Below are 60948 nucleotides of genomic sequence, written 5' to 3'. Positions count from 1 at the left end.
AGACAGAGACTACACACAACCAACGAGACTGACTGAGACCGACAGAAGGACGAACAAACATACCAGCAGAATCACACAGAAAGGCAGGTCGGCAGGCAGACACACAGACAGACATGCAGAAAGGCACATAGATAAACACATAGGCACAAGTTGAGACAGACCAAGTGACAAACAAATCAATTGACAGACAGACAGGCATGTGGAAAAACAAGTGGACTGACACATTAACAGGCGGAAAAACAAGTCAGAGGGAAGACTGAAGGACTGGGGAGTAGACAGACGGACGAAAAGACTTGCAGACAAACTAGCAGACAAGCAGAGAGGGAGACAGGCAGACAAACAGAAAGGGAGAGCGGCTAACGGGCTGGTTGGCTTCACCAAAAGACAGGACATTCCAGAGCGGAGCGTAGCAGAGGGGGGCCGGGGAGAGAGAGTAGCCTGGGGAAACTGAGGGACAGAGACCTGGGGAACAAAGGGGCTGACATTCTGAGAAACAGGGGTGCAAGGCTGAAAAACTGGGGGGACAGAACAGGGGTCAGGTGGCTTAACAGCCATCCCGGGGTCCGGCGACTGGAGTGCAAGCCCAGAACTCGGCAACTGAAGTGCCGGCCCGGGGTCCAATTGCTGGAGTGCAGGCCCGGGGTCCAACCACTGGAGTGCAGACCCAAGACCCGGCGACTTGGGTATGGGACCAGGGTCCAATGGCTGGAGTGCTGAGTTGGGTTCAGCAGTGACAACCAGTGGCAGTTCAGAAAGTTCAACGGGGGTGTCAGTGGGGGAAACGGACAAGGGTCCCGGCAGACTGTCAGTAGGGACAGCCGACAGGACATCTGCTCGGGCATCGGCATAGTCCACTGACAAAGTCTCTGGCAGGGCGTCGGTGGGGGCAGCCGACGGGGGTTCAGGCGAGACGTCGGCGAGGCCAACCAACAAGGAAACAGGTGGGACACAGGCGGGGGCAGCCGGCGAGTACACAGACGGGACACAAGCGGGGACAGACAACGAGGACACAGGCTGGACACAGGCGGGGACAGACAACGAGGACACAGGCTGGACACAGGCGGGGACAGACAACAAGGACACAGACAGGACACAGGCGGGGACAGACAACGAGGACTCAGACAGGACGCAGGTGGGGACAGCCAACGAGGTATCTGGCAAGACAGGCAGGGTGTTGGCGGGAACAGCCAACAAGATCACAGGCAAGACTGGGGGCGGAGTAACTGTAGCGCTGGGCAGCAGTGGAGCCTTGTGAACGATGGGTAGCGAGACACACTGGACACCGGGCAGCAAGGACTCCAAGGCGCTGGGCAGCGGGGACTCCAGGGCGCTGGGCAACAGGGAGTGTTGGGGGTGTCGGGAACCATGGCGATCACGCCCCCTTCTGGAGGACCCACGGATTCCCCTGAACACGACCAAACGAGACCCCTCAAATGGGTCTTGGGCTGGAGTCGGCTCAGGACAGACAGGTGCGGAGTCAGGACAGACAGGATCAGGGAACATCATGGAACAGGCAGGTGTAGGGACAGCCAACGAGGGTTCATCAGTACTAAGCAGCAGAGTGTCAGCAGCACTGGGCAGCAAGGTGCCGGGCGGCGGAGGGCCGGACAGCAGGGTGCCGGGCAGCAGGGTGCCAGCCGGCGGGGGGCCGGGCGGCGGAGGGCCGGGCAGCAGGATGCCGGGCGGCGGAGAGCCGGACGGCAGGGTGCCGGGCGGCGGACGGCCGGGCGGCAGGGCGGCAGAGGGCCGGGCGGCGAGCTGGGTGGCGGCGAGCTGGGCGGCGGCGAGCAGGGCGGCGGCGAGCTCAGCAACGGCGAGCAGGGCTGCGGCGAGCAGGGCTGCGGCGTGCTGGGCTGCGGCGAGCAGGGCGGCGGCGAGCAGGGCGGCGACGAGCTGGGCGGCGGCGAGCAGGGCGGCGGTGAGCAGGCCGGCGGTGAGCTCAGCAGCGGCGAGCAGGGCTGCGGCGAGCAGGGCTGCGGCGTGCTGGGCTGCGGCGAGCAGGGCAGCGACGAGCAGGGCTGCGGCGTGCAGGGCGGCGGCGAGCAGGGCGGCGGCGAGCAGGGCGGCGGCGTGCAGGGCGGCGGCGAGCAGGGCGGCGGCGACCTGGGCGGCGGCGTGCTGGGCAGCGGCGTGCTGGGCAGCACAGGCTCTGTGATGCTGGGCAGCATGGGCTCTGTGGTGCTGGGCAGCACGGGCTCTGTGATGCTGGGCAGCATGGGCTCTGTGGTGCTGGGCAGCACGGGCTCTGTGATGCTGGGCAGCATGGGCTCTGTGGTGCTGGGCAGCACGGGCTCTGTGGCGCTGGGCAGCACGGGCTCTGTGGTACTGGGCAGCACGGGCTCTTGAACGCTGGGCACTGGAGAACCAAAAACTCTCTTCAGCTCTGCTGTGAAAGAGTAGTAACAGGAGCAAAACTCCCTTTCCTCCTCCCACACATCAATAGCCCAGGACAGGGCCTCTCCTGTGAGCATGTACCTCACATAAGTCAGGCGGGAATGTTCAGTGGAAAAGGCAGGTGCCTGGTCCTCAAAAACTGCCGAACACTGGGCAATGAAAGAGTCACAGGTCTCAGGATCACCTCCATAACGCTCAGGATGAGGAACGTGGGGCCCCTGGGTGGGCATGGCATGGGCAGGAGACGGCAGAGTGCAGGCAAGTGTCAAAGGTGTGTGCACAGACAGACCTGGACCCACTAGGTCCATTAGCAGCTTGCTCCAAACTGCTGGCATCTTGAATAAAACAAAAAACTAAACAAAAACTCTTCCTGCTGGGTCCAATAGTGGTTGGATTATTATGTCAGGACGTTTTTCTAGTAGGACCCAAATGCACGGAAGTCAGAAACTTGAAGTGGAAGACAGAGTTTAATTGACAACTGAAAACATGAACAGACTGGAAACTCAGGATACAAACACAATAATCCAACAAAGCAACACGCCCAAACACAGGGCTTAAATACACACGAGGATAACAGGACACAGGTGAACTCAACAGACAATAAACACAGGGATTGGCTGGGGCAAACAGGACACAGGTGATACACATGAACCATAAATCAGGGAAGGTGAGACAAGACAGGTAACAAGCACAATGGAAGACAGGAAACACAAGAGCATACTTCAAAATAAGATTCAGGAACATACTTTCAAAACAACACAAGCAATGCAGATCCTGACAATAACTTTGTCAGGTAAACTGCATCTGACTCCACCTCTCACATCAGCGGGTTTTTTCAAATAAATGAATTAGCACAAAACTTTAAACCACAACAGTTGTTTTGCAAAGGTATGACTTTAAAATAGAAACTCATAATTTAAACATTACTCCACAATTCATGTACTTCAAGAAATGTCCAAACAGCATAAAAAATATGTTTATGTTAACCCAGAATAATAAAATAAAACAGAATTAAAATGATTACACTAAAAATAGACTTTATGCATGATATCCAATTACATTTTCATGACTATTTATCACCAAAGTTTAATTCACCTAATTCCTATAAATACTTTTTGAAGAGTAAACCAAATGATATTATTTAATATTTAGAAGTCATGTTTCTTCATCCAGTTAAACATTTGACCATTCTCTGTAACTCTAAACAAACTAAATGAGTGATCATATTTAACCCAAGATACTATTATATTTCCACCTAAAGTCTTATTTACCTATTTTACAGTTTTTTAAAGGATCTTACATTTTACTATTTCTCATCCTAAGTCTACTTTAGAAAAAGTTACAACCTAATAATTAGACTAATTGACATTAGGTAATTACATTTGGCTAAATGCTTAAGCCTGGTGACCTTTGGTTTTTCACAGTCATGGAAAATTACTGCAACTCAACTCTATTTTATCTTACTTATCTTATGTATTTCCTTACAAACTTGCTTTTTGGCTTCCAGCAACTGTCTTGCTTGTCTGGGGAATCAGTAAAAGAGAGGAACCCATGATTTATGCTATTTACATTGGTGACCACCCTCTGTTCTCTTCATCAAAGTAGTTCAGTCTTTGGAGCTTCATCAGGTGATGTACTCATCACACATTTCAATGTAAATGTGAGAACTGATTAGTCTTTTGTTAGGCACAGTGGACTTTGAGTGAGACATCAATTTCTTTAACCTAGTTGCTTATTATTAAACAAATGTGTTATAACAAAATCATCTGGTAGTAATATTCTCATGTGTAATAACTACTTTTAGTCCTGGATATACCTCCAAATTCCTTCAGAACAATTGAAACTGGTGTTGGTGTTAGTTTATAGGATGTGATGGCATACCACAGCATCTTGTTTCATCGGTCAAACATGCTATGTGAACTAACATACATTGTTGTTATTGCCTTCCAACGGGTCTGTCATGTGATTAACAGTACTCCAATAAACCACACACCACCTCTTATCTTTGAATGTTTATTACAAAAGTCAAGTAAATGAAATAGAAAGTCTAGCAGTTACAGGTAGTTGATGTTGTCCAGGACAATAAATGTCAACCATCCCCTGACATTATTATAAACAACTATCAACAGTAAAAAATATAATACAATAAAACATGAAATAAAATAATACCTTCTACCTGGTAGCAGATATAAAATAATAATTAGAGAAATATCCAGCCAACCAAAAAAAATCAAAAACACTGGATGGTCAGAATTCACGTTTTGTGGTAGAAGATCCCCAAGTGAAATAAAATACCTCACACACATTATTCATGTATGTATTCATAGTATGTGGTGTACGTTACAGTACTCACACAAAGTAAACAAACCTTATAATATGTGCACATTGACGAAGTCATTACAACATATTCAAATCCCCTGAAACTTAAAAGCAACACTGTGGACATTTTTGGTGACGTGTTGTGTAGATATGCTCCTATCTAAAACTTGCTAATTGTTATCCGTGCTAATTGTCTTCTACATCTAACTGTGGTGTTCCAGAGTAACACACACCTTCTTAGGTAACACCTTCAGAGAGGCGATGTCGTCATCATCACCATTTAAAATGAATGGGAAGAGTCTCTCAGTGAAAGTGTGAGTGAAGGTGTGCAGGTGCGTGTTAGACTCTGGATCAGAGAAGGACAGCTCTCCTTTGTTCCAATCCAGCTGGACTCTGATCTTCCAGGGTCTCTGGTTCAGTGAAATGTCAGTCCCTGACCCTGGTGAGGACAATGCTGTATATCTACCATTAACAAACCTTATTCTCCAGTGTTTACCCTGTGTGTATGCCTGTACTCCCTTCCTCTGGAAAGACTCTTCTAACACACCCAGTTCCCAGAATATATTGTCTCCAACATCAACATCCCAGCTGTGATAGCCTGAGTTAAAGCCCTCAGAAGCCAGGACAATGTCCCAGCTATCGAACCTCTCTGGGTTGTCAGGGAGCGTAAAATCCTCATCGCACGTCACACTGGTCAGATCATCAGACAGGATGAGTTCAGAATTGGCAGTGTTGGGATCCAGGATCACAGGAGTGTAGGTGACAATGTTCTTCATCTTGTCCCAGACGCTGAAGGCCAGGTTGCCCAGGTGTTTAGCCTCATCTATCAGTGCTCCTGAGACTGGCTGTGGATCTGGCGGTGTGTGCTGGACTCTTTCCACCGTGGTCTTATAGTTCTGCAGGAAGGTGATGTCATCTGCCTTGACATCTCTGATGATGTTGGAGAGAATGGTCATCTCTATTCTCAGCGCCTCGATCTTCACCATCATAATCCGCCTCTTCTGCCTGCCTTCATCTCTCAGTGCGTTAATCCTGGCCTTCTCTTCCTGTTGTAGGAACAGCCGAAGCTTCTTAAACTGTTTCTTAATATGCTTCTCCGTGTTCCAGGCCTGGACTCCAATGTGTTCTGCCGTTTTATCATAGTTTGCTTTAACTTCAGTAAAGTCCCTCAGTTTCTCCTGGAAGTACTTCAGTGTGTCCTGGAGGTAGACTTTGCGACATTGTGCAGCTTCGTTGATGAGTATGAACTTATGTCCATCGTGTTTTTCGGAATCCCGACACACAAGACATGCCAACTGTTCGTCGTTCAGACAGAAGAGCTTGAAATCCTCGCCATGCCGAGTGCAGAGAACCTCACACCACGCAGACCTGCTCTCCTCTAAGAAGTTCTCACACAGGTTCTTCAACGCCAAGTTGATAGGAGGTTTGTCCTGTGAGGAGCATGCTTTGCAAACAGGACATTCCATAGTTGGTTTTACTGACCACCATTGCTGCAGACAGGCTTTGCAGAAACTGTGGCTGCACGACAGGAGAACAGGATGTTTGAAGATGTCACTGCACACAGGACAGGTGAGCTCCTTTTCCTGCTGGGTCAAAAGGTAGGTCAGTTTGTCTGCTTGTAGCACTCCCTCCTTTGGAATGTTCCCTGATGCTGACATGGCTGTGAGTCAGCAGTGTTGCAAATTCACAGCAAGGGTTCTAGTAGAGGAAAGTAGAGCACAGTGTTAGTTAGTATTATGAGTAGGAGTGACGCAAGTTGTTGTAGTATTCTGAATCTAGATTCATACCTTGAAACTTCCACACAATTTGTTTGAAACATAGCTGAAACTGAAGCCTAGTTCAGACCAAAAGCTTATGATAAGACAACATGTTGCAACGTTAGAATATTGCAGATGAAGTGGCAGCTGTCTTGTAAAACACCACACTTAAAGATGAAACAAGACATTTAAATTATGCCCATATTAACTGAACTGTGCACAGTAGATGGAAACCAGACAATTGTTGGTTGACTGTACCCCCACACAGAGTCAAATCAAGACACAAGAATTCTGAAAGCACAAATTACATACCTATTACTTCACCAGTCCAGAAGAGAGAAGTTCAGCTCTTGACGACAACACAGTTTGAATTGACTCCAGACAGCAAAAGCCCTGTTGCTAAATACTCACAGAGGGTGCCTGATGGCCCAATCAGAGAGGGGATGGGGGGTGGGGCATCAATAGCCTGGTAAAGCCCCTCCCTCCGGAAAATCTCATTTCCATTTGATTTCAAATGACAAATGAGATTTCCGGAGGGAGGGTTTACCAGGCTAGGGCATCAATAGACAGAAACTGGTTGGTTGCCTGCCCCCACTTAACCCTTCACCTCACTGAATCCACTCCCTAGTTAAACCAACATATTTCTCTAGATTTTATGAATTCAACAATTAATGAATCAATTAAAAAAAACATCTATAGATTGAAGTTTTTTTCAAATGAAGTTTGAAATAACTTTCAAACTCTGTTTCTCCTACGTTTTTTCAGGTTAAGTCATTGGTTCAAGTTTGTTATAGTCTGCTGAACCAGTGATTCTCAAGGCAAGGACCCCACATTAATATGCATTTCGACCCCCATCTGAAAATATTTGTGCCAGGGTCCCAGGGACCCCCATACAAGATTTGTGATTGTGATTTGTGATGAACAAAAACATGTTGAAAATAACAGATGTACAAGCAGCTATGTACATTCCTACATTCACACATTTTGCTGGAACCCCATGGAGGACCCCTGGCTGAACAGACCCCTCTTTCTACTTGGTTGCAAACATTAAAAAATTGTCTATGCATCAAGCCACTACTGACATAAAATACATGTTGATTAATGTTACAATTCACATATTAGACGAGACAACTCATTTTGCAACCACTGGGTTGCCACTGGGCTAAACTCAATGCACGTTGGAACCACTGGGTTAAACTACTACCTAAAATAAGCTACAGCTCTGTTTAAATCATATTTACCCCTTTCACTCAAAGAGAATATGTTTGGAATGGTTGTTGCAAGTTGCAAAATGTGTTTATGTTCTCTTGTCTATTACGTGAATTGTAACATCAATCAATATGTATTATATGTTCTCTCTTTCATAGTGGCTTGATGCATAGACTCTTTTTTAATGTTTGCAACCAAGAAAGAGGGGTCTGTTCAGCCCTGCTGGTCTGTGTTGATTTGTGAGCTCTTCTCTTCACCGGATGGACACTATCATGGATTTGTAGAAAGCACAAGATTACCTTTGAGCTGGACTGCACTCATTTAATAGATAAAAATTGCTTGATTATTGACCAAGATAGTTCTAAATGACTGTGAGCATTATGGACTAAACTTAATGCACTTTCAATGGAGGATTTCATTTCAAGATATTACAAAGTTAAAAGGTAGATAATTGTTTGTTGTGCAACAGTGTGTGAGGGCTTCATGCACATTGATAACATTCTTGACATTCACACCTTTTAATGACTGGCAGGGCAATTGGACTACAATGATGACCCTCCACGAGCTCTTACATAAGCTATTGACTGAATTACATCTCAATGGTAAACCTACTGTATAGACCAAGCAATGACCAATGATGCAATGGACCATCATCGTTACACACTAATGTTCCTTACAGACAAAACAATGACAATGGCTCCCCTTAAATGACAACGAGCCACTATCATTATGCACTTCTTTACTTACTGAATTACATGTGAATGGTAAAGATAGACCAATCAATGACAAAAGTCCCACACGCACCCAACAATGAACCATAGTAACGTGTGTGAAACACTAGCTACATTTCTGACATAGCCTATTTGAAGTATTTTATATTCAGCTTTCTAAATTATTAGAACTACTACTGTCCAGTATTAGTAACAGATACTTCACTGTATTATATATAAATATCATATTGATATTGTAAAGTACAACATATAAAGTGTATGTAAAGTACAACGGCCCGTCCTGCGTCCTGCACTGGTTTTAGCATGGCATATCTAGTTTGTGCTTTGTGTACAAAAGCATCAAAAGTAATAGACGTGGCACAAAGTGTCACACTTTAAGCTTGTAGATCTGCTACTTTTGATATTTGAATTGTAATCCTGAAAAGTGAATTTTGGATATCGTTGCTGTCGCTTTTGCATTTTTCCCCCCATAAATCAGTGCTATTGAACACCCTTTACGTCGGTGTGTTGATTAAAACAATATATTGAACCAATGAAAAGTATTAAAGCGCTTTGACAAAACCAGCTAACTCCATAGACAAATTATTTGTTTGAGACTGGACGGACATTGAGACTGGACGCTGGGCCTGTACCATTGAATAGAGGTTTGGACTTGAAATACCTCTACAATTACAATACCATACAAGATTTGTGGTGTTAAAATCTTTCAAACATATTCCCAAATGTTTTCAAGACGTTTTGAAGATAGCAGACAAATGGAACCAAGTGTGTCTGATAATCCAAATTATTCTCCTTATTGACACTCTTTTAGCACATGAATGAACGCAAAGTGTTACAAAACCCAATTGAAGTAGAAAAGTAGTGCTGTCTTAGAATTTGCCCATAAATACTTACTTGCCTTACAAACGGTGTGCATGGGATGTATTACATTTGCATATATTAAGTATAAGATAATGAACCCAACTGTTACAAGAGAAGCCATTTATAGTGTATTAAGTAGTTAATAACTATAGAACAGTACCTGGACAGAGATCACAAACACATGTAAAATATCTACAGTTGGAAAGTTGATTCATGCTAAACTCTGAACAAAAGCACAGAAGAAGTGCAAAAATCCACAGTTAGGAATGTTAGCCTATATGTTATTATCTGTATGAAGAAGACACAGAGAGATGCAATACCTTAGCTAGAAATGTTAGTTTATGGAAACAAGTCCCCAGAGCTTTTTTTTGTTATCCTTTTAGCCCAAATGTCTGACTGTACCTCGTGCTGTTTGCATTTCTGTCTAATAAAATATTCAATCAGTCAATGGTATCCGACTGCCACGTCAATATTTCAACTGCACATGGCTCAGTCAGCCAATGTTATTCACCTGCAGATAGAACGAGGAGGAGTTTTGTCATGCCAGAGGGACTGTGCTATATTCCTGTATTTAAGTTAGTGTTTGCCTGAGCTCTCTCTTTACATAGGATCTAGATTCAGTGCACTGAATAAAAAGCACTTCCTTGAGAGTTGTGTCATGGAGTCGTGTCTCTGAGTTGGGTATCTGAGTTATTCTCAACCGGTATTATTTGAATGGTGTTGAAGTCAACTCTTAGCCACCGAATTCTCTAGTTTGAATTTGGCCAGATTTCCACCACACCAGTCGCCTGCTTTTGTGTCGAACTCCACTCGCATTCTGACAGTAACTGAGGTCTCTCGTGTACAGTACATTTTGAACAGACAATTTAATCCAGGGAGTTTCAACTGATTGTGAACCAGGGACCACCACCCTGACTAAAAATCAACCAGGGGACCACTGTTGTGTTGGGTGGGGATATGGGCTAAGTGTTTAGCCCTTGCTATGCATCCTGGTAAATAATGCATTTGTATAGCGCCTTTATCCAAGGCACTTTACAATGATTGTGCATTACATTCACCCATTCACACACACATTCATACACTGATGGCGGAGCAAACCATGCAAGGCAATTAGGGGTTCAGCGTTTTGCTCAAGGACACTTCGACACTAACTCTGGGGGAGCCCGGGATCGAACTGGGAACCTTCCGGTCCCCAAGCGCCGCTCTACCTCCTGAGCCACTGCCGCCCCCATTCCATCAACATTGGCTAAATCTACGCCTATATGCATTGTATGATGCTCAGTAAGAATGTGTTGACATGGACCTCTGTTATGATTATTATAATATACACAACTACTGCAGCATAAATACACAGTGGGAGGCTCATGGTCCATGGACATGTTATTATTGCACAATACTACACACAACACATTTTATCAAGCCCTTAAAGGTCATTATTTATAAGAGGAAGTCCACTCAGTGAGTCTATGGTCTGGAGCCAGGCTAGAAATCCACAGTTCCTGGCAGAACCAGAGTACTGGTGGGTTAGCGTCACTGCTGCAGGTCAAGTTCACACTGCTGCCCTCTGCTGGACTGTCTGGGGCCCTGTGTGGGCAACCTGTCCTGGTGAGAATCTGTGCTCCTTGGAGCACATGTTTCTAGTTTATTATGAGTGTTTTAACCTGTTAAAACCAGGAAAGCATCTCTGTAACCACTTCAACCATTACACTTTGGCCATTAAAACAAGCTTGTAGATCTGCTATTTTGTTCTATACATACAGAATACATAAATAGTTAACTACCTCTGACTTTGAAAAGTAACATTTAAACCTCATTCCATCTTTTGTGTGTACAGGTCACTGCTGTCCATTCTGCATGTCCTGCCTTGTTTACATGTAAACAAACAACTCTATTCATGTGCTACTCATGTGTGAACAAGTCTCTCTCTCCTCCAGTGATGATAGGCCAATCAAGTCACTATAGAAACGTAGAAACTTTATTTGCACACAATTGCTCCAAATTCCTTCAGAACAATTGAAACTGGTGTTGGTGAAGTTTAGTTTATAGGATGTGATTGCATACCACAGCATCTTGTTTCATCGGTCAAACATGCTATGTGAACTAACATACATTGTTGTTATTGCCTTCCAACGGGTCTGTCATGTGATTAACAGTACTCCAATAAACCACACACCACCTCTTATCTTTGAATGTTTATTACAAAAGTCAAGTAAATGAAATAGAAAGTCTAGCTGTTACAGGTAGTTGATGTTGTCCAGGACAATAAATGTCAACCATCCCCTGACATTATTATAAACAACTATCAACAGTAAAAAATATAATACAATAAAACATGAAATAAAATAATACCTTCTACCTGGTAGAAGATATAAAAAAATAATTAGAGAAATATCCAGCCAACCAAAAAAATCAAAAACACTGGATGGTCAGAATTCACGTTTTGTGGTAGAAGATCCCCAAGTGAAATAAAATACCTCACACACATTATTCATGTATGTATTCATAGTATGTGGTGTACGTTACAGTACTCACACAAAGTAAACAAACCTTATAATATGTGCACATTGACGAAGTCATTACAACATATTCAAATCCCCTGAAACTTAAAAGCAACACTGTGGACATTTTTGGTGACGTGTTGTGTAGATATGCTCCTATCTAAAACTTGCTAATTGTTATCCGTGCTAATTGTCTTCTACATCTAACCGTGGTGTTCCAGAGTAACACACACCTTCTTAGGTAACACCTTCAGAGAGGCGATGTCGTCATCATCTCCATTTAGAATGAATGGAAAGAGTCTCTCAGTGAAAGTGTGAGTGAAGGTGTGCAGGTGCGTGTTAGACTCTGGATCAGAGAAGGACAGCTCTCCTTTGTTCCAATCCAGCTGGACTCTGATCTTCCAGGGTCTCTGGTTCAGTGAAATGTCAGTCCCTGACCCTGGTGAGGACAATGCTGTATATCTACCATTAACAAACCTTATTCTCCAGTGTTTACCCTGTGTGTATGCCTGTACTCCCTTCCTCTGGAAAGACTCTTCTAACACACCCAGTTCCCAGAATATATTGTCTCCAACATCAACATCCCAGCTGTGAGTGCCTGAGTTAAAGCCCTCAGAAGCCAGGACAATGTCCCAGCTATCGAACCTCTCTGGGTTGTCAGGGAGCGTAAAATCCTCATCGCACGTCACACTGGTCAGATCATCAGACAGGATGAGTTCAGAATTGGCAGTGTTGGGATCCAGGATCACAGGAGTGTAGGTGACAATGTTCTTCATCTTGTCCCAGACGCTGAAGGCCAGGTTGCCCAGGTGTTTAGCCTCATCTATCAGTGCTCCTGAGACTGGCTGTGGATCTGGCGGTGTGCGCTGGACTCTTTCCACCATGGTCTTATAGTTCTGCAGGAAGGTGACGTCATCTGCCTCGACATCTCTGATGATGTTGGAGAGAATGGTCATCTCTATTCTCAGCGCCTCGATCTTCACCATCATAATCCGCCTCTTCTGCCTGCCTTCATCTCTCAGTGCGTTAATCCTGACCTTCTCTTCCTGTTGTAGGAACAGCCGAAGCTTCTTAAACTGTTTCTTAATATGCTTCTCCGTGTTCCAGGCCTGGACTCCAATGTGTTCTGCCGTTTTATCATAGTTTGCTTTAACTTCAGTAAAGTCCCTCAGTTTCTCCTGGAAGTACTTCAGTGCGTCCTGGAGGTAAACTTTGCGACATTGTGCAGCTTCGTTGATGGGTATGAACTTATGTCCATCGTGTTTTTCGGAATCCCGACACACAAGACATGCCAACTGTTCATCGTTCAGACAGAAGAGCTTGAAATCCTCGCCATGCCGAGTGCAGAGAACCTCACACCACGCAGACCTGCTCTCCTCTAAGAAGTTCTCACACAGGTTCTTCAACGCCAAGTTGATAGGAGGTTTGTCCTGTGAGGAGCATGCTTTGCAAACGGGACATTCCATAGTTGGTTTTACTGACCACCATTGCTGCAGACAGGCTTTGCAGAAACTGTGGCTACACGACAGGAGAACAGGATGTTTGAAGATGTCCCTGCACACAGGACAGGTGAGCTCCTTTTCCTGCTGGATCAAAAGGGAGGCCAGTTTGTCTGCTTGTAGCACTCCCTCCTTTGGAATGTTCCCTGATGCTGACATGGCCATGAGTGACCAGTGTTGCAAATTCACAGCAAGAGTTCTAGTAGAGGAAAAGTAGAGGACAGTGTTAGCATTATGAGTGACTTTGAATTTGTTTGAAACTTAGCTGAAACTGAAGCCTAGTTCAGACCAAAGGCTTATGATAAGACAACATGTTGCAACGTTAGAATATTGCAGAGAAAGTGGGAAATGTCTGATTAACGTGGGAAAACAACACACTTAAATATTAAACAAGACAACACACTTTGTTGCATTTCTGCCAAAATTGGGCATTTCGTTCATTCATAATATAAATGTTTTTCATTTGAGATGATATCACTAGTATTTTACTTGTCTCTCACTACTCAACCAATCTTCCTACTCAACTTTCAATTATGCCCATAGTAACTGTGCACAGTAGATGGAAACCAGACAATTGTTAGTTGACTGTACCCAAATCAAGACACAAGAATTCTGAAAGCACAAACCACATACCTGATTACTTCACCAAGTCCAGAAGAGAGAAAGTTCAGCTCTTGACAAGAACACAGATTAAAGTGACACCAGACTGCAAAAGCCCTGTTGCTAAATACTCACAGAGGGTGCCTGATGGCCCAATCGGAGAGGGGGTAGGGGGTGGGGCATCAATAGACAGAAACTGGTTGGTTGCCTGCCCCCACTTAACCCTTCGCCTCACTGAATCCACTCCCTAGTTAAACCAAGTACAACATATGTCTCTAGATTTAATGAATGAATTCAACACTGAATCAATCAATTAAAAAAACACATATATTGGAGATTGAATTAAGTTCTTTCAAATGAAGTTGTTCATTTGAGCTTGTTTCATTCAAACTCTGTTTCTCCGACGTGTTTTCAAGTCATTGGTTCAAGTTTGTTATAGTCTGCTGTGATTCTGCTGTGATTCTCAAGGCAAGGACCCCCAAATTAATATGCATTTTCACTCCCAGCTGAAAATATTGGTGTCAGGGACCCCCATACAAGAGTTGTGATTTCAACAAAAACATGTTGAAAATAGCAGATGTACAAGCAGATCTGCAGGCTACACTTTGCAGCGCAATGTGAGCTTGTAGATCAGCTATGTTCAAATATCCGATGCATGTAGGGTTCAAGTGGTTAAACAGATTTTTATCCTATTTTGCTGGAACCCCATGAAGGACCCCTGGTGGACCCTGGAACCACTGGGCTAAACTCAATGCACTTTGGGAACCACTGGGTTAAACGACTACCTAAAATAAGCTACAGATTACAGCATATTTACCCCTTTCACTCAAAGAGAATATGTTTGGAATGGTTACAAGTTGCAAAATGTGTTTGTTGTCTCGTCTAATACGTAGGCTACATTGTAACATTAATCAACATGTATTATGTGTTCTCTCTTTCAGTGGCTTGATGCATAGACTATGTTTTAATGTTTGCAGCTAAGTAGAAAGAGGGGTCTGTTCAGCCCTGCTGGTCTGTGTTGATTTGTGAGCTCTTCTCTTCACCGGATGGACATTATCATGGATTTGTAGAAATCACACGATTAAAGGCCTTTGCAGACAGGGTGCGAAAAATCGCACCCTGTCTGCAAAGGCCTGAAGTTTGAGCTGGACTGCACTGGATCATTTAATAGATAAACAATTGCTTGAATATTGTCCAAGATACTTCTAAATGACTGTGAGCATATGGGCTAAACTCAAGGCACTTTCAATGTAGGATTTCATTTCAAGATATTACAATGTTAAATGGTAGATACTTGTTTGTCGTGCAACAGTGTGTGAGGGCTTCATGCATATTGATAACATTCTTGACATTCGCACCTTTTAATGACTGGCAGGGCAATTGGACTACAATGATGACTGAATTACATGTCAATGGTAAACCTACTGTATAGACCAAGCAATGACCAATGCAATGAACCATCATCGTTACACACTAGTGTTCCTTACAGACAAAACAATGACAATGCCTCACCTTAAATGACAACGAGCCACTATCATTATGCACTTCTTTACTGACTGAATTACATGTGAATGGTAAAGATAGACCAATCAATGACAAAAGTCCCACACACCCAACAATGAACCATAGTAACTTGTGTGAAACACTAGATACATTTCTGACATAGCCTATTTGAAGTATTTTATATTCAGCTTTCTAAATTATTAGAACTACTACTGTGCAGTATTAGTAACAGATACTTCACTGTATTATATAAAAATATCATATTGATATTGTAAAGTACAACATATGAAGTGTATGTACGGCCCGTCCTGCACTGGTTTTAGCATTGCATATCTAGTTTGTGCTTTGTGTACAAAAGCATCAAAAGTAATAGACGTGGCACAAAGTGTCACGCTTTAAGCTTGTAGATCTGCTACTTATGATATTTGAATTGTAATCCTGAAAAGTACATTTTGGATATCGTTGCTGTCGTGCAGAAACCAGCCAAATCTATTGAACACCCTTTACGTCGGTGTGTTGATTAAAACAATATATTGAACCAATGAAAAGTATGGTTCAATATATTTTGACAACACCAGCTAACGCCATAGACCAATTATTTGTTTACTAACATTGAGACTGGACGCACAGGTGATTGTTTCACGCAATCAATTCTCAACCTGCTGTTTCGGGGTGCGCTGGTTTGTGGTTTCAGCACACCCCAACCCCCTCTTGTGTGTTGGCTAGCCAGACCTGATAGAATGGGTTTCATTTAGCGCATACTGGTTGCACGCATACTGGTTCTTATCAGTGTGACGTCGTCTGTTAGGGGGTCTATATGATCATCAAACTTTCTGCTAAGTTCACCAAAGGGGGGTGGAGTTAGTTTTTTTTTTCTGACTCCAGGCTCCACCCCTTTTGACCTCCAACCTCATTGTGAGCTTAGAGGTCCATTCAGCTGTTCTTATCAATGATGAACAAAACCTCCTAACTCCCTTTTTGTTTTGTATTTGTCATTTCCTGTAAAATGAACATTTTGGAGTTAGCTGGTGTCTGCCCGACAGATATATGAGGTTTCTACCCGAACATGAGACAATTTTCAATCCCAAGTATCATGCTGTAACATATGTTGTAAGGCTACTTGGTTAAATGTTACAATCTTGAAATGACCAGTTATATGATGACAGATGGAATGAATAGTTGATACACAATAAACAGGGAACAAGTCTTAGATATGTTTTAAAAAACTTTATTCACAGTCTTCAATCACATTAACTTTTATAAACATGTTTTTTTCTAATTCCTTCCCCCAATTGACATTTTGGTGAGCTTTTATTGTACCATGTCCACTCTTCTAAGTTTTGGTGCCATTTATTTTGTTTTACAGCCTGATATATCAGACATTGTTTGACTTTTCTGAAGACATTGGTATGAGCGAGGACAGCTACGCTTAGCCCGTGATGGAAGATCACGTTTCCTCCAGAGATCGCTACAACCACTCTGAGACCTGACTTGGTGCTCTGGTCCCCTTCTCTAAAAAAAGGTGTTCATCATGGACTCAGTGGATGAGGCTTATGAGCAAAAACACCTTCGCTATGCCCAGCTTGCTGCTGAAGCACAACATCGCGGCTGGAACGCTGAGGTCCGCCCAGTGGAGGTGATGGGGTGCAGAGGTTTTGTCGGCCCCTGCCATGCATAGTCCCATGAGAAGCCTGCCATTCAATAGGAAGGCGACTCATGACGCAAGCTCAGGGCTGATCACCCTGTTGCTGGCCACCTTTGGCGAGGGTGTATATAGTGTCGAGGCCGAAACACCCTAAGAACCAAGGGAACACTACTGATGATGCGTCCCAAATTACAACCTAACCCTAGTTCCATTACATCCACCATTCATCACTCTCTCAACACTCTCATGTATGTGCCTATACAAAGGAAATCTACATCTTATCCTGTGTTTCATAAACTGAGCAATAATGCAGCAGATGTGTCCTGATTTTCAACCACTTTCAAACTTCACTTTAACTTTTTTTTTTATAACCAATTTACAAGCAATGTGTTGAGAGCAAGTTGTTCATTGTATAAGATAAATATTATTTTCATACAGTATATATACTTAATGTTTGTAATCTATCATGTTATTTGTGCATTTGCATAAAATTGTTCACTATTGGTCAGAAATCTGTAATTGGAGGTCTAGGACGGTCCAACAAAAAGCCAAGTGGAGTTAAGCTACCATGGTACCATGTGGTGAATAGGCACAATAACTGTGTAGTATCTAGTACCAAGTCTGAGTGACATCACTGGTAGTTTCTACTGACCAAGCTGTTCTGAGGCACAGGAATAATAAATGTCTTTTCTCATTCTCTTTTAAATTCTCCCAAGTTAATTCCAGTACACTTTGTGGTACGGGTGGGTTAGTAAGACTTATCTTCTGTTCATTTGTGGCACTCTGCATAAATGAAACTTCTCAAAACAAACTGTAATCATAGGACAGGTCTTTCTAAGCAGCAATTTTATCCAAGAGAACCTATTTATCAGTTTAAATGTTCTAGTGTTACAGTATAAATATTTATTTTAGTCACATCCAATTTCAATTGTTTATCCTGTATTCTTTAAGTTGAGCTGAAGAGACAGAGTGATATTTATTTTAACAATACATATCACTTACAGCCCCTTCAAATGGGTTTTCTCCTGTATGAATCATCATGTGTGTATTCAGCACATTCGGTTGATCAAAGCATTTTCCACAAATGGTACAACTATAGGGTTTTCCCCCTGTATGCGTCCTCAAGTGTCTTTTTAGGTCAACCATTTGGATAAAGCCTTTGCCACAATCTGTACATTTAAAGGGCTTTTCTCCTGTATGAGTCATCATGTGTTTGTTCAAATTTCCCTTTATACTAAAGGCTTTACCACAATCTGTACAAACAAAAGGCTTTTCCCCTGTATGAGTCCTCATGTGTCTTTTCAGGTCAAGCATTTCAGCAAAGCCTTTGCCACAATCTGTACAATTAAAGGGCTTTTCCCCTGTATGTGTCTTGGTGTGTCTTTTCAAGTTACCCATTTCACTAAAGCCTTTGCCACAATATGCACAAGTTAAGGGCTTTTCCCCTGTATGCGTCATCATATGCTTATTCAAATTTCCCTTTATATTAAAACCTTTGCCACAATACATACAAATAAATGGCTTTTCCGCTGTGTGCGTCATCAAGTGTGTGTTCATATTTCCCCTTCGATTAAAGCCTTTGCCACAATATGTGCATTTAAAGGGTTTTTCCCCTGTATGAATCACCATGTGTCTCTTTAGGCCAGACCTTAAACTAAAACATTTGCCACAAACTGCACAATTAAACGGCATTTCCTCTGTATGAGTCATTTGTGTGTTCAAATTTTGAATATAGCCTTTTCCATAATCTGTACTCATGGATAGAGTGTGTTTTGGAAATTCCAGGACTTGGGACAGCTTGTTGCTCAAAGACAATGTTTGTCCTGCCACATTTTGTGTCTTGTGTGATTCCAGTTTGTTTAAAGCTGACTGATCTTTCCTGGTCTCCCCCCACTCATCACTATCTTCAGTGTCATATTCAGAACAGTGTGAATAGAGAAGCTGGACATCACAATTTGGTTGTGATGCTCCACAGTCCTCTACATCTGCTTGTGTTTTCACATGTTCATTTGAGGTGCTGGCTACTACAGGCCATCCGTTTTCATCATCATCTTCCTGTTTCACTGCTAGTAATGTCAATGTTGAGGAATCACCCTCCTCAGGTGTTTTAAGTAGCTCCTCCTGTTGCTCTTTCATCTGTGAAGGCTCTGGTTCCTCCTGGACCAGACTGGAGCTCCTCTCCTGCAGGTCCAGTGAAACATCTTCATACACAGGAGACAGTGGGAGATCTACTGTAGAAGGAGATATGATGTAATGTCAGCATATAGCAACTTAAGGTGCTTTCTGAATGGATCAGATTGATTCTCTTACTGATCGATTTGTTTTGTAACAATGTCCAGTGTTTATACACTTCCATATAATTCGCTTATATGCTTAACGCTTCGGTCTAGCAGTTTTGTGCTGTTTCGTGTTAGTGTTGTTGTATGTCATATTCTTACATGGCTAATGGCCGAAATAAACTAAATAAACCTGCCTTCCAGCCTTCATGCTTATATATTTGACACAAACCTGGCATAAAAACGTAATTTATGACTTGTGTCAAAAAACTTTGGCCGATCACCCAAATACTGGCCGATTTTGATCGGCGGCCGATTGCTCAGTGCACCTCTACTGAAACGCATTATTATTCATAAAGGTGAACACACGTACATAACATGTTACCTCATGAACTGGCAAGCTCTATGAGGAGACTGTACATGACATTTACAAATGCTTCACCAACTTTGCAGAAGTTGTCCCACACACACACACACACACACACACACACACACACACACACACACACACACACACACACACACACACACACACACACACACACACACACACACACACACACACACACACACACACACACACACACACACACACACACACACAAGCGGTTGCCTGACTGCCCGTGGCAAGTAAATAAAACGTTTGGAGTTTGCTTGCAGGTTTGCCCGACGGGCAATTGCGTTGAGTGGGGAAGCAACCGTCTTTAGTTTGCTATAAACACAACACGACATATCTATATATAAACACTAGAACTTGACTAGAGCCCTCTCTCCCTCACTCTCCCCCCAACACCCACCTACTTTATAGCAGAACACAACACAGCTTTACATTGAAGCAACCAGGTAGGATGAACGCAGGAATGGACAGCAAACTTGTCAAATATCCTTGTCAACTTTCTGCTTTTGGACAGTGATTGTTTCTCTTCTTCCTCCTAATTTGTAGGTTAAATGTTTAGCGAACTCAAAACACGCAGGCTGCATAGCGTAGCTCCCCAGCTGCAACCAATCAGTCCAGTAATGACGGCCCAGTTTATGCTCTGTTGTACGACTGTGGCAACACAGTCTTAACCCATTAACTGCCAGAGGTATTTTCATATTTTTTTAGCCAGTGCCAGAGTTTTTCATTGAAAAAAAAAAGTACTCAGGAGCCGAGATACAGAATTTTTAAGTTTTAAGTTAACAAGGAAGTGGATAGGAGTCTAGATCTTCGAAAAATCATATCTCCTTGGTCTTTGGGTCAAATTGAAAAAATAATATTAATATTAATATATATTTTTTAGTTCACGTAGATCTACGCGATTGGCAGTGAATCAGTTATATATAGCTCTGAATATAGCCGATCTACAAGCTCACAATACAGGAGCGTTGGATCTGTAACACTGACACTGTTGTATTAAGTATAAATTATGCTTAATAATGTGATGTGTTGGGCGCTCGGGTGGCACAGTGGTAAAGTTCCTGCCCACCACCACGGAGGTTGTGGGTTCGAATCCACTGTGGTACATGTGGCTTTATTATCAAGCGTTTACACCAGTGGTTTTCAACCTTTTTCGCGTTTTAGCCCACGGACCCCCATTTTAAAAGATATATCAGGGACTCGACCATTTTGATTTCTTGGGGGCCCCAATCTACACTGTAGTATCATCATCATCAGTGTTCATTTAACTCTGAGAGTGTACAAATGGAACCAAATGGACCCGTGAGGGTCCATTTGGTTCCATTTGTACACTGTCGGAGTTACAGACACATAAGGGTCCATTTCGTTCCTAACTATCAATTTGGCTGGGGACCCCCTGGCACCCCCTCAAGGACCACTGGTGGTCCCCGGACCACTGGTTGAGAACCACTGGTTTACACGAACACAATTGGCCCGTGGGGGGGAGGGAAGCCAGGCGGAGGGAGGGTGATAATTGTCACCGCACGTAATCCTACGGGCTGGGGCGGCACCTGTCAGCAGGGAGCGTCGGGCGGGAGGAGTAGGACAAAAGGCTCTACGTCTACTTCCTCCCGGTAGGGGCTCCTCACGGGTAGGCGAGTCAGTAGGATACAACAGCAGTGACATCACAGAAATGTGAAATGTGTGTGGGGGAGGAATCAGTTGGCATAACGACTGAATTGGGGAGAAAAAGGGGGTGAAAATAATAATAACGTCTGAATCCACTACCTCAGCATTCAGCATAAGTAGTTTTATTGGAAACAACATTGTTGGAACAAAATGTTGGAAATGTGTACACTCTCAGAGTTACAGACCTGTAAGGGTCTATTTTGAACCCCCTCAAAGAACCCTGAGGGTCCCTGGACCCCACTTTGAGAAGCACTGTCCTAGATTTTTTTTTTAATTACACACTGGTATCGGATCGGTACTCGGTATTGACCGATACGCAAGTTATGGGAATCGGTATCGGGAAGGAAAAAATGGTATCGTTACATCTCTAGTAGTAACGGTAGACCTGTCAACAATTATTATAGAATCACCTGGTCACGCCAGGTGATTCTACAAAAATAAACGAGCTGCCGCTAAACTTATTTGACAAGTAATTGTCAACTAAAATCATGTCATGATCATAGCCAGCAGCAACCCAAGTCAAGGCCTTTGCAGACAGGGTGCGATTAGTCAATCAGTTTTTACCGCATGCGAAAAGACGCACGAATCGAAATGGGTTCGATTGGAGAAAAAAAACCGCATCGCATCGCCGCACGGTAAATTTGGAGCCGTGTGCATGAGGTCATTGAGAACCATGTGTTCATTAAAAAAAATATATTGTCCGTTTTTTCCGTGTGAAAAATCGCACCCTGTCTGCAAAGGCCTTTACCCCACTGTATCAAAAATCCTGACCCTTATTAAATGCCTAGTTCTGCTTGTTAAATATTGGGTGTTACATGTTGCAGCTTCATATGAAAGGTGCAATACGAATAAAGACAGCAAAATAAAAACTAGAATTATTGCATGTAGTTTGCTACCTTGGAGATACGATATGCAATTGCAGTTGAATAATGACTTTGTTACTGCAGGCAACACAGTAATGTGTTGTGTCTGCTGCCTGCCTCCTAGCCTTGGATCAAGACTATTATAGATGTATTTTATGACTTTATGTCTGACTTTTACTTTCGTATCATAGATATGCAAATGTCTTTTAAAATAATTGATAAAATACATCTATGATAGTCTTGATCCAAGGCCTGCCTCCGAGACAAGTGAAGACTTATTGCTGAAGTAATCAGTTGTCTGCCCGTTGTCTGGTGATGTTCAGATTTTTTAAAACACACAACATCTCCTGTACAGCCAATGTTAGTCATCCATTTAAAGACAGCCTTAAAAGAGACAACTTTTACACAGTATGTCTAATTTGATGGACAGTCTCCCCATTACGTTCTTTCTTCCACACACCGGGCATGAAAACACAGGAAAGAGATGCTGGTTTCATGCTTACAAAGCCTCTCAAACTTTTCAGGCTGTGACCCCCCAAAATAATCATATTTGAACTGGGGACCCCCAACCCTGACAAGCACTTGGAATGTAGGAGTTGAGGCATTGAATTTAACTTGACTCGGTTCCACTGTGAAAATAGCAGATCTACAAGCTCACAATGCCTTTCGAGCTTGCATTTCACTAGCTGTAGTATACAACCCTCGTAGACGTATTTATGATTCTGACTTTCTGCACTATGCCCCTTAGACACTCCAAACATGTACAAATTTCAAATAAAGGTGCTTACCCGCAAGCCCCAAATGTTAACTGGGTCTACGGGGTAGTAGTTTAATGTAATAATCCATATCTTTCAATAAAGAAGTGTTTTAATGCCGTCTGTGGCCGATTCTGTCGGAAGTTCCCAATGGGCGGTAGTGACGGGTAGTGACGGGGCGCATCCGGTGAAACCCGGAATTACACTAAATGTAAACAGGAAGTAAACGAGGGTGAAAAAATGGCGTTCGGCATTAACACACTTCTTTATTGAAAGATATGGATTATTACATTAAACTACTACCCCGTAGACCCAGTTAACATTTGGGGCTTGGGGGTAAGCACCTTTATTTGACATTTGTACATGTTTGGAGTGTCTAAGGGGCATAGTGCAGAAAGTCCATGTCTCCATGGAGCGTGAACCCTACAACTCTCGTAGATTGAAGACGTCAGAATCATAAATACGTCTACGAGGGTTGTATACTACAGCTAGCATTTCACAATGTTTGCCTCCTTCTTATATTATTTGACAATTTGGCCAATGTTTGATCAGTTTTTATAGCATAGTTTGTTGATTACTTTTGATGCAGTAATGGATTTTTTTTTTTTTTTCATTTCTTTCTATTCTTTTTTGATGTATTAAAAAGGTCTTAAAAGGCATTCAATTGTCACTTCACTGTCATCTGGGGCATTGGTTCTCACAGTGGGGTCCGGGGACCCCCAGGTGTATTTGAGGCGGTTCCAGGGGGTCCCCAGCTAAATGATGGATAGGAACCAAATGGACCCTTATGGGTCTGTAACTCTGAGAGTGTACAAATGGAACCAAATGGACCCGTTAGGGTCCATTTGGTTCCATTTGTACACTCTCAGAGTTAAATTAACATTGATATAATAATATAAATTGGGGTCCCAGAGATAGAGATGCCATTAAATGGGGGTCCGTAGCCTAATGCATGTCAAACTGGGGGTCCTTAAAATTAAAATGGTTGAGAATCACTGCTAGAGCAGTAAAAATCTTCTCTTATGGGGTCCTTAATTGGCATATATTTTCAAATGGGGGTCCGCGGGCTAATAAGTGTGCATTTGGGGGTCCTTGACATGAAAAAGGTTTGAGAAGCACTGAATTAAGCTACATTATAGTTGACTGAACCAACCTGTTTTGTGTAATCTGATGTCAGGTTTTAAAACCACATCCAGGATTCTTTGTTGTTGCTCAATCTGTTGTTTGGAGCTGAAATCTTGATCCTCATATTCTGTTAGAATCCTTTCAACCACCACAAAGATCTCTTCAGCGGCCATGGAGAGACGCTCGTTGACAAAGGACTTCAGTGTTTGCAGTAAAGCCATGTTTAGCAGAATTAATTAATTTACATTAAAAAACAATCTGCACAGTTTAACGTTAGCTCTATCGTACCTCAACGATGCAATGCACTTCCCGGTCAGTGTTGCCAGATCGTGCGAGAGAAATAAGCAAGCAGGTCTACGAAAAGAAGCGACGGCTATTTGAAAAATAAATCCGACCTAAACACTTAAAAAAAGAAAAACATAAACTCGGAGAAAAAAACAGGTAATTTTTTTTTATTATTTGAAACATTTTAACAACACAAATCGTGTATGGGGGTGACAGGGGTCCCTAGCTGGCACAACATATTGTATTTTAATTCGAGGGTCCTTGACATGAAAATGTTTAAGAACCACTGGTTATTAAACCATAGGAAACAAGCCCAAATAATCAGCTAAACTTTAGCAAAAAGCCCCTAAAACAGCAACCCGCAGGCCGCAACTACCAATATTTACAAGCAACTTTACGGGGAAATAACCCCAAAGTAGCTTATAATAAGCAGACATGGCAACCCTGTTCACGGTTCGTCGATGTCAGGTGCTGCTGCCACCTGCTGGTGGTGAACGTTAGCCAAAACATAGCAGATCTACAAGCCCACAACACGTTGAGACGTGTAGAAGATGAAGATCTGCTATTTTCAGTGTCCATCGTGGGTTTCTTTTTTTGCCAACTGCCAATGATCCCTAACAATGGTTCGGTTTCCATTTTGGGTCACAGACCCTGATAATAATAATAATAATAATGGATTAATAATGGCTTATTTTTTGTTTGTTTGTTTGTATCCCAGGGGGGGGGGCACCACGGCACATTTATCTGACATTTGGGATTTTGGGAACATAAGAGTGTGGATATCCTTGCAGACCAAATACAAGGCAAAAATATCCCTGCAGAGAGAGGCGATGACGTTAATGGCGTCACACTGTCACGTGCTTTGTGTGTCCAGGCAGTCAGGGAAGACTCGCCCCAAAACACGCTCGCCCCCAATCCATTAGGTTTAGGCATAGTTCTACTGAGGGTACGTTTACGGTTTTAAGGTTAGGTTTAGGTATAGTTTACCGAGGTTGCAATTAGGAATACGGTTAGGTTGTTTAGGCATAGTTTATTGAGGTTACGCTTACGCCTAGCTTTTAGGAATACCTGGTGGCGACCGTGCCGAGGTCGCCAGCTTTGCCCCGGGGCGAGCGTGTTTTGGGGCGAGCGTTCTGGTATTCAGAATACGTCGGTGTTATCAACGTGTTAGCTGCACGGTTAGCACATAGCTGGCTTTATTTGTTATCTGTCATACACATGATTAAACATGGCTTTACTACAAACACTAAAATCCTTTGTCAACGAGCGACTCTCCTTGGCCGCTGAGGAGATCTTAGTGGAGGTTGAAAGGATTCTAACAGAATATGAGGATCAAGCTTTCAGCTCCAAACAACAACAACAAAGCATCCTGGATGTGGTTTTAAAACCAGACACCAAATTCCACATAGCAGGTTGGTACCATCACTACAATGTAACTTATTATTATAACACCAGCAGCTCCATCCTCCTGTCTTCATTAGGCCTACGGTGTGTTTTGTAAACAATGAAGCGGGTTCACAGGTGTTACCAATGATACTAATGAAGGCTCTGTTCCATTCTGGTCGAACAGAGTCCGGGTGCTGATATCGTGCATGTTGGCTCACTGGAAACACTCTGCTACACAATGGGTCTCAAAATGTGGTCCAGGAACCCTCATGGTTCCTTGAGCGGGTTCCAAATGGCCTCTTACAGGTGTGTAACTCTGAGAGTGTACAAATGGAACCAAATGGACCCATGGTTCCATGTGTACACTCTCAGAGTTATGGGGGTCCTTGAAATTAAAAGGTTTGAGAACTGTGCTACACAGAATGAAACAGAGGTCCATTTTCCATTTTGCACAGCATCCACAGAATATGGATGCTGTGCATAGGCCTAGAGCCTATTGCTACAAAACTTGTGTAGCCAGTCATTTTGGGCATAAACAAGAATGTGAAGGGTACATTTAAGTCTGAGGATGATGTACCGTGCATGTTCAAATCATTTATACTTTACATTACTTTTTAGACTATTTCCCAAATTCTTAATCTTTTTACATTTCGGGGGAAAAAAATAGGCAATTTAACATTGGAGTGTCCACTCTTCCTTTGCTGTGTATATGAACGATTATGCATACTGTAGCCTAGCCCTGGTTCGGAGCGTTAGTGAGTTCCCTCTAACGCCCTGGAAGACCCCTCGCTCTGCGCTTGTACAAGGAATTCCACTGCCCTGCGAGTGCTCAAGAGTAGTGAAAATAAACAAAACCATTTCGCTACTCACCGAAGCAAAGGCTGTTTTGTGTTGTTGAAAGTCTATCCTCGGAACTGCGAAGCCTCTCAGCACCCCAGCTACTCTGTAAAATACACTTTTTGGACAGAAAATAAAATATGTCAGCGAGACGGAAATAAATTATATTTACTCCACAGTGCCCTCTACAGATTTTGGTTAATGGTAAGTTCAAATCCTCCAGATCTGTAGAGGGCACTGTGGAGTAAATAAAATGTATTTCCGTCTCGCTGACGTATTTTATTTTCTGCCCAAAAAGTGTATTTTACAGAGTAGGTGGGGTGCTGAGAGGCTTCCCAGGAACTCACTAACGCTCTGAACCAGGGCTAACTGTAGCCTATATATAACTGTGCACAGTGGGCCTCCCTACAAACATAGAACATGTGTCTAGCAGTAGTGGCTCAGAGCCTCTACCTGATGACCAAAAGCCTAATATGGACCTCATATGACCCCTTTCACACGTAGGGCTGTCACAATAACACATTTAAAGGTAGGGTAAGTGATATTTTTGGGTTAAAACAAAAAGTATTTTGTTAAAAGGTTAAAGCACTATATTCTAATAGTAATCATTGCTATAGAGTGTTTTTTCAGTAACAGATGTCTCCCTGTCTCTCGAGCTCTACCGGAAAATTTCCGGTAGGTGTCAAAATCTCAGCCAATCAGGAGAAAGTACCTGTTTTAAGCTTCATTTTTATAGTGTTCCAGTTCCAATTTTGCCTGCTCATTTCTTAGTGTCATCACTTCCAATTTCACTTCCAGTTTAATCTATATCCTGATTGAGTTCTCTATCCTGATTGGATAAAATTGGAAATGAAACTGAAACGAAAATGCATTTTCTGTTTTATAAAGAGCTGGAGAGGACAAGGAGACTCCTTTTACTGAACAAACACTCTATAGCAATGAGTACTATCACAATATAGAGCTATTTAACACTTATTTTAACCAAAGAAAATCACTTACCCTACCTTTTTAAGTTGACGATTAATTGTCACTCAAATAATTGCAAACATTGTGTGCTTGGCGTTGAACGTTGGAACAAATGAATACATGTTTCATTTCTGTTTGCCATTTAGGCTTCGTAATAAAACATTCCACAGGGCAGATATGACAAACAACTTAAATACACAAATAAATTATTGACATATAAAATAAATTTACATTATTAAAAAACAGAAATAGCTGATTTACAAGCTTACAACGCGTCACAAAGTGACGCGTTGTAAGCTTGTAGATCTGCTATTTCTGCTTTTTTTTTTGAATACTCGGAAATGTGTGAAACTGTTTCAACGTGGAAACGATCATGACGATTATGCACAAATAATTGCGACTATCTCAAATAATTGCAATTAGACGATGATGTAATAATTGTGACAGGCCTAATTCACAAGTGCTGTTTGACAAAATGGCATGTTTTTTTAACTGATTCAAATGTGATATAAGAATGGATTTTATACGATCAGATGGTACTTGTAGTTGCTCTCTGGTAACGTTATCTCCTCTTCTTTTTTCCCCACTTCTTATTGTGCTTAAAGCTGTTTTGCCTGAACAGCAGGAGAGGAGTAGCCGTCCCAGTCTGATCCAGGAGGAAGCAGAGTGTTCACCGGTTAAAGAGGAACAGGAGGAACCAGAGTGTTCACCGGTTAAAGAGGAACAGGAGGAGCTTCTAATATCAGAGGAGGCTGATGGGTCGACAGGGACACTGACATTACTAGCAGTTAAACGTGAAGAAGATGTCGATGAAAACGTAAAGACAGAGCATCTAGCCAGCGCCTCAAATGAACACATGAAAACACAAGCTGATGCAGAGGACTGTGGAACGTCACAAACAAGTCGTGGTGTCCAGCTCCTCTCCTCACACTGCTCTGAATCTCCCATGGAAGACGGCGATGACAGGGAGGAGACCAAGGAAGCTCGTTCAACACTGACATTACGTGATAGGAAGGCAAGGGGCGACTCTGTTTCAGGTAAAAAGAACAATCACTTTATCTGTACTAATCGAAAATAGTGGTGATCTTTATTGTCAAAAATGCATATACTGTACAGTTGGTGCCTACTCAGATTGTCGTTTTTCCTTTGCCAATTCACGCGTGTCCTGCGTGACTTGTGTGATTTCCACTCTGTGCCACTAGGGGCAGCAGCGGTCTACTGCCTTATTGCTCTTTGCACACACAGACAGCAAGAATATTTTAGTTACTATTTACTGTATCCTCTCCAAACTGTACAGTTTTTAGTTTAGTTTAGTGTATAGCACATTGTTATAACAAATATAGAAACAACACATGACGAGGCACAACAGCAGCTGTGAGCGGCTTTCATCATAAAGTTTAAATATAAAAACATCGAAATTAAACTTAATAGCTTTAGCTCAGCATCAGATAGTCTCAGTTATCTTGGCATATGCTTGATCGGATCACCTGTGTGGGGTTTATCCACAGATATATATTGTGAAAATAGCAGATCTGGTCCCGACCAGAAAAAATATAAATAAATATGTATTATTATTATCATTATTATAAATATTAGTTGAACAAAAGACTAAAGAACACTCGGTGATCAATCACCACGGGACGATCATTTCATACTTTTACTTAAGTAGCCTACAAAAAAGACATCGCCGTTGCCATGTAAAAATGACAAGTTGCTTTGGGCTTCTTTGTGTCTGTGCGCTTTGCTCAGGTCATAAACGCTCTTCTTGTACTATCTGTGCTTTTTGCGAACTGTTAATAGAGTATTCAATCAAACAATCTGTGTGTGCACTTATGCCGTGTGTCTCTTTCTTTGAGCGGGGGGGGGGGGGTTCTATCAAGGCAGGCTATTTGTTCAGATGCAATTTCAGCACGGCTATTAAATAGGCAAAATAGCCGATCTACAAGCTCACAACTACTTTAAGTACATTTTGATACCAATACTTTTGTACTATTACTCAAGTAATTGTTTAATTCTGGACTTTTATTTGTAACAGCGTAGGCTACTTCTACATTATTATTCAACGTTTGAATTGGTGGACTCATTATGCTCAAACTCCAATTTAAAAAGTTTCCAAATGTATGAACATCTTTAGTTTCCAAATATATATATATATATATATATATATATATATATATATAGTTAAGAGCCTATTATTATTATTATTATTATTATATATAATTACATAATAATAGTAATCATTTTCTATCCACTACATCGGAGGACTGAATGGAGATATGGACCCATCCACTCCCATGCTGCTGCCCAAGCGCCAGAAGGCTGCCCAGACAGGTGAACCTGGAATCGGTCTTTCGATGCCAAAGAGAGAGAGAGCTGCCCAGGTGGTCGAGCCTGGACCATCCACGCTGACGCTCAAGCGCCGAGCTACCCCTACCCCGACGGGTGAACCTGAAATATTTCTGTCGATGCCAAAGAGAGAGAGAGCTGCCCAGCTTCCCACCGGACCTCCCAAGACTGAACAATTCCTTCGGCTGGGCAATCAATGTCCAGACATCGACATTAGAGAATTCACAGAAAGTGACATTTTGTGCATCGCTAGAAAAGCCCATAACAATGCTGGCACCTTTGGCAAACTAATATTTCAGTATGCCGTGTCTGGACAGACATATGGGAGATGGACCGGGACGGTAAACTGGGATGGCTCCAGGGAGAAAATGGAACTTCCACAGAACCTAAAGAAGTTCATTCTTAGGGAGGTTGCGAGGGAATTTCCCGGCGTCCAGAAAGCAAATATAAAGGAAGTTATTAATAAGGTTAATGAGTACCTCCGTACAGAGAGAACAAAGCAATTACTTCCGCTTGACAATCAATGTCCAGACATCGACATTAGAGAATTCACAGAAAGTGACATTTTGTGCATTGCTAGAAAATCCCATAACAATGCTGGCACCTTTGGCAAACTAATATTTACGTATGCTGTGTCTGTACAGACATATAGGAGATGGACCGGGACGGTAAACTGGGATGGCTCCAGGGAGAAAATGGAACTTCCACAGAACCTAAAGAAGTTCATTCTTAGGGAGGTTAGGAAGAAATTTCCTGGTGTCCAGGATGCAAATATAAAGAAAGTTATTGATAAGGTTAATGAGTACCTCCGTACAGAGAGAACAAAGCACAGCAAGAGAACCTATAAAATTATTTGATACTGTTTTTTATGATATCCATCATGTCCCTTTTGTTATGTACAGTACATTAGATGCTAAAGATACTGTTGCATCTTTTTTTTAATTTTATTTTTTTATTGTGGGCTTGAACAGGTAAATTAAATGCATACTTTTTTTTAATGTAGGGAGGATTTTATTAGACAAATAAATGTAAACATTTATAATACTTTGAGGTCTAAAAGGTCCGTCCAAAACAGTCCTTGCTGTCTTGTTTCCATTGAGGTGATCATGTTGATTTTGTTGATATTTTCTTTCTGTGAAATTTGTGTTTTCAAAAAATAAATAATTTAATTATTATTATAATTCATTATATTTGTATATTTTATATATATATATATGTGTGTGTGTGTAGTGAAAATAGTCGATCTACAAGCTCACAAAGTGTTTTTTTCATTATTATTTTAATTCATTATATTTGTGAATTTTATATATATATATATATATATATATATATATATATATATATATATGTGTGTGTGTGTGTGTGTGTGTGTGTGTGTGTGTGTGTGTGTGTGTGTGTGTGTGTGTGTGTGTGTGTGTGTGTGTGTGTGTGTGTGTGTGTGTGTGTGTGTGTGTGTGTGTGTGTGTGTGTGTGTGTGTGTGTGTGTGTGTGTGTGTATGTATATGTATATGTGTATATATGTGTGTGTGTAGTGAAAATAGCCGATCTACAAGCTCACAAAGTAAAATAAAATGATATAACTACACTGGACAACATACTGCATAGTGACCATTGGAATGGACCAGTAGTCTACTCTACTGGAAGCGGAGTCTCTCTCTCTCTCTCTCTCTCTATAGGTAATTTTGGAAATTATTTGAAACATTTTAACAACACAAATCTTGTATGGGGTCCCTAGCTGGGACAATCGTTACAGATGGGGGGTCTGCCATGACATGTGGACAAATGCATATTATTTTACAAATGTTTTAGAACCACTGGTTATTAAATCATAGGAAACAAGCCTAAATAAGCAACTACACTTTAGAAAAAAAGCCCCCAAAACAGCAACCCGCAACAACCAATATTTACAAACAACTTTACAGAAAATAATCCCAAAGTAGCTTATAATAAGCGGACATGGCAAGCCTGTTCGATGTCAGGTCAAAGCTGTCGAGATGTAATCGTTGAGGTGCTGCTGCCACCTGCTGGTGGTGAACGTTAGTCAAAAATAGCAGATCACACACGTTGAGACCTTATTTTTAACTCTAGGCTATGGTTGAGACTTGTAGAAGATCTGCTATTTTCAGTGTCCATCGTGGGGTTTCTTTGTGTGCCAGTGATCCCTAACAAATGATTCGGTTTCCATTCCAAACGTTTTATTTTACCCAATAATAATAATGAATTAATAATTAATAATAATTTATTTTTTAAGTTAGTTTGTATCGGGGGGGGGGGGGCACCACGGCACATTTATCTGACATTTGGGAACCTAAGAGTGTGGATATTCTTGCAGACCAAATACAAGGCAAAAATGTCCCCGCAGAGAGAGGCGATGACGTTAATGGCGTCACACTGTCACGCATGCTTTGTGTCCAGGCTGTCAGGGAAGACTCGCCCCAAAACACGCTCGCTAGTTTTACTGAGGTTAAAGGGGTAGTTCACCCCCAAAATAACTTTTTTTCTATTGATTACTCACCCCATGGAGCCTTGAATTCATAGATATTTTTTAGTTTTTGTCACATTCCTAAGCCAATAATTTGATTATAATAAATTTGTCCCCATTGATTCCGGTAGGAGACACATTTGTGTCTCCTACCGGAATCAATGGGGACAAATTTATTATAATCAAATAATAAAGGAAGGAATGCGACAAAAACCAAAAAATATCCATGAATTCAAGGCTCCATGGGGTGAGTAATCAATAGAAAAAAAGTAATTTTGGGGGTGAACTACCCCTTTAAGTTTAGTTTTTTAAGGTTAGATTTAGGCATGTTTTACTGAGGTTAAGCTTTAGGTTAGGTTTAGGTATAGTTTACCGAGGTTACAATTAGGAATAAGGTTAGGTTGTTCAGGCATAGTTTATTGAGGTTACGCTTAGCTTTAGCAGGAATACCTGGTGGCAACCGTGCCCGAGGTCGCCAGCTTTGCCCCGGGGCGACCGTGTTTTGGGGCGAGCGTTCTGGTATAAGAATACGTCGGTGTTATCAACGTGTTAGCTGCACGGTTAGCACATAGCTGGCTTTATTTGTTATCTGTCATACACATGATTAATCATGGCTTTACTACAAACACTAAAGTCTTTTGTCAACGAGCGACTCTCTACAGCCGCTGAAGAGATCTTAGTGGAGGTTGAAAGGATTCTAACAGAATATGAGGATCAAGCTTTCAGCTCCAAACAACAACAACAAAGCATCCTGGATGTGGTTTTAAAACCAGACACCAAATTCCACATAGCAGGTTGGTACCATACACTACAATGTAACTTATTATTATGACACCAGCAGCTCCGTCCTCCTGTCTTCATTACGGTGTGTTTTGTAAACAATGAAGTGGCTGTGTCGATTAAAATGTAACAGCCAGGAAGAGTGGGCACCAAAGTAGAGTGGGCACCAAGGAAGAGTTGGGCACCTCAATGTTAAATGAGCTATTCTTTCCAAAATGTCAAACAAATATATTTGGAAAGTGGTCTTAAGTAATGTAAAGTGTACATGATTAGAACATGCTGGAACACTTAAGGCCAAACATTTCTACAATTGCTACAAAACCTGTATAGACAGTCATTTTGGGCATAAACAAGAATTTGAAGGGTACATTTAAGTCTGAATCCAGGGCTGGCGTGCCCATTTGGCAGTTTTTTTTCCAGGCTCCAGGCGGTGCTGTGGCAGAAAACGGTGGCGCAGCGCTGTCAGACATAGGATAGGCTCCAGTCCTCTGTATTACTTTCTGTTTAAAGAGACTAGAGGTGCTCTTATTATGAAATGGGGGCCATCATTGTAGAGACTTATATTGGTACTACTAAATGTATAAAACAATCTGCATTGTGCCTCTTATGTTTGTTTTTTCTCCCTCCCCTCCCTTAGTTTTTTTCTGTCTAGTTTTTTTTTTGGGTTCTAGATTGAGGGCAGCACTGTCGATTGCTGTGCACATGATAAAGCTGAAAAATGAAGTCATTAAAAAAAAAAGAAATCAGCAATTTAACATTGAAGTGTCCACTCTTACTTTGCTGTGTATGTGACCGATATGTAATGCATACTGTAGCCTACATATAAGTGTGCACAGTGGGCCTCCCTACAAAAAATAGAACATGTGTGTCGCAGTAGTGTCTCAGAGCCTCTACCTGATGACCAAAAGCCTAATGTTGACCTTATATGACCCCTTTCACAAGTGCTGTTTGACAAAATGGCATGTTTTTTTAACTGATTCAAATATGATATAAGAATAGATCTTGTATCTTGTAGTTGCTCTCTGGTAACGTTATCTCCTTTCCTTTTTTTCCACTTCTTATTGTGTTTAAAGCTGTTTCGCCTGAACAGCAGGAGAGGAGTCCCAGTCTGATCCAGGAGGAACCAGAGTGTTCACCGGTTAAAGAGGAACAGGAGGAGCTTCTAATACCAGAGGAGGCTGATGGGTTCACAGTGACACTGACATTACTAGCAGTGAAACGTGAAGATGATGATGAAAACGTAGAGACAGAGCCTCTAGCCAGCATCTCAAATGAACACATGAAAACACAAGCTGATGTAGAGGACTGTGGAACGTCACAAACAAGTCGTGGTGTCCAGCTCCTCTCCTCACACTGTTCTGAATCTCCCATGGAAGACGGCGATGACAGGGAGGAGACCAAGGAAGCTCGTTCAACACTGACATTACGTGATAGGAAGGCAAGGGGCGACTCTGTTTCAGGTAAGAAGAACAATCACTTTATCAGTACTAGTCGAAGTGGTGATCTTTATTGTCAAAAATGCATATACGTACGTGAACATATATTTGTACATGTCTGTACAAGGGATTATCTATCTATCTATATATATATAGATACCGTATGTACGTTAAAATGACCTCAAACACGTTTTACAAGGTGAAATACCCCTTTAATGCACTAACACTTATTAACACATTGTATTGCCATTGATGCAATTTAGCTTTTTTTTACCCTTTTGAAGCATACAATATATATACCAATCAATTTGCCCAACCGAGCCAAAACGAGCGCTCCCTCTGCACATCTCAACCAGTCACGTATCTTATCTACATACAGCCTGACCAATGCCAGATTTTCTGGGTGTAAAATCAATATCTTGAAATACATTTGAAAAACATTTAAGAATACAAATAGATAAAAATAAATAAATGACCAATGTTTGTGCCAACTTTGAAAATGACCAAATCAGAATAAAACTACACAAATGGATGAAAAAGCTGATCAATCAAAATCAATGGACAAGACAGTAAAAATGTAGATAAGTTCACTTATCTACATTTTGTAAGGATGGAGGTGGTATGAAGGACCCAACGAACAGACTCTCAAAAGGGTACATTCATCAGATGTATAAAAGACCTACAGTTTCAACTTTACCTCAAGAACAATTGTTTTAAGACGCTTGTGGTGCCAGTATTGCTATAATGGATGTGAAACATGCTAAATGAACATGGGAGACAACTAGGCAATTGACGTGTTACATAATGGGTGCCTACGAAGAATACTTACTACTATATATAGACAAGATCACATCAATATTGAAGAGCTGCTGGTATAGAATGAGCCGAGATGAAGCCGCAGAGTGAGGAAGTGAAACTGTATGGATGGAAGATGATTGGACACATACTAAGGCAGGGCCAAAACAACGACTGCAACGTAGCAAGGATTTGGGTGCCAGAAGGACAAAGAAGAAAAGGAAAACGGTTGAAAAAAAAAAAATGAAGCGGGATAGAAGTCATGGTCTGAAGTGAGGACAACAGCAGCTGACCGGAAAAGTGGAAGCGCTCTGTGAAAACTTTATTTGCCATGAGGCACAAAGTGGATGGGTTAAAAAAAGGTGTGTCTACAGTACGTATTTTTGGTACCGATATATTTAGCAATTAAATTCTGATAACAGATATATCTGTTGAAAAATAAATACATAAATGTATGTATATATTCTGCATTTTTACCGACACACACGTCTTTTTTTTTTTTAATGTAAACATAAACATGTGTTTCGCAATGATCCCTCAAAAGCTGTCATGGGATATCTTACTTTTGAACTAATTTTTATTAAACTAACATCAGTGCACTGAACAGTAAATACTTAAAGGTTCAGGACACCCCCCCCATAATTCAGTTATGAAAAGAAACAGGAATTGTGGGTAGTGGTCAGCCGTGTGAGTGACAGGGAGTTGAATGTGTAGTGGACTAGTTTTTATATTAAAGATTTTATCAGTCTACATAAGTTTAAGCATTTATCTTGATATATGAAATGTCATACAAGACCTGATATGGTGGACACTTTGACCAAAATAAGGACCTAATATGGACCCCTGCATGAAAAGCTACAACTTATAGGCAGAAATGTGTAATTTAAATGAATGGTTTTCTCTCTTTTACATTTTGCCTATAGACTCACTGCACCTTCCTTTGTGTAAAGAGGAGGTATCCCCTGAACGGCAGGAGAGGAACCCCAGTCTTGTCCAGGAGGAACCAGAGCCTCTACAGATTAAAGAGGAACAGTGGGGGCTACTTCAAAGACCAGAGGAAGCTGATGGGCCAATATTGACATTAATAGCAGTGAAAAGTGAAGATGGTGATGCAAACGGAGAGACAGAGCCTCTATCCAGCACCTTAACTGAACACATGGAAACACAAGCTGATGTACAGGACTTTGGAGCATCACAATCAACTTGTGTCCTGCTCCTATCTTCACTCTGTTCTGAATTTCACACTGAAGACGGTGATGAGTGGGAGGAGACCAGAAAAGATTTAAAGCCACATAAATCACACAAGACTCAAAATGTGTCCTCGAGTAACAAGCTGTCCCAAAACCCGGAATCATCAAAACTGACCTTATCCACAAGGAGTTGCAAATGGGTTAATCCAAAGGGAAAGTTGAACAGGCATGAGAAGACGACTAATGCAGGGGGAACACCCTTTAGTTGTAAAGTTTGCCACAAAGACTTAAGTCTAAATTGCCACCTGAAGAGACACATGGTAACGCCTACACAACCCTATAGTTGTATAATGTGTTGCAAAAGCTACGATCGAAAATCACAGCTGAAGATACACATGCAAACTCATTCGGGGGAAAAACCCTTTAGTTGTACAGTTTGTGGCAAATGCTTTGGGCAAAACTGTGATCTGAATAAACACAAAAGGATTCATACAGGGGAAAAACCATTTAGTTGTACAGTGTGTGGCAAATGTTTTGGTGTAAAATCTGTTCTGAAGAGACATATGGGGATTCACAGAGGAGAAACTTGTTAACACCTTTTTTTTCAAAGAACCAATCTGATTTTGCACATGTCATACAAAACAGATTTATGATCATTTGTTCTAATCAAAAATGACATTGACAAAGCATGGATACTAGAGCAGAGGAATGATGCAGTATTGCAGTGTCAACACATTAAATACACACAATTTCTTGGTTTCTGTTAATCATTATTTGTAAACAGTGCTGAGACATACAATGACCCTGATGGGCTATCAAATAGGGATGTTAATCTTTGATCAGTAACTTAAAAATGGTAACCGGTTAATACTGACCGTTAGTGGCTGGAGGTGGCCACAGCATTGTTCCATCCATCCATCTTCAACCGCTTATCCGGAGTCGGGTCGCGGGGGCAACAGTTCCAGCAGAGAGCTCCAGACCTTCCTCTCCTGAGCAACATTAGCAACTTCCTCCTGGGGGATCCCGAGGCGTTCCCAGGCCAGTGTGGAGATGTAATCCGCCCATCTGGTCCTTGGTCTGCCCCGGGGTCTCCTCCCAGTGGGACGTGCAGCGAGGACCTCCCTAGGGAGACGCTCGGGAGGCATCCGTACTAGATGCCCGAACCACCTAAGCTGGCTCCTTTCCAAGCGAAGGAGCAGCGACTCTACTCCGAGTCTCTCCCGGGTGACCGAACTTCTCACCCTATCTCTAAGGGAGATGCCAGCCACCCGTCTGAGAAAACTCATTTCGGCCGCTTGTACCGCGGGTACAAGCGGCCACAGCATTGTTGTTTTGGTTAATTCATACTGTAGTTATTGGTTAAGTTGGGCCGTATGGTTCCCTGTCATTCTGTGTTAATGGAAACTACCTTTTATGCTTTACTTATTTTCATTCTTTATGAATAAAATCACCACATTTATGTTCAAACTCTGTGTGTTTCCCCTTTATTTGTTGTGGCCCTAGAGACAGGCCATTACAAAACTGTCTTTTTACAGAATGATGCTGTGTTTTGCAGTAAATGTATTATCTGAATCAATATTTTAGCTTTTCTTTGATAAAAAAACACATAGTTTGATGACTGAGGCAATTGTGTAATACGTGCAAACGTGACAACATGTGAGAAAGGCAGATGTAACAGCAAAACTCTTTGTTTGAGTATGTTTGAAAATTCCTAACGTACAACACGTAAAGTGTTGATGGTCTTCATAATATACCTGCAGAATAATATGTCATTAAGGGTGAGTAATTAACAGATATTGTCCATTCTAATAGTATGTTTTATTCTTAATCGTTAATTGTTATTTCACCGGTAATGAGTATTGGCAATCTTTTCAATTGTATCTGTTTTTTTGTTGCTATTAATTGTTATGCATTCTATACCTTCTTTTATCCAAAGCGCTTTACAAGGTGCATTAATTACTAAACCAACGGTGGGCAAACATGCAAGTTAAAACCTGCTTGTTGGGAGCAATTAAGGGTTGCTTACTTTAACAAAACATCAGGTGAAACTGGGGCAGGGGCACCCGCTTGAACCAGATTTTTTTTAAGTGAAATATCTCTTTACATAGTCATTTAATTTAAGCCATTATCACAAACTGTAAGGATTCCTTCTGTATGAGCCATGTCTCTTAAGGCATGTATTTAAGCAATATTACACGAGAGGGTGTGCTTTACCGTCATTATTAGCACGCCTGTGATGCGGTCAGGAACGAGGCGAAGCCGAGTTCCGCCGCGATCACAGAAGTAGTCAAAATTAACAACATAGTCAATTTTGCGTAGCTGTTTGTTCTCCGGTGGCGGCGGTGGGTACTGTCTGTTTGTTTTCCTATCGTGGGACAGCGTGACGTCACAGCACAGCTGTGCCATATATGGTCTAAGCAGGTGCGGACTGCAGTGCGGAGTGATTTATTAATGTGATTAGGCCCGTGCTATGATGCTGGTTTGAAGCACGGCTAGAAAGCTATTTCAACCAATCAGATTGCTTGGTCGGAACTACCTGTTGTATAATCAGTGTTAACCAATGGTGTTGCCATAGCCTATTTTCTCCTTTTGGTTAAAACGTTTGCTACATTATGTGCAATTCAAAAAATTGTACCTAGTGTTTTTCCTCCTAGCTGAAGATTGTGTTGATGATTTGAGGCAGCTTGTTGCTCAAAGACAATGTTTGTCCTTCCACATTTTGTGTCTTGTGTGATTTCATTGTGTTTAAAGCTGACTGATCTTGGCTGGTCACTCCAAACCACTCCAAACTTGTTTTGGTGTCAGATTCAGCATCGTGTGAAGAGAAGAGCTGGACATCGCTAGTTAGTTGTGATACTCCACAGTCCTCTATAATAAAAATAATATATGCGTTTAATACTTTATGATGCATGCTTCATTTCTAAACCATAATCTACATGCCTCAAAGGACATTTGTTTTCAGCTGCAACCATTCTAGTGGAACACTAGAACACTTTTTTATTTAAGTTTTGCACTGTAATGCTTGAAAGGTGTTTTTGTACAACTGTTTATCACAATACATGCTCAGCTCATTTATTCAACTTCCTCAGTACTTGATTTAATAATAATAATAACTTTATTTGTATAGCACCTTAATACAAAAATGTAGCCCAACACTCTCAAGTCATTGCATAAACAAGCATTAACACAAATCCACCTCACATGTCGCAACTATTAGACAATTTACTACTTAACCTATTCCACGAGGGAGAAGTTCAACTTCTAAAGTTACATAACAGTAGCATATGAACACATATGATACTGATAAATTAAATAGATTTGCTGATATTGCACAGCGTATCAAACGTTGAGACGCCATGATGAGCTAACCATATTCTATTTGAATGGCTCCCAGTTGAACAGTATCTAATCTATCAAGATTAGATACTTTTGATATATTTTAAGTTTATAAAATGGATTTTATGGGTGGCAACTTTTAAGGGAGTCACTTTCAAGTAAGATATCATTCTGTCTAGAATGATATTTAGTTTGTATGTTACTGATGGGACAAGGTGAGGTAGTCAGATGTTTAATTGTTAAGTAAAGAATAATTGTATACTTGTATTTCATCAAATCACCCAGGAATATTCCCATGGCAAATAGATGTGTGAAAAATACACACATCTATTTGCATGCACAGCCATTTCATCAGTGTTTGACTCAAGTTACTCTGATTCATTGTTGGGTGGGCGTGACACCTTATCATTGATTGGTCTATAGCTTTGCTATTCAGATGTAATTCAGTCAGACAATCAGCACATAAAGGTGATGACTCATTGTCATTGTTTTGTCTGCATGTAATGATGGTGGCTCATTTGCAATTGCTTGGTCTATAGTTTTACCATTGAGTTTCACAGAATGATGGGTCATCATCGTTATAGTCCTATTGGTTGCAGTACCAGACATTACAATAATGTCCCCATACACATGGCATGGCAAACAAGTGGTTATTTTAACCTTGTAATAACTCTCCGTAAATCAAACCTCAATTGAAATTAACTGTGTACTTGCTTGAGCCCATGTAGTCTACTCAAGGTCATATACAGGTAGCTGTCATAGACACCAAAAGGCATGTAGAATTGCTTTTCACAACCTCCACATAACCCACTCCCGATATTTAATCAACTAAAGAAAATGATCAAATCAACAATTGGATAATTGACTACTTCACCTAGTCAAGAGGAAATGTTCAGCGTTTAGAGATTTTGGGGTTAATTTGATCTATGGATATGAAATGATAGATCGGTGAAAATATCAGATCTAAAAACTAACAACTTGTGTGAGCTTTTAGATCTGCTATTTCCCTACTTTTGCATAATTTAAATGTGGATATACAAGGTTCCTGCCGACATCATTACACATGTATGAGAACATTTCTCATCACATTATGTGAGATAATAACCCTGGGACAAATTTTCCAGGCTTTATGGCTTTATTTTAAAAGGTTTCTGTGTACCATGAAATGTACTTTGTACTTACATGGGCTTCAAGATGAGATACGTTTGATATATTTTAAGTTTATAAAAGGGATTTTAAAGTAAGATATCATTCTGTCTAGTGTGTTGGTTAGTTTGTATGTTACTGTTGTTCTGTATTGTTTTAATCAATTATATATATAGCTTTTACTAGCATTAGACATGGGACAAGGTGAGGTAGTCAGATGTTTAATTGTTAAGTAAGGAATAATTGTATACTTGATTTGAGTAGAGGGGGCATTAACATTTAGATTTGCAGTGATCTGAAGTGTTTGTGGGGGCAGTTAAACAACTGTTGTCCAGGTTCTGTCTATTGTTCTACCTCCCCCCACACACACACACTCTGATTGGTCCACCCACACACACACTCTCTGATTGGCCCATCAGACATACCCTCTGTGAGTATTTAGCAGGGCTGTGTTGTGTAGTGATAGTTAGTGCAGCAGAGGATAACACAGGGAGAGGAACGTTTTCATTTTCTGCTGTACTTGGTGTTATTAGAATTTTTACTAATAGTGATTTTAAAGGCTAAGTTAGGGTAGCCTACCGTCAAACAACACTTGTGTGGTTTCCAGCTTCATCTATTAGCTACAAGACATAGAGAGCTAGCTTTGAAATATGGATTTACTACAAACACTGGGGTCCTTCTTAATCGAGCAAACCCATAAGCCACTATCTACCGCTGCTGCTGAAGAGATATTTGGCATCGCTAGAATAATCACAGCAGAGTACGAGGACGAAGCTTTGCGCTACAAGCAGGAAATAGACCGGCAACGCAGACTACTGGATATGGTTTTGAAACCAAACGTCAAATTGCACAGAGCAGGTTGGTAAATGTACTATGATTTGAGGATACAATCAAATAGTTAAGAAGTTGAATGCTTATATAGTATCGTGATGCAGATGTACAAAAGCTGCAAAGGATTGCTACATTACAGTTAAAAACTGAGTTTTGATGTGTTACTGGTAAACCACAATCGATGCATCTGATAATAATAATAATAATAATAATGGATTTTATTTATAACGCACTTTACATTTACAAGAAATCTCAAAGTGCTTACAGAAGGCAAAACATGTACAAATGTACATTGAGAAACAATTAAAGGGTGTTTTTAAATGGTATACAAAATTGAGAGACGTCAAATTGTAATGCCATTGATAACGATACCAAAATGAGGATGTGGAACCACTGCATGAAAAAATAATAGATGTAGCATGTAATAACTTTCTCTCATGTTATCTTTTGTCCAGACTCTCATCATGTGTGTGAAAGGGAGGTTTCCTTTGAACCTCTATCCACTCCCATGCTGCTGCCCAAGCACCAGAAGGCTGCCCAGACAGGTGAAACTGGAATCAGTCTTTCAATGCCAAAGAGAGAGAGAGCTGCCCAGGTGGTCGAGCCTGGACCATCCACACTGACACTCAAGCGCCGAGCTACCCCTACCCCGACGGGTGAACCTGGAATCGGTCTTTCGATGCCAAAGAGAGAGAGAGCGGCCCAGCTCCCCGCCGGACCTCCCAAGACGTCGCCTCGCGAGCCTGAACAATTCCTTCGGTTACCGTTGGACAATCAATGTCCAGACATCGACATTATAGAATTCACAGAAAGTGACATTTTGTGCATCACTACAAGAGCCCATAACAATGCTGGCTCCTTTGGCAAACTAATATTTCAGTATGCCGTGTCTGTACAGACATATAGGAGATGGACCGGGACGGTAAACTGGGGTGGCTCCAGGGAGAAAATGGAACTTCCACAGAACCTAAAGGAGTTCATTCTTAGGGAGGTTGAGAGGGAATTTCCCGGCGCCCAGAAAGCAAATATAAAGAAAGTTATTGATAAGGTTAATGAGTACCTCCGTACAGAGAGAACAAAGCACGGCAGGAGAACCTAAATGATTTGATATTTGAAATTAAATGCATACTTTTTTAATGTAGTTGCTTGTGTTGGAGGATTTTATTAGACAAATAAATGTAAACAGCACAATTACATTTATAATACTTTTAGGTCTAAAAGGTCCGTCCAAAAAAGTCCTTGCGGTCTTGTTTCCATTGAGGTGATCATGTTTTGTTGACAATGTTGATTTTTTTTTCTGTGAAATTTGTGTTTCAAAAATAAAAGTTTCAATTGCCCAATGTGTTTTTTCATTATTATAAGTATGCAAATGAGCCATGCGGTCTTAGAACGTAAACACAAGCACACGCTAGCTGCCTCTACAGAGAAGTTACAGGCTGAAAACCTTGTGAAAACTTGCGAAATGGGAAAATAGCCGATCCGCACGCTCTTCGGCTGCAAGCTTTTGGGTGTAGGGAAATATTTCCCTCTTCTCCCCCCCAGGGCAGGTTACAGTAGCCTATTCACACCTGGTTTAGGTGGCCGGTGGAGATGTGTCATTGTTACAGTTTGGGGGTAATGCGATCATTTGCATCCTTTGCGTCACTATGTCAACTCGAATGCTACTGAACAGGGATAAATTAAAGTAGTGAAAATAGCCTACAAGCTCACAAAGTGTTGCATCATGATGCTTTGCGAGCTTGTAGATCTGCAATTTATTTGTGCCTTTGTTCTTTGTATATGCTCTGTCATTTTTTCCTGACTGGGATTTGGGAATGGCTGCTCTAGCAGCTCTTTAAAATGCTTTTAAAAACTACCCCCTCTAACCACTGACTGTAGCCTTATAGCTTTCCTATGTTTACAGTTATGCAAGTTTGAGTGATGAACACTCTAAGTACAGTGTGTGTTATATTCGTGCTATAATGAGCAAGCTAGAAAACTATATAGATAATATGTTTGAACAGGCATGAGTTGTTGTTGTCTGATATGTGCAGAGCACTGAATATACCCTTTACTGTTTAATATTTTGAAATAATATTACTCCTAAATTAAAGGAGAATACCGGACAAATTAAGTGTTGTCTTTGATGTCTCGTTACTCACCTACCGACGTGAAAAGTGGCGTTCTTTTTTTCCATAGATTCCCCTGTCGTCATTTTTTAAACCCCCTCCGTTGTCATAATGGGAGCGCGTGGGTTAGGGATCCACAATGACTAGCAGTAGAGAAAAAACAACTTTGCATCGGTTATAATAGACGAATCTCCCTAACCGACGCGCTCCCATTATGACAACGGAGGGGGTTTAAAAAATGACGACAGGGGAATCTATGGAAAAAAAGAACGCCACTTTTCACGTCGGTAGGTGAGTAACGAGACATCAAAGACAACACTTAATTTGTCCGGTATTCTCCTTTAAAGGTTAAAAAAAAAACTCAATACAAATGATGTCTTAAAATGTGAATTCCAGGACATCTTCTTTTGAAGCTGTGGGAGCAGATTAATTATTTGGAGGAAGGGCAGTTAACTGTACTTAACAGGCCACACACCCCATTTATTTGCATCCAGGGCCTTTCATTTGCATTGCTCCACTCTGCTGTGATTTGTTGGGTTTCACTTTTAAGCAACCAAGGCTGAGTGTGATTGTTTTTGTCTAATGGTGTGAATGGTTGATCTAACCATCTAGTGATTTTAGCCGATCAAAAAGACACTGCTACCCACCACCCTTTTAATAGATTAAAGAGCAAAATTATGTCTAAAGTAGAATCCAGGAAATGCACAAGTATCCAACTATATCATTACTTATGGTCCACCAGTGTTCGCCTTGCCCAACCTGAGGCTCTCTCTTTGGGTTATGTGAATGATGTTGGCAAGTAACAGCATACCACTCAGGACATCTTTGAAATACTATGTAATACTATCCCCCATGTGGATAATTTTACTTCCTTAATGGACTGGACTGTTATTTTATTTAGTTTTTTTTGTGTGCATATTATCTGCTTTATTTTTATAGAGTGAACAGAGAGACATTCAGATAGAGTGACCATATTTTCACAAATCCAAACAGAGGCCTGTATTCACTTAAATCACTTAAAAGATAGCTCACTACTCATTGCAATATGACACAATGCAACTTGTAGATATGCTATGTTTTATAGGGATGGCAAGCAACTAAATAAGTGTCTATCCCTGTACAGCGTGGTCTATGCTGACCTCCTAGTCCTTAATCATTAAATGTAAGGATGCAATTGGTGATGGTACTCAAATAAATGGAGTATGTTCAATCTCAATCACCAGGTATGTATGTTACAATATCTAAATGTTATCACAATGTAATTTAAAACAATTTAAAGACAAGGCAAGTTTGTTTGTATTGCACATTTCAACAAGACCATTCAATATGCTTTACATAAAACATTAAGCATTAAAACATGAATACAGAGCATTAAGAGTGCAAAATAAACACATTGTAAAAATGTTTTAATTCAATGAAAGAATACAGCCAGCGGCAAACAGAAAGGTCTTTATCTTTTTTCTTAAAGAACAGAGAATCGTAGCAGATGAATCAGGAATTTTGATTCTGGGGACAATAATAAGTCAAAAGAAAATAGCCTATCTACAAGCTCACAACACGTCACAACGTGGCACATTGTGGGCTTGGGGATCTGCAATTCGGGCTATGTGTCCCTCACAATAGGGATGCTAGGGTTCTAGTGGTTAACGAACTGCACCAGTTGCCACCCCAAGGTCCTTTTCCCTCATTCCCACGTAGATGAAGGGTTTGTGCTTCAGTAGGTATTTCATCAAATCACCAAGGAATATTCCCATGGCAAATAGATGTGTGGAAAATACCAACATCTATTTGCATACACAGCTATTTCATCAGTGTTTGACCCAAGTTACTCTGATTCATTGTTGGGTGGGCGTGACACCTTATCATTGATTGGTATGTAGCTTTGCTATTCAGATGTAATTCAGTCAGACAATCAGCACATAAAGAAGACGACTCATTGTCATTGTTTTGTCTGCATGTAATGATAGTGGCTCATTTGCAATTGCTTGGTCTATAGGTTTACCATAGTTTCACAGAATGATGGGTCATTGTTGTAGTCCTATTGCAGTACCATACATTACAATAATGTCCCCATACACATGACATGGCAAACAAGTGGAGTCATTTTAAACTCTCCATAAATTAAACCTCAATTGAAATCTTAACTGTGTACTTGCTCGAGCCCATGTACTCAAGGTCATTTACCTAATCTGAAAAGGTAACGCATACAGGTAAAAAACGTATAGTGTGTTGCAAAAGCTATGGTCTAAAAGCCCAGCTGAAGATACATAAGCAAACTCATTCAGGTGAAAAACCCTTTAGTTGTACAGTTTGGCAAATGCTTTGGTCAAAGTTGTGATCTGAAAACACACGAGGATTCAAACAGGGGAAACATATTATAACATGAATATACAGTGTGTGGCAAATGTTTTGAGCCCATTTACTCAAGGTCATTTACAAGTAGCTGTCATAGACCCCAAAAAGCCTGTAGTAGAATTGCTTTTCACAACCTCCACTTAACCCAATCCCGATATTTAATCAACTAAACAAAATGATCAAATCAAAAATTGGATAATTGACTACTTCACCTAGAGGACATTTTCAGCGTTTAGAGATTTTGGGTTTAATTTGATCTATGGATATGAAATCATATATTGCCACTGTCGGGTGGAAACCGTGTATGTTCAAAACCATTATTTTATATTATTATTTGTGAAAATATCAGATCTAAAAACTCACAGCTTGTGTGAGCTTTTAGATCTGCTATTTCATTACTTTTGTTTCATTTAAATGTGGATATACAAGGTTTCTGCCCTACAGCAACAATATTCTTGTTCAAGAATCTGCTATATTCTGCGAAAGCCTTCCCCACAATAAGGACGCTGGGGTTTAAGTGGTTAAATCAATAATGTAAACAGTTTGATATAATATATGCACGCTGGCCCGCTGTAATATAAAAATAATAATTTTGTAATATATCTGTCTCAATTCACAAAAAGTGAGATACCATTTGTCTCCATAGAGCACTGAAGTCTGACGTAATTTACACATCCTACCTGGTTCGCGGTTTTCCACCCCCGTTCTGAATTCCCATAGACGTCTTTAATATCGCGTCAAATAAGAACTGTGTTCCAAAAATATATTTTTTTTATTAAGAGTCAAACCGGCGGTTTGACTCTTATGGATATGAAGCATCAACTGACGGTGAGCAAACGATAATGTTACTTCAGCCGAATTAGTTACATTTTCGCCAGAAACAGACTGTATCAAATATAAGTGACTGACTATCATAAACAATACAGAACCTCCTCCCTGACAATATCGCCGAGACAGTTTGTTTATTTTTGGACCACAATTCTTTTTTTCCCCTTCAGATTCTAAGATGTCCCAATGTTATTCTCCATAGAGAAATTACTTTACCTTACCTTACTTTACTTCTGTACTCTATTGGTGCTGACTGAATTTTAAACAGTAACCGACATGAGAACATTTCTAATCACATTATGTGAGATAATAACCAAAATTATCCAGGCTTTATGGCTTTATTTTAAATACGGTTTCTGTGTACTATGAAATGCACTTTGTACTTTCACTTTTGATACTTACATGGGCTTCAAGATGAGATACTTTGATATATTTTAAGTATATTAACTCATTGAGTGCCCGATTTATTTCTGGCTATTTCTGGCCAGTTTTTCAAAGTAAAAAAAAAGGGCTTAGGAAGCGAGATACAGCCTTTTTCAGTTATAAGTTAAACAAGGAGTGGCTGGAGCTGCAAATCTTCAGATAATGATATCTTGGTTTTTTTCTATTTTTTTCAAAAACACGTGAAACACGTTAATGGCATGTTGCACCATAGCGGTAAAACATGTGAAACACGTTAATGGCACTCAATGAGTTGTTAAAGGGATTCACTTTCAAGTAAGATATAATTCTGTCTAGTGTGTTTGTTTGTATGTTACTGTTTTTCTGTATTTTAATAATAATCAATAATTATATATATAGCTTTTACTAACATTGGACATGGAACAAGGTGAGGCAATACTAGTTAGATGTTTAATTGTTAAGTAAATAAGGTTCTTGATTTGAGTAGAGGGCATTAACATTTAGATTTGCAGTGATCTGAAGTGTTCGTGGGGGACAGTTTATGTCTATTGTTCTACCACCCCCCACCCCACACACTCTGATTGGCCCACACACACGCAATCTGATTGGTCCATCAGACACACCCTCTGTGAGTATTTAGCAGGGCTGTGTTGTGTAGTGATAGTCAGTGCAGCAGAGGATAACACAAGGAGAGGAACGTTTTCATTTTCTGCTGTACTTTGTTATTAGAAATTAGATGATTTGAAGTGGTTTCCATCTATCTTCATCTATTAGCTACAAGATATAGAGAGCTAGCTTTGAAATATGGATTTACTACAAACACTGGGGTCCTTCTTAATCGAGCAAATCCACAAGCCACTATCTACAGCTGCTGCTGAAGAGATATTTGGCATTGCTAGATTAATCACAGCGGAGTACGAGGACGAAGCTTTGCGCTACAAGCAGGAAATTGACCGACAACGCAGACTACTGGATATGGTTTTGAAACCAAACGTCAAATTGCACAGAGAAGGTTGGTAAATGTACTTGATTTCATGATACAATTAAGTAGTTAAGAAGTTGAGTGCTTATCAAGTATTGTGTTGCAGATGTACAAAAGGATTGCTACATTACAGTACAAAACAGAGTTTTTCCATACATATATGTGCTACTGGTAAACCACAATCGATGCATCTGATAACAAATGTCCATTGAGAAACAACGAAAGGGTGAGAGACGTCAAATTTGAATAACTTTGCGTTTGTCATTGTGCATGATGATAACGATACCAAAATGAGGATGTGGAACCACAGCATGAAAAAATGATAGATGTAGTTATGATGCAACATGTAATAACTTTCTCTCATTTTATCTTTTGTCTAGATTCTCTGCATGTGTGTGAAAAGGAGGTTTCCTTTGAACCTCTAGACCTATCGCTAGGTCTAGACCAACACCTTTCTGTGTGCAAAGAGGAGGTTTCTTCTGAGCAGCAGGAGAGAACCCCCAGTCTGGTCCAAGAGGAACCACAGTGTCCACAGGTCAAAGATGAAGAAAAGAGAGAGTCTCTGGTCAGCACCTCACAACCAACTAAAGATGACCAGCTCCTCTTCTCAAGGAATAATATAATGAACTATGACGAGTGGGTGGAGACCAGGGAAGTTCAGGCAGCTTTAAACGCTCTGAAATCACGCAAAAGAAAGAATATGTATGAACAAATATTGCCTTTGAGTGACAAGCTGTCCTACTTCCAAGAACTGAAATCGCCGAAACGATCCAAATCCATGAAGATTGAAATTGTGAAGAAAAGCAAGAAGAGATACAAAATAAGCATGATACCAGTTAGTTGTACCGTTTGTGGCAAATCTGTGTATGATATGAACACCCACATGGAGATTCATACAGGGAGAAAATACTTTCGTTATAGATGTCGGATTTGTGCTGAAGGATTTGAACACAATGCAGAACACAAGGCCCACTTCTTAAAGTGCATTCACTGCTTTCATGGCAAACTGTACACCGGCAGGTGAATGAAGAGAATGGAATATTGTGTTGACAATACTAGTGTCTAGCTTCATAAACAGGCTGTAACATTTACCACACATGTTCAAATGTTTATATTATTATACTACAATTCATATTCATACAGGGGGAAATACCTTTGTTTTAGTTGTTCATATTGTGATATACACATTTTCCCCCAAAAAGTGTTATACCAAGTGACTGCGAAATGCAGAAGAATTTATACTTATTGTTTCAAAAGCTTATATCAAGTTACCCTTACCATGAACATTTTAGTTGCAATTTGACATAGCTCTATTTACATATTTTTTATGCCCTTAATTGTACATAACCGTTTTTATATATTTTATATTTGTTTTTATATTTTATCGTGTCAATACAGCTACATTGAATTGATTTAATCATAATTATTCATATACATTATTGTCATAATGTATATGAGAATACATATAGTATAATATATAGTGATAGTAGTGATATATAATCACTAGTTCCTTGTGTTTTTAAACTACAACAGGCCGTGCAAGTCCCCACAGCTCATATAGCTAGTGATCACCCTGCCCCCATCCCCAAAGTGCCCCACACCACTGAGCAAGTGTGTGTTGTTACAAACTGTACTCAGGAATATGAATAAAGAGATCTTCATTCATTGTTATACATTTTGTTTTTGTTTTTTTGTATTATTACATTCCCATAACAATTATATTATTATATTGTGTTGACAAGAGTCTAACCTTATTAGCACACAGCAATACAATTGTTTTTTATCATCAGACTACAATATTCTTTTTTCAGGGAACAGCAGAAATAAAAGACTAGAGAAGTTGTCAAAACATCTAGACCTATAGACGAATCCACAGACGCGCTGCCTGTAGCTGCCTGTAGGCGGCCATTGCTGCGGTGTCGCGTCCGCGGAGCGTTGACACCGCAGCAATGGCTGCGCCCAGGGCAGCGCTCCGTGGATTCGTGTATATGGAATGGTTGTGATTAAATTGACCATTTAAAGGTTGTTCAATAATAACTTATGATTTTAACATCATCGCTGCCTCTATTTCATCTGAATTTTTGAATTAGGTCATCTGAATTTGTTTCCATCATGGTTGAGTTTGTGTTATGAGTATGAGTCAATTAAAACTACCCCAACATTTTGTACTTCAGAGGACCAAGTCTGACTTAAAGGAGAAGTCAGTGCTAATGTTCACGTGGTAATTCATGTAGTAAGTGCCCTTACATACGTGGGCTGGTGACGCACACTGCTGCTTTGTTGGGTGTAGTTTCATCAATAGAAACGTCAGTCCCGTTTGGGGTTAAGTCTACACTCTCCTCCCATTCCCAAAATGTCCTACCGTGACTTGAGGACATTGTGAACACACGGCAAACCCCCTTTTTCGGTTGTATTGCTATTGCTAATTATTTTTGTTGTTTTGCCTTTGGTGTGCTTTGATTTATTGGGGTGCCGCTGCCCTGGGCCGGTCGGCCTGTCCTTCCTCCAGCACTGGCACAGTATAGTTTATTGCTAACCCACTGTTGTAATTACTTTTATCCCATTGGATGAATCATCTTTTTATTGATGACAATTTTGATGATATGATATTGTTAATTCAATTAAAGCTTTTTTACTTTTGTTAATACACGTGTATGCCTTTATTCTTAAAGTACACAACGTATAACAATGGATGAAAATCACTTTATTCATAAAGTGCCCCACACCACTTCCTCAGTGTTGTGGGGCACTTTAGGCATGGAGGGTGATCACTGTGAGGACTTGCATGGCCTGTTGCAGTTAAACACAGACAACTAGTGATTATACAATGTATCACTACTATCACTATACATAGTATACTAAATGTATTCTCCATTTGGATTAAATCAATTAAATGTAGCTGTATTGACATGAGAAAAGAAAAACAATCAAATTTAAGAAATGTATGTACAGTTAATGGATTAAAGAAATGTGTAAACAGATATGTCACATTGCAACTTAGAAAAACTAGCTAACAAAACCACACAAATCATAATTTGCTGACATAAATAGTTATATTGGCAAGGTTTCCAGTTCGATCCCGGGCTCCCCCCAGAGTTGGTGTCCAAGTGTCCTTGAGCAGTGTTGGAAAAGTTACTAAAACATAGTAATATGTTACTTTATTACATTTTACTTGTTTAAAAATTAATGTAGTTACTTTACTTATTACTCCGTGCCAAAAGTAATTAGTTACTTATTACTTTAAGTTAAAAAAAAAATCTCGCCCCCAGTAATTGCATCCTTTCTCCCCAAAAGTCTGACTTTGCATTTTCAACATTAGCAGTTTTTTTCCCTCTTTTCTGCAGCCTACATTGTAAAATCCTCATTGTTGATTTAACTCTGAAAAGTGTTCTGTACACATGACGGGTCCATTTGGTTCCATTTGTACACTCATTTGAATTATATTAACACTAAGACTTTTACTGTGTTTGAATTCATAACTTACAGACTAAATGAAAACCATTTGACTATGAATTGAATACTAAGGACCTCAATGGAAACAAGACCGCAAGGACTTTTTTGGAAGTATTTTAAATGTATTTAATGTATTTTTTGCCTTTTTTGCCAAACACCTGGGCTCAAACAGATAATGACTCATCATGAGACACAATCTTTGAACAACTTCTGTTGTTTATTAAAGCTCCAAACAGTGCTAGGCCAATAAGGCTACATGTGCCAGTGCATTTCAATTCCAAAAATATAGAAAAACTAACATTTCTATATGACTGCCTGGCCATCAAAACTGAAAGCATCAAGAGGACTCAGTCAGGAGCTCAGGACACAAAACACATTCAAACTGAAAATAATCAAATCAAAAGTGTGTGCATACAGCAGCAACCAGTTAAACAACAAAACCTCTTCATAAACTGCTATATTTCTTTGTAAACAAAATGTATTCTAATAAAAAAAAAAGGCTCCCATAGCAACACATATCATCGTGGGTTTCTGACAGAATGTAAGAGCAAATGCAAGTAAAAAAAAAAAACAATCATTCTGTATGACTGCTGAAAATTTCAAAGAAAGTCAAAAGTGCTAACAGCCTACAGCTAGGCCTATGTACTAGGCCTACAGTTAAGTGGGCATTGGGTAATATGTTGGTGGGCCCACTTACAGCCAGCCTCTCAAAAACCTTTTATCTGACAGCAACCAGTTAAACAACAAAACCTCTTCATATACATATATATATATATATATATATATATATATATATATATATATATATATATATATATATATATATATATATATATATATATATATATATATATGCCACAGTCAGTGACCTATATATATATTGAAAATAGCCGACCTACAAGCTTATGGCGCGTCTTCATTGGTTAACAAGTCGCTTATAATAAGCAGACATGGCAACACTGTTTGATCCGGTTTAAGGCCCGCCCTTCCGCAGCTGATAATTCACACATAGACAAGTGCGCAACGTTTCCGTATCCGCTCTAGACCGGATCAGCAAGCAGCCTGCATAGCAACTCGATCCCAACCAGTCTACCATTATATCAATGGACCAAAAACAACACAGGATCAAATAAACACACTCAAACCCAGAGTACCACCAAGGCTCGTGAAAAAAAGTAAAGGTAATATTATTACTCAAAACATGAAAGTAATTAGTTACGTTACTAGTTACTGGGAAAAAGTAATAATATTACTTTAAGTTACATATTACTTTAGTTACTTTCCAACACTGTCCTTGAGCAAGACACTGAACCCCTAATTGCTCCCGGTGAGCAGGTTGGCGCCTTGCATGGTTTCCTCCGCCATCTGTGTATGAGTGTGAATGTAATGCACAATCTATGTAAAGCGCTTTGGATAAAATCTCTATATAAATGCACCATTTACCATTTATAATGTACAACTTATGTATGAGAATCTCTTCATTCATATGCCTGTGTACAGTATACCTTGAAAGCAGTGAATGCACTTTATTAAGTGGGGATAGTATTTTGCCTTTTGTTTAAATCCTTCAAAACAAATCCGACATCTGTAACATCTCTTCTTGCCTTTCTTCACGGTTTGACCCTTCATGGATTTGGATCGTTTGATGGATGATTTCAGTTCCTGGAAGTAGGATGGCTTGTTGCTCAAAGGCAATGTTTGTCTTTTCACATTCTTTCTTTTGCGTGATTTCATAGCGTCTAAAGCAGCCTGAACCTCCCTGGTCTCCTCCCACTTGCCGTAGTTCATTACATTATTCCTTGAGAAGAGGAGCTGGTCATCCTTAGTCGGTTGTGATGCTCCACTGTCCTCTATATCTGCTATTTTTACCTTTCCATATGAAGTGCTGGCTCTGTTTTCTTCATCTTTGATCTGTGGACGCTGTGGTTCCTCATGGACCAGACTGGGGGTTCTCTCCTGCTGCTCAGAAGAAACCTCCTCTTTACACACAGGGAGGTGTTGGTCCAGACCTAGCGATAGGCCTAGAGTTTCAAAGGAAACCTCCTTTTTGCACAGAGAGTCTAAGCAAAAAAATAAAACGAGAGTCATTACATGTTGCATTACAACTTAATCATGTTTTCATGTCAAAGTATCATAATCATCATGCTTGCATAATGAAGAGTATCAAAGTACCATTCTAGTATGATATGACAAACCACTGTTATTTAAATTTCCAAAACCATGTAACCAGGAACACCCTTTCGTTGTTTCTCAAATAACATGTGTTATCAGCTGCATCCATTGTAATTTACCAGCCACCAATACAGTGCTGGATATTGAAACACAAAACACACGTTTTGTACTGTAATGCAGCAATCCTTTACAGTTGTTGTACATCTGTAGAACAATATACAATAAGCACTCAACGTCTGAACTACTTGATTGTATCATCAAATCATAGTATATTTACCAACCTGCTCTGTGCCATTTGCTGTTTGGTTTCAAAACCATATCCAGTCTGCTTTGGTGGTCAATTTCCTGCTGGGAGCGCAAAGCTTCGTCCTCGTACTCTGCTGTGATTAATCTAGCAATGCCAAATATCTCTTCAGCAGCAGCTGTAGATAGTGGCTTGTGGAGTTGCTTGATTAAGAAGGACCTGGATGTACACCAGACTTAGCTTTTCAAATCACTACAAGTGAAAGGTTTAGTAATCTAGTACATCAAGTACTGGATAAAACTAAAAGCAAAATCTATATATCTGATTATTACTAGTCCAGAAGAGGGATGTTTAGATCTTAAACAGCTCAAGCACAGATTACAGTATCGACCCCTGCCTGTGTAATCTTCTGCTGCACTAACTATCACTACACAACACAGCCCTGCTAAATACTCACAGAGGGTGTGTCTGATGGGCCAATCAGAGAGTGTGTGTGTGTGGGGGGGGGGAGGGGTAGACGCCAATTAACAACAAATTAACAAATCACTGCAAATGTAAATGTGACTGCACTCCATATTCAAATCAAGTGCAAAATAATTCTCAACTTCTGTAACATACAAACACACACACACACACACACACACACACACACACACACAGATCTTACATGATTTAAGTTTCAAAAGTAAATGTACAAAGTGCATTTCATAGTACATAAAAAAGCCATAGATAGAGTCTGGATTAAGACTGCGTCCGCTAAATGCCTAAATTGTATAATTTGTCGCAGGGTTATCTTCTCACATATTTTGATGATAGAAATGTTTTCATGAGGCGCAGTTTACGGAGCTAGTTCAGGCCAGGCAACTCAAGGGATTGTGCTAACCGAGCAGGTGACTAGTCACATGCACTCTTCTCCTGGTCGGTGGGTTATAAGTACTGCTCTGCCTACCTGTTCATTCTGGTTGCGCTGTCCCGCAGCGCTGACGTGCCGACGCTGCTGCTGAGATCCTGCCGTATCTGCTGCCTTCGCTTGCTGCTTATGCTGCTAACCATGAATAGTCTCATCCCACCGCCTCCCCGGCATCCACCTGTAGGCTCTGTTTCTAGATCCCCTTTGGGGTCTTTATTCATTCCCTGTAAATGCTATTTGGCATGTAACGTTTATTAAAATGTTATTCTTACAGGGAGTGAATGGAAATATATATTCTAATCCAATCCAAGAGTTGTCTGACTGAAATGTTGGTTACTGTTTAAAATTCGGTCAGTGCCAATGGAGACAAACAGTATCTCACTCTTTGTGAATTGTGACAGATATTTTACATAATTATTATTTATATATTTCAGCGGGAAGCATGCATTGATTTTCATTCATATAAACTATTAAGATTTAAATGAATAGTTTCATAATAATATATATATAATAATAATATTATTATCCTCCAGTCTTTAGATATTTATTTTAAGCTACTATTTCTGTCTCCCCCTCTCTCTCAGCTTACATTATAATTAGACATTGGACAAGGTGAGGTAGTCACTCAGTTTTTGCGAACGCAGCGGAAGGAGGTGCGCCGAAGTGGAGCTTACTATGAAACCGTGCTCGGCTTGTGTGTCCGTGTGGGTGTCTGTGTGCAGTGCACTGCCTGTGTGCAGCCGCCAGAGTGCGCCAGAGTGCACTACAGTGTAGCAGCTACAGTCAAAAATGGCCAACAACACTTTAAATTGTTCTTGAGCTTGTTAAGAGCTAAACGTCTCTATTCTGGAGTAGAAGTAGTAGGTTTTCTAGATTGATTTTGAAATATTCTTCTGAAGTTACTAGTTTTTTGTACTTGCAGTGAACTCAAAAGCTAGGCGTCAATCTATTGTTGACCTACAAGACACAGAGAGCTTTAAGATATGGATTTACTACAATCACTGAAGTCATTGGTCAATGAGCGACTATCTGCAGCTGCTGAGGAGATATTTGGGATCGTTGTAGGAATTATAACGGAGTACGAGGACAAAACTTACCATTACAGGCAGGAAAATGACCAACGCAGACTACTGGATATGCTTTTAAAACCACACATAAAATTGCACAGAGCAGGTTCGTAAATCCCCCCCACTGCAAAAACTGAGTTTAACTCTACTTTGCACATGATGTTATATGATGAGATGCAATGCGGCTCTTTGAACACAGTTGGTTTAAAGTCTACATTTAAACACTCATTCAGGTTGTAAACAGTATGGGTTAACACTGGTCCAAATGTTGGTAAAGCTTAAATTACATTGTAGTTGTAATTTCTTAATGTAGAGAAGTTGTATAATTCATGTTAGTTCCTGCCTCATGTAAAAAACTTAACAGCCTTTAAATATGTTGTCAAATACAAATATGTTGTCAAATACAGCCTATTAGAAAACTTAGTTTAAAAGTTTCTGTGGACAATTGTCAGCCACCATGTAAACCTTAACGTGTGTGTGTGTGTGTGAGTGAGGACAATTGAAAGATTCTTTGTAATCCACCAAGTGTTTTGGAAAATTGAAATGTTTGCAGCTGATACTAAATGTTATTTGTGGCATGAAGATCGGCATATGGTTTAGAAATCAAGCATTTATCTTGAGATTTTACATTTGAATAACATTTGGAATGTGGTCTCACGCTAGAATCACACGACAAGCGTGGAACCACTCCGTGCACAATTTAATTTTCCCTCCTTTTCCTTTTGTTTAGACCCCCTGCACCTCCCTGTGTTTGAAGAAGTTTCACCTGAACAGCAGGAGAGGAACTCCAGGCTGATCCAGGAGGAACCAGAGCCTCCACAGGTGAAAGAGGAACAGGAGGAGCTACTTCAAAGACCAGAGGAGGCTAATGTGTCAACATTGACATTAATAGCAGTGAAAAGTGAAGAGACCGAGCCTGTAGCCAGCACCTCGACTGAACACATGGAAACACAAGCTGGTGTAGAGGACCGTGGAGCATCACAACCCTCTTGTGATGTCCATCTCCCCTACTCCCACTGTTCTGAATCTGACACAGAAGACAGTGATGAGTGGGAGGAAAGCAGTAAAGCTCATCCAGATTTACAGGCACTGACGACACAAAAGGAAGTGAAAGGACAAACGTCTTTGAGCAACACGCCGTCTCAGAACCTGAAATCATCTAAACAAACTTCATCCACAGGAAGTCACATCGGGGAGAATGGATTCAAGTGTACAGATTGTGGCAAATATTTTAATACAAAGGGAAATCTGAAAAGACACATGTATATCCATACAGGGGAAAAGCGTTTTAGTTGTACAGTTTGTGGGAAAGTTTTTCGTCAAATGAATCACCGGACAACACACATGAGGACTCACACAGGGGAAAGACCTTTTAGCTGTACAGTTTGTGGCAAAAGCTTTTGTCAGAATAATGATCAGAAGAGACACATGAGGACCCATACAGGGGAAAAACCATTTAATTGTATGATTTGTGGCAAATGCTTCACTGTAAAGTATGTTCTACAGAGACACATGAGGATTCATACTGGACACAACTCTATTAGTTGAAGGGTGGCATTATTTTTTAAGTCTTCCAAGATGACAATTTATATTTCATACAGATAAAGTATGTGAGCATGAACATTCAAAAAACGAACTCCATCCACAAGAAGTCACAGATTGTACAGGTTGAGGCTTTTTTTGTAAAGGGAAGCTTGAAAAGAGAGATGAAGATTCATATTGACTGTATAGTAATTTTTTTATATATAACCTGGGGAGGGTCAAGAGTCCTGTACCTCAGTTAGTTATGTGAGAGCACTATAAAATCCTACACTGACCCTCATTAAAAATATTGAACGGATTAACTGTAGCAGATGTTGTCCATCACATTAGTCATATGAACTTACAGTTGATATCTCATGCAGAATCATATCATGAGATTTCATTATAAAACAGTGTGGTGATTTGATCAGTCGGTGTGTGTGTGGTAATGACTGTCTATGTGGGGGAATCCACATTAAAAGGACAGTACAGAGCTGCTGAGAGATAAGATTATGAACTGTTACTTTCTATAAACATTTCTATGAAACTTTGGGCATTTGGCTAGATACTAAACTCATTTCAGATCCATGTGGAACACCTAACCAAAAAGCTCAAGGGAATGATTAATCATTTTACATTTGTCTCTCTTTAATGATGATGTAGCCTACATTACATGCATGCTTCACCTTCAACACTGAAGCCTCTCGATGCAGTTTGTCAGTGTTTATCACTGGATCACAGGAAGGATTTTGCAAGCATCATTGTCTTTTATATGGAAAAGTGGGTTGGCCGTCTCTATTCAAAGAGATCAACATTGTATTCTCTTTATTTAAAGGGTCTTGTGTGGCAAGCTCCCAATGTATTTGTATTAACTTTTAAGTTTTAGTGCTATAGAATATCAGACACGCTCACAAACACACATTAGACCGAACATTCCACGTTTTAATTGCGAGTCAGGAGGGACTGCCCCTGCTCTCTTATTGTGTGTACAGTTTTATTGTTTATGTACCACATTTCTGTAATTGCAATTGTATTTGTTGTATATGCTGTAATCAGGGCATCCCTGGAAAAAGAGAGTTGGCTCTCAATGGATACATAAAGGTTACACAAATCATGAATGTATTTGGGTAAATACAATAAAAACAAAGAAACACAATAGTCTGTCAAGTGCTTTGATGATTGTCAGAAAACAGTATAGCTTAATAACCATTTTGATGCCAGTGATGAAATAGTTATTGAAGACATTTTAATTAAAGATAGGGTGAGTGATATTTTTGTTAACATTTAAATAGCTCTATATTCTGATAGTACTCATTGCTACAGAGTGTAACAGGACTCAATGTCTACAGCTCTTTAGTAAACAGAAAATACATTTTCAGGTCGGGATACCTTTCTTTCCAGTTAGGAGAGAGAACTCACACAGGATACAGATTAAACAAATGCAATTGATGCAAAAAGTATTTTTGTGTCGAGTAGGTACTGTGCTATGGTAAAGTTTGACTTCATGTTACCCCTATTATAGGCTGTGGGCTGAGTGCTCCAATTCTGACTTTCATTGATCCCCACTCAGGAACTGCATTCTTTAGCTTAGAACTTGTCAAGAGAGAAAGAACAAATCACCAACCGTAACTATAATCTAAACACCAGTGTGATAATATAAACAAGTGTATTGTGGTGTGCTAAGAAGGTTAGACTCTAGTATTGTCAACACAATATTCTAATGTAATGGTTATGGCAATGTAATAACATAAAACACAATGTATAACAATGAATGAAAATCACTTTAATCATATTCCTGAGTACAGTTTGTAACAACACACACTTCCTCAGTGTTGTGGGGCACTTTAGGCATGGAGGGTGATCACTGTGAGGACTTGCATGGCCTGTTGTAGTTAAACACAGACAACTAGTGATTATACAATGTATCACTACTATCACTATACATAGTATACTAAATGTATTCTCCATTTGGATTAAATCAATTAAATGTAGCTGTATTGACATGAGAAAATGAAAAAAAACAAATCTAAGAAATGTATGTACAGTTAATGGATTCAATAAATGTGTAAACAGATTATGTCACATTGCAACTTAGAAAAACTAGCTTACAAAACCACACCAATCATAATTTGCTGTTAGAAATAGCTATATCCGCAAGGTTCTCAGTTCGATCCCGGGCTCCCCCCAGAGTTAGTGTCGAAGTGTCCTTGAGCAAGACACTGAACCACTAATTGCTCCCGGTGAGCAGGTTGGTGCCTTGCATGGTTTCCTCCGCCATCTGTGTATGAGTGTGAATGTAATGCACAATCTATGTAAAGCGATTTGGATTAAAGTGCTATATAAATGCACAGTTTATCATTTATAATGTATAACTATGTATGAGAATCACGTCATTCATATGCCTGTGTACAGTATACCTTGAAAGCAGTGAATGCACTTAATTAAGTGGGGATAGTATTTTGCCTTGTGTTTAAATCCTTCAAAACAAATCCGACATCTGTAACGTCTCTTCTTGCCTTTCTTCACGGTTTGACCCTTCATGGATTTGGATCGTTTGATGGATGATTTCAGTTCCTGGAAGTAGGACGGCTTGTTGCTCAAAGGCAATGTTTGTCTTTTCACACTCTTTCTTTTGCGTGATTTCAGAGTGTCTAAAGCAGCCTGAACCTCCCTGGTCTCCTCCCACTTGCCGTAGTTCATTACATTATTCCTTGAGAAGAGGAGCTGGTCATCCTTAGTCCTTAGTTGTGATGCTCCACTGTCCTCTATATCTGCTATTTTTACCATTCCATTTGAAGTGCTGGCTCCGTTTTCTTCATCTTTGACCTGTGGACGCTGTGGTTCCTCATGGACCAGACTGGGGGTTCTCTTCTGCTGCTCAGAAGAAACATCCTCTTTACACACAGGGAGGTGTTGGTCCAGACCTAGCGATAGGCCTAGAGTTTCAAAGGAAACCTCTTTTTTGCACAGAGAGTCTAGGCAAAAAAATA

The 60948-nt window shown here is 40.5% G+C and overlaps 4 protein-coding genes across 5 annotated transcripts; 1 reads left to right on the top strand and 3 right to left on the bottom strand.

The window, feature by feature from the left end:
• Nucleotides 1-4916: 4916 nt before the first annotated feature.
• On the bottom strand, nucleotides 4917-6371 carry LOC308086428 (nuclear factor 7, ovary-like; the record flags this gene model as incomplete). The annotated part of the gene is made up of 2 exons (XM_080429950.1): nucleotides 4917-5502; nucleotides 5572-6371. 2 exons carry the CDS (start codon nucleotides 6369-6371, stop codon nucleotides 4917-4919), a joined length of 1386 nt encoding a protein of 461 aa, XP_080286076.1.
• A 5601-nt stretch (nucleotides 6372-11972) lies between these two features.
• On the bottom strand, nucleotides 11973-13433 carry LOC308086427 (zinc-binding protein A33-like; the record flags this gene model as incomplete). The annotated part of the gene is made up of 1 exon (XM_080429949.1): nucleotides 11973-13433. The coding sequence occupies one exon, from the start codon at nucleotides 13431-13433 to the stop codon at nucleotides 11973-11975; it is 1461 nt and encodes a 486-aa protein (XP_080286075.1).
• A 3231-nt stretch (nucleotides 13434-16664) lies between these two features.
• Nucleotides 16665-24536, bottom strand: LOC308086233 (uncharacterized protein). 2 transcript variants are annotated; one of them, XM_080429690.1, is made up of 2 exons: nucleotides 24129-24536; nucleotides 16665-19247 (listed from the first exon to the last, which is right to left on the bottom strand). In XM_080429690.1, exons 1-2 carry the CDS (start codon nucleotides 24319-24321, stop codon nucleotides 17998-18000), a joined length of 1443 nt encoding a protein of 480 aa, XP_080285816.1. In that variant the 5' UTR covers nucleotides 24322-24536; the 3' UTR covers nucleotides 16665-17997. The 2 variants fall into 2 exon arrangements, with proteins under 2 accessions (XP_080285816.1, XP_080285817.1); XM_080429691.1 differs by having other exon boundaries at nucleotides 16665-19244.
• A 1017-nt stretch (nucleotides 24537-25553) lies between these two features.
• LOC308086426 (uncharacterized protein) lies at nucleotides 25554-43015 on the top strand (the record flags this gene model as incomplete). Its single annotated transcript, XM_080429948.1, has 5 exons — nucleotides 25554-25797; nucleotides 28180-28611; nucleotides 34256-34642; nucleotides 36337-36738; nucleotides 42372-43015. Exons 1-5 carry the CDS (start codon nucleotides 25614-25616, stop codon nucleotides 43013-43015), a joined length of 2049 nt encoding a protein of 682 aa, XP_080286074.1. The 5' UTR covers nucleotides 25554-25613.
• Nucleotides 43016-60948: the final 17933 nt, after the last annotated feature.

This window comes from Gymnoscopelus braueri (genome assembly GCF_963280865.1).
Source record: "Gymnoscopelus braueri genome assembly, chromosome: 6".
NCBI classification, from domain to species: Eukaryota; Metazoa; Chordata; class Actinopteri; order Myctophiformes; family Myctophidae; genus Gymnoscopelus; species Gymnoscopelus braueri.
This window is presented reverse-complemented; position numbering and strand designations above follow the sequence as displayed.

Bases quoted from the DNA above. Each gene is read 5' to 3' on its own strand.
- LOC308086233 (XM_080429690.1), bottom strand. From the start codon at position 24,321: ATGGCTTTACTGCAAACACTGAAGTCCTTTGTCAACGAGCGTCTCTCC. The intron at 19,248-24,128 runs GTTGGTTCAGTC...CTCCTTCTACAG, and splicing joins CATCAGATTACACAAAACAG to TAGATCTCCCACTGTCTCCT.